This window comes from Xenopus tropicalis, chromosome 4 (assembly GCF_000004195.4).
Source record: "Xenopus tropicalis strain Nigerian chromosome 4, UCB_Xtro_10.0, whole genome shotgun sequence".
Taxonomy (NCBI): Eukaryota; Metazoa; Chordata; class Amphibia; order Anura; family Pipidae; genus Xenopus; species Xenopus tropicalis.
In genome coordinates, this window is record NC_030680.2 from 124,768,912 (window position 1) to 124,841,000 (window position 72,089).

Here is a 72,089-nt window from a genome sequence, read left to right on the forward strand (position 1 = left end):
ATTGGATTTCTCTATACCTAAACTTTTTTTCATTAACATGTTATTTGCCCTCAAATGTAAAGCTTAATTTTCTCATTTATTATTTTCTTATTTTTTTCTCATCCAAACACATTCTTGTTGCAATATCTTATAAAGAATCAAATGCAAAATTATTAGCCATGTATGATTTTACTTTGTTCTTGATAAAACCATCTGAAATAGCAAAAATAAGATTTCTTACAGGTCTCCAGATCAGCTTACCCCAAATACATATATATGTTTCTAACCAGAACACTTTCAAGGGGAAGTTAATCACATTGTTTTCTATTTATCACACTTTCAAGGGTAAATTAATCCCATCATTGTTTTCTATTTCACCCAGTTACTGGCTTTGTAGAAAAAAAAGGCAATGCATAAAATTAGCAAAATATATGACCACTGTTATTCATTTAGTTATTGTTGGCTTTTGTTTAGCATGATAATCACTTTGATAATAAATAGTGACCAGTCCTCTCTCTCTCTCACTAGTGACCAGTCCACTTTCCACTCATTCTAGTGGAAAAAATAAACTTTGCACTATATCCAGACTTTCCACTTTGTTATTTCCTACCCTGCTCATCATCTGTAATTATAGATAACAGGCAATTTGTCCCAAATTGTTAAACGGTGAGGGTGAGGGTTATGCATACTTTTTAATACTCCATTTTTAAAACCAGGGCCTCTCCTATCCATATTCCAGTCTCTTACTCAAATCAATGCATGGTTGCTAGGGTAATGTGTTTCCAACAATCGGATTGCTGAGGATTGCAAAGTATAGAACTTGGGTCAGTCCTTGGTCCTTTGCGCACCAGAGGTCACCCCTTTAGATTAGAGGAACGGAGCTTCCATTTGAAGTAGTGTAGGGGGTTTTTCACGGTGAGGGCAGTGAGGTTGGGGAATGCCCTTCCTAGAGATGTGGTAATGGCAGACTCTGTTAATGCCTATAAGAGGGGCCTGGATGAGTTCTTGAACAATCAGAATATCCAAGGCTATTGTGATACTAATATCTACAGTTAGTACTAGTGGTTGTATTTATAGTTTATGTATGTGAGTGTATAGATTGGTAGGTGTGGGTTAGGTGTGCTGGGTTTACTTGGATGGGTTGAACTTGATGGACTCTGGTCTTTTTTCAACCCTATGTAACTATATAACTATGAAGAATAAAAAGCAAAATAATTTAAAAATAATAAAAAAATGAAGGCTAATTACAAATCATGTCAGAATATCATTCTATACATGTATGTATGTATGTATGTATGTATAACTTTATTTATAAATCGCCACAAGGGTACGCAGCGCTGTACAGTCTTACAGAATACAAAATTACATTTAAAATTAAATTTATTATATAAATAAATATAATATACATATATATATATATATATATACACATATATATTTATTGTAAGTGCCATGTGGTATGAGACACAGTAGGAAGGAGGTCCCTGCCCCGTAGAGCTTACAATCTAAGTGGTTGGGTAACATACAGGCACAAATTGGAAGGTAAGAGTGCACCAGGTATGGGCATTTGCCCTTAAGCGCAGGACTGGGCAAAATAATGTTTTAGTGCTCCAGAAGGTACATCATACTGAAAGTAAATTTAATTATGAACAACCCAAATCACACAAAAACTCACATACAAAATGGTTGGTGCACAATGCAGGAATATCAGCCATCACAAAAAATTACAAAACAAGTTTATTGTATGAGGACATACCCTTTAATCTATATGCTGCCTGTGTGTGCCATCTATGGATGGAGAAGGAAATCTAAGTGATTAAGGGGATGCTGCAGCCTTACTATTAACCTCTGGACAACCAGTGTGGCAGGTATTGAAAGATTTCAAAGAGGCTATTCACTTTTTACATTTTTGTGTGTGGGATTTACATGCCCTTTAAAGTTTGGATGGGTTGGGTCGGGTGCAGGTTGATATTTTCATGACCTCACATCACTATTGAAATTAGACCTAATACTACGAATACATCAAGATTGCCACGTTCAAAATATAGTTGAATTTTAAGGGAACAACACCTATGCAGAACTGAAAATGCAATAAAATGGCTAATAATGCAATAAAATGAATACAAATGCACCAAAATCACAGAAAATGTAATAAAAGCACCTAAATATTATACAAAAGGTATTGCGCAGCGCGTTTAGTGAATACACTATCCGAAATGGCAATAAAATATTTTTTTCAGGCAAAAAAAACTGATGCCAGTGTGTGTACGCTTGCCAAAATTCGTGGTGTGCTTGCAAGTAAGTATGAGTCCTGGAGGAGGCAGGAGGGACCCAGGAACTGGAGCAGCTGTCTTCTCTGCAGATCCGGTGAGTGGGTGGTGCAGAAGGGGAGGGGGGAGAGCAGGAAATGACAGACACGTAGTAACAATGTGCCTGTACTTTCCTATGGGGCCCCTGGGCAATTGTGCCCCAGGGCCACTCGTTCCCCACCTCTGCTCGTTGCCTAGGGGCTGAGGAACGAGCGGGGAACAAAGGAGCGGCTTTAAAAGCCTCCACTCCCAAACCCTGAAGTGCAGCACAACATAGAATCTACGTTCTGTGTCACTTAGGTACTTTTTATACACAGAACATAGATTCCACATTGGGTGGCACTTAAAGGGTTAAAGGCAAGTGCACAACCCCAGTAACAAGCACAAAATAAGAAACAAGAAAATTAACCCTTGCACCAGAGCGCTGGCTAAACACAGTTGGCAGCCTAACTACAGTTGGGTGGCTTTTCCAACTTAACAAAAGAAAACAAAATCAGAACAATCACAGATAATCAGTACCTTTCCCAGGCAACGCAGCTCCTACTATCTGTGTATTAGGGGAGAGAGCACCCCATCCCCACACTGGAGTCTTTTTAAAAGGCTGTCAGCTTAAGCAGTTACCTGCTGCTCAGGTCTGTATTAAAGGGCTGGGGTTGTGATTAATTATTCCATGTTCCTGGGTCCACACTATGCAACACTCTGGGAGAAACATATCACCCATCTACAATTAACCCAGCTGCTTTATAACAAAGATTATGTGTTTATATAACCAGTTAGAGGAATAAAGCACAGGGTAATTTTATGAGCACAGTTATGAGATATGGGACATTATCGCAACAACTTTAGGACATAGTGTTTGCACTGTGAAGTTATACAAGGAATAAATGGGAATAAACAGACTACAGTTCCCATAATGTTCAGCTATAAGAGATAATAAAATAGCATGTAATGCTGCACACTGCCCCTGCTGCACTTTGCTGTAGAAATATTTCCAGCGTAAAGAAGCTTTGCCAGCATGAATGCAGCATTAGCAGAATGGAATGAGACATTACAACTGACTCCTGATGATTTTGTCATCATGGCACACTCCCTTCTGTTGGGCTGTATATATGCTTAAACAGGAAATTTGGTCCCCTTTTGCAGATAAAAGGTACTGGGAACTGGGATTGTAGCGCAGTGCCTCCACCTAATGGACACTGAGGAGCATACCTCAAGGGGAATTTCCACTAAGAAAATAATCACACACAGTTTGCAGCAAATATCAACTTTATATATCTGGGTGTAAAGGTAATATAATTATAACATGCAAACAGTAATAACCCTGCTTTGGAAAACCTGAATGGTTTTAACCTCTACTGGCTCAGTCTCTCAGAGGACACAGTCCCACACTCCACTCCTGGGGGAAATACCCTTTCCCAGTTCAGTCTCTGGCAAAGTCCCTTCCCCAGAGCTTTTAGTTTCCCCAGGTAGCGCTACCTGCCCCAAAGTACCTCTCCCTTTGGAATGGGCAGTTGCTCCCACGTAGCAGGCCACAAGAAGCACCTGTCCTCACCCAGGGGACACATACAGGAGACTTTCAATACCTTCCCCTCAGATGGATCACTCACTGGGGATCCGCAGGGGGTAGCAAAGTAGCAGATCTCTTTTTACAGGCACTCAAATCCTTCACACTGTCACTGCTTCCTGGATGGTCTCTCTGTCTCAACTGCTGGCAAAACAACAGGGGCTCCCTTTATAAGCTGCTGGGCCCACCCCTGATTTTTGGCTCCAAACCTAGGCACATCTTTCTCTCCCAACAGTGCACTGGGGCATCCAGCCAATCGGGTTCCTTCCCAGTCTGTAGCGGGGCGGGATGATGTCACAGACTGAGAAACAGGGGAAAGAGTTCTCTGATCCCCTACAATTTTTTATTGCTGTATTGTGCCCTTCTCTATATGGTGGTTGTAGAACATGTGACAAGATGATCCGGAATGTAGAAGTCTGAATGTAGAACCGCGACAATAAAAAACAAGACTTTATGCTGTTTGCCCTTTATAGTTCTTCTACGGGACCACACTGTACTTGGCTATTCTGTGCTTCTTTCATTCCTATAGGAAAAAAGAAAGAAAAGATCAGATGCCTTTTTTGTATAAACATGTTTATTACTCTATGTTACAGGACAATTACACTTTAATTGGTGAGTTATTACAGTTTCAATTTTCATTTTAGTGTTTATTGAAAATAGCAATTGGGGAATATCTAATGTATTTTACTGTATCTTCAGCTTTTCACTAGTGATGGGTGAAATGTTGCTTCGCGAAACGGATGAAAAAATTTGCCGCAGAAAAATTTGCCGCATGTCCAAAAATTGTCGCCGGCGTCAAAAAACAATAGTCGCAGACGTTATAAGAATAGCCACGCAACTAAATAATAGCTGCGGGCGACAAAATAAAGGCCGCGGGCGACAAAAGAATAGCCGTGGGTGACAAAAGAATAGCCACAGGCGACAATTTTTAATGCCGCCCAACATTTTCGCCGTTTTGCAAATTTTTTGCCATTTCCAGATCTTTGAAAGATTCGCGAATTTTTCGGCGAAGCGAAACGGAACAGATTCGCTCATCACTACTTTTCACTAGTAGAATAAATGAGGGTATGGCTTAGCATGCAGTGGGTATGGCTTAGCATGCAGTTCTGTGCCACCATAAGTATAGGGGTTGTTTAAAGGAAAGGCTAATAAAGAGTTTATCAAGTTTATTAAAGTCTGTGTTGGCCCTAGAGTGATGCAGCCTCCAGTTTGCAGGGAAATGGGCATTTTCAGAAAAGTAGTTTTACATGCGCAATGGTGTGTATGGCTAATATGGCGTGCGTGCGATAATTAGCGCGCGCAACAAGTAGCGTGCTGCCTTAATTAGCACGTGTTTCGTCAAATACCACGTGAAAATAGTCTTCGCGACTTAAATAACGCAAACAGCATCGCGTCTAAATTAACGCAAGTATCCTTTTAGTGAATTGTGCGTTAAGATGCGAAAAATAAGACGCGATAACATTTTTAATGCATGCTATAAATAGCGCTCGTTTTATCGTACTTTAGTGAATCAACCCTAAATCTGACAGTGCAGAGAATATACAGGATAGAAAGGTAAGAAAATGTAGCGATCAGCTACAGGGACATCAGGACTTTGCAATAATGGGGGGGGTTGAGATTTTAACCTTTTCCTTCTCCTTTAGGATGTCCTGTATTTTACATTGTCAAGGAGCTGAATAGTTGCATAATTTAAAATGTTATTTTGTCATGTGTTAATATATTATGTTTTATTCTATGTTGTATTAAATTATGTTGCCATTTTGTGTTATGCTGTGTTGTGTTTTAATATGTTTTTGTTATGTTATATTGTGTTAAATTATAAAATGTTGTTATGTTTTGCTGCATTATGTTATATTGTGTGGTAACCCAGATAAGCACCGGCAGAACATATAGTTCTCTGAAATGGAACCCTGACCCCAGTGCTGTAGGCCACAAAGCTTGATGTTACATTATATACACACAATAATCACTAAATAAGCGCAAACGTTTTAATTTTTTTGTGAATTAGAAAAATACCTAAAATTTAGAAAATTCTAATTTTTTGAAATCTTCCTCAAAGTCTTACCTTGTGCCCTGCAGCTAAAATAAACTGCAAATAAGATCAGTGTTCCAACGATGACACCTCCACAAAGGCGTAGAATGGGGACGTATCCACTTGAAATAACAGCAGAGGGGACTTCAAAATCAAAATAAAAATGTTAGTTTATCTGCAGATTCCAGCATTTGTCCAACATGTATTATATAGTCTGTAAAACCATTTTACTTTTTAGAGGAAAAATAAAGAAAAGTAATTAATGATAATCATTTTCATTGGCTACCTTACCAGGAATCTATAAAAAGACAAATATTTTTTAATCCCTTGAGTTAATGCCAGCCACTGAATGCCACTGCCTAGACAGATTTTTATCCAAAAAAAATATCCCAGACCATTCTCAATTAAGGAGGCCCAACACGCTGCCATTTAGTGTATAACTTGTATGTTATTTCTTCCTATGTGCATAACCTTGCACTTATCCACATTCAACCTCATTTGCCAGTTTGCTGCCTATTTCTTCAATTTATTCAAAAGATCTGCAAACTGGCAGAATACTTTCAATGCCCAACTCCAAGCCAATAATACATCTCTCTATCATTTAGCCAGTTCTCTATCCAAGTACAAATATTATGTTCCAGGCCAATATTCCTTCACCAGTGTGGTACTGTTTTAATACTTTAGAAAAGTCTAAGTAGATCACATCCACTGTCACCCCACTGCCCAGGCATCTGCTCATTTTCTTCATTAAAGCCAATTATGCCAAAACTCAGATATCCCTTCCAAAAGCTTCATAATATCATTGAGAATCTCACCTGCCACATAAAGGAAGGTCCCATTCCCATGTCCTTGTAGTGTCTTATTGAGCCCCAGTGCAACTTCACAGATGTACATTCCGGTGTCTGAGATTTGCACCCTGTGCAGCTGGATGCTGGCTGATCTGTTATTGATAAATTCACTCTGACATGCACTGGAGACTCTGCCTGTGAAATGGTCACTATCATTAGCAACCTCAGGCCCCCCCAGCATATGTGTGTACCATGTGTACCAGCCGAAGGTCACATTCTCAGTGCTGCTGAGTGTATAGTGACACTGTAAGGTGACTGTGCTGCCCTCTGTGGCGCTCATTGCAGGGATCTGGGACACCCGGATATTCTGTAAGAGACACCCTGAAGCACATAGGGAATAAAGAGTAAATCATTCAAAAAGGCAGAAAGATTAGGTTACTGATTTAAGGGACTATGTACTGCTCAAGGTTAAGGTTTTTCAATAAGAGATATTTTATTATCGTATATGTTATTGTAGAGGGATCACACCCTGATACATATAACGTGCTGCATAAAATAACCTACGAGTAAAATGTATTTCTCACAGCTGACATTTGTCTCTCACCTTTGTAAGAAGTCTTCTTCTATTTATTGATTAGTCTTAAAGCAATGACAGAATACTAACCCATCACAGAATACTAAGCCATTTAGGTACCCAATCACAGCTTCCCCCCAGCTCTCACCTCTCAGGGCTCCCAGCAGTAACAGCAGTGCCAGACCTCTCATTCTTATTGTGATTTATGAGTCTGAACAGACACAACATTTACTTCAACAGGTCTCAGGCTCCGGAGGAAGTCAGCGGGTGGGAAGGCGGTTTATATATAGGATTTACAGACGCTTTTGACAAGCCTTAAAGCACAGAACTTTATTCAGACAAAAAAATTTGTTTTTTTTTTTATTTGTCATACTGAACTTAAAACTAAAAGTAATTTTTTTTAGATGTCAGAAGTGACCATATCTGCCGCAGAGGATTGGTTTTGCTTAGTTCCGCACACGCTTGCTATATTCTTTATCATCCTGGTAGGTACTGCAGGTAATTAGTGATGAGCGAATCTGTCCCGTTTTAGTTCAATGAAAAATTATTTTCAAAGATTCTTTAAACAGCGAAAATGACGCACAACAAAAAAAATTGTCACAAACGTCAAAAAAACTCTGCATAATGGACTTTGGTTTATCTGTAAACCAACACAGTCACAACGTAGCATTCATTATGGAAATTTTAATCTATTTCGTATTTTGTGAGGAACAAAGGTGAAGCTGTTAATTTCCCTGCGTGCCCTTTTTAGTGCCAGAAATAAAAAAAAGAGATTATGGAATGCTGAAGGGACTTTAAATATCATCTTGTTATAATACATAGCTTTATATTCATTTAAGAAACAAGCCTATTGTATAAAAGATTCTGCATTCATATAACCAGTTTGAGGAATTAAGCACTGGGTAATTTTATGACCACAGTTATGAGATATGGGACATCATCATGACAACTTTATGATATAGTGTTCAGACTATGAAGTTATACAAGGAATAAATGGGAACAGATTACAGTTCCCATAATGTTCAGCTATAAGAGATAATAAAATAGCATGTAATGCTGCACACTGCCCCTGCTGCACTTTGCTGTAGAAATATTTCCAGTGTAAAGAAGCTTTGCCAGCATGAATGCAGCATTAGCAGAATGGAATGAGACATTACAACCGACTCCTGATTATTTTTTATTGCAGTATTGCTGTATTGTGCCCTTCCCTATATGTTGATTGTAGAATATGTGACAAGATGATCTGGAATGTAGAAGTCTGAATGTAGAACTGTGACGATAAAAAACAAGACTTTATGCTGTTTGCCCTCCTTGGTCAGTTTGTTTCCTTTATAGTTCTTCTATGGGACCACACTGTACTTGGCTATTCTGTGCTTCTTTCATTCCTGTAGGAAATAAGAAAAAAAATATCAGACACCTTTTTTGTATAAATATGTTTATTAATCTTTGTTACAGGAAAATAACACTATGTGGTGAGTTATTACAGTTTCAATTTTCATTTTAGTGTTTATTACAAATAGCAAGTGGTGACTGTCTAATGTCTTATCTTTAGCTTTTCACTAGTTGAATAAATGAAGGTATTACTGACCCTTATTGAGGTTTAGTGTTCCTTGTCCCTTTTCATGACCTACAGTAGCCCTCACATTGTGTTATAATCACTCTACAAAATGTTAGTGGTGGCTATGGCTTAGCATGTAGTGGTATGGCTTAGCATGCAGTGGGTATGGCTAAGCATGCAGTGGGTATGGCTAAGCATGCAATGGGTATGGCTAAGCATGCAGTGGGTATGTTATTTTGTCATATACTTTGTGTTCATATATTTTGTTTTATTCTATGTTGTATTATGTTATGTTGCCATGCTGTGTTATGCTATGTTGTGTTTTAATATGTTTTGTTGTTTTGTTATGTATTATGTAATGTTGTTTGGAAACCCAGACAAGCACAGGCAGAACATATAGTTCTCTGAAATGGAACCCTTATACACAAAATAATCATTAAATAGGCGCAAAAGGCTTACATGAAAAAAAATCTCAAGGCTAGTGAGTTTATGTATAACTTAATGGGAAATGTAATTTCACAATTCAATCGATTTTTAAACAGCAGTATTCAAGATTAATTTGACATTTGGCAGACTCATTGAAAATAAAGGGTAGCATTAGATTTTTCTGTGTTTCAGTGTTGTTTCCCCCATATTGGAATATGTTTGTGAATTAGAAAAATACCTAAAAATTAGAAAATTCAAATTTTTCTAAATCTGCCTCAAAGTCTTACCTTGTGTCCTGCAGCTAAAATAAACTGCAAATAAGATCAGTGTTCCAACGATGACACCTCCACAAAGGCGTAGAATGGGGACGTATCCAACTGAAATAACAACACAGGGGACTTCAAAAAGAAAATAAAAATGTTAGTTTATCTGCAGATTCCAGTATTTGTCCAACATGTATTATATAGTCTGTACACCATTTTAATTTTTAGAGGAAAAAAAGAAAAGTAATGATAATCGTTTTCATTGGCTACCTTACCAGGAATCTATAAAAAGGCAAATGTTATGTTTTTTATCCCTTGAGTAAATGCCAGCCACTGAATGCCACTGCCTAGAATTACACAGCTTGTTATCCAAAAAAATCCCAGTTCCTTCTCAATAAAGGAAGCCCAACACACTGCCATTTAGTGTATAACTTTTATGTTATTTCTTCCTATGGGCATAACCTTACACTTATCCACATTGAACCTTATTTGCCAGTTTGCTGCCTATTGCTCCAATTTAGTCAAAAGATCTGCAAACTGGCAGAATACTTTCAATGCCCAACTCCAAGTCATTAATAAATAATCTGTCTATCATTTAGCCAGTTCTCCATACAAGTACAAATATTATGTTCCAGGCCAATATTCCTTAACCAGTGTGGTACTGTTTAAAATGCATTAGAAAAGTCTAAGTAGATCACATCCACTGTCACCCCACTGCCCAGGCTTCTGCTCATTTTCTTCATTAAAGCCAATTATGCCAAATTCGAGGTATCCCCTCCAAAAGCTTCATAATATCATTGAGAATCTCACCTACCACATTAAGGAAGGTCCCATTCCAATGTCCTTGTAGTGTCTTATTAAGCCCCAGTGTAACTTCACAGATGTACATTCCAGTGTCTGAGATTTGCACTCTGTGCAGCTGGATGCTGACTGATCTGTTATTGATAAATTCATTCTGCACTGGAGACTCTGCCTGTGAAATGGCCACTATCATTAGAAACCTCAGGCCCCCCAGCACACCTCAGGCCCCCCCAGCACGTCTGTACCACCTGTACCAGCCGAGGGTCCCATTCTCAGTGCTGCTGAGTGTATAGTGACACTGTAAGGTGACTGTGCTGCCCTCTGTGGCGCTCACTGCAGGGATCTGGGACACCCGGATATTCTGCAAGAGACACCCTGAAGCACATCGAGAATAACTTATAAATCATTCAGGAAAGTCAGAAAGATTAGGTTACTAAAGATTTAAGTAGCTATGGACTGCTCAAGGTTAAGGTTTTCCAATAAGAGATCATTTTTACCTTATACTGTATGTTATTGTAGAGGGATCATGCCCAGATACATATAATATGCTGCATAAAATAACTTGAGAAAAATGTATTTCTCACAGCTGACATTTGTCTCTCACCTTTGTAAGAAGCCTTCTTCCATTTATTGGTTAGTCTTAAAGCAATGACAGAATACTAACCCATTGCAGGATACCAACCCATCACAGAATACCAACCCATCACAGAATACTAAGCCATTTAGGTACCCAATTACAGCTTCCCCCCAGCTCTCACCTCTCAGGGCTCCCAGCAGTAACAGCAGTGCCAGATTTCTCATTCTTATTGTGACTAATGAGTCTGACCAGACAGCACATTTACTTCAACAGGTCTCAGGCTCCGGAGGAAGTCAGCTGATCAGAAGGCGGTTTCACTGTGAAGCAAAGGATAAGACGTCAAAGCATAAATGCAGAACTTGATTCAGACAAAAATAAAGTATTTTACATTTTATTACCCCCAAATCCCTTTAAACCCTCTACTAACCTTGAAGAAGATGATGTGCTTTGATGTGATGGATATGTGTTGATTATTTGTATTAAACGGTTATTGAGGGTTCAAACAGGTGAAACAAGGGCCTTCAGCCTGCAATATTGAGGCTTCTGGGAGTCACTGGCCAACAGGACTTACATGTGATAGAACTTGAAAGTAATCACTCAGAATCCTGAAGCAGGAAAAGTTGGCACCCAGTTCTCTCAGGCAGTTGGTTTTCTGAATGACAGTTTTGCATTGTTAGTGGCCAACATTATTAACAATCCAAATTACGGAAACGTCATCTCACATAGACTCCATTTAAATCATTAGTTCCTCAGTGATTATTTTGGTTTTACTCTTGTTCGATTTAAAAAAGATTCTTCATTTATTTGGGTAGTTTATAGTTGGCAAAACAAGTTACTTATCTGAAAATGTGTTCCCTGAAACTGGTAAAATCATTTGAATTACACCCCAACTTTCCACTGGCTCTGGTACCCTTGGCTAGTAAATCCCAGTCTGTGTGCTTGGCACATATGTATTTTTTTAATGGAGAACTAATCACTAAAAATGGATATGGCTAAAAATGTCATTTTATTTACTGTCCTTATCACACCAAACTTAAGTTTCAGCATCTCCATAGCAGCAATGATTCAGGACTTCAAACTTGTCACAGGGGCTCCCCCTCTTGGAAAGTGTCTGCGGAACTACCATGCTCAGTGTACTCATGTAAAGCCTACATTGTGTATCAGTTGGGCACGTCTCCCCCACCCAAAGGGCATTATTGTACTGCATATATCCCCTCTGCTTGCCAGCACCATCACATTTTTCCTCTGATACATAATGAGTTACATTTAAATATGCAAACAGCATACACACACACACAGACCCTTTTTAAGCTTTTCATCAAGAATACAGGCTCACACAGGCAGAACTGTCTTTGATAAAAGTTCAGCTTTGTTTGAGCACTGTAATGGGAAAGCTGAGCTACGGAGAGGAGGTTAGGAGAAAAAAATTGAAGTGTAAGTGCGTTAGTGTAAGTGTGCAAGTGTGCAAGTGTAAGTGTGCAAGTGCAAGTGTAAGTGTGCAAGTGTAAGTGTGCAAGTGTAAGTGTGCAAGTGTGTAAGTGTGCAAGTGTAAGTGTAAGTAAGAGTGTAAGTGTGCAAGAGTGTAAGCGTGTAAGTGTGTAAATGTGCAAGAGTGTAAGTGTGCAAGTGTGTAAGTGTGCAAGTGCAAGTGTGCAAGTGCAAGTGTGCAAGTGTGCAAGTGTAAGTGTGCAAGTGTAAGTGTGCAAGTGTGCGTGTGCAAGTGTGCGTGTGCAAGTGTAAGTGTGCAAGTGTAAGTGTGCAAGTGTAAGTGTGCAAGTGTAAGTGTGCAAGTGTAAGTGTGCAAGTGCAAGTGTGCAAGTGTAAGTGTGCAAGTGTAAGTGTGTAAGTGCAAGTGTAAGTGTGCAAGTGTGCAAGTGTGCAAGTGCAAGTGTGCAAGTGTGTAAGTGTGCAAGTGTGCAAGTGTGCAAGTGCAAGTGTGTAAGTGCAAGTGTGCAAGTGTAAGTGTGCAAGTGTAAGTGTGCAAGTGTAAGTGTGCAAGTAACATAGTAACATAGTAAGTTGGGTTGAAAAAAGACATACGTCCATCAAGTTCAACCATAATGCCTATACCTAACCTGCCTAACTACAAGTTGATCCAGAGGAAGGCAAAAAACCCCATCTGAAGCCTCTCTAATTTGCCTCAGAGGGGAAAAAATTCCTTCCTGACTCCAAGATGGCAATCGGACCAGTCCCTGTATCAACTTGTACTAAGAGCTATCTCCCATAACCGTGTATTCCCTCACTTGCTAAGAATCCATCCAGCCCCTTCTTAAAGCTATATAATGTATCAGCCAGTACGACTGATTCGGGGAGGGAATTCCACAACTTCACAGCTCTCACTGTAAAAAATCTTTTCCGAATATTTAAATGGAACCTCCCTTCTTCTAAACGGAGTGGGTGCCCTCGTGTCCGTTGGAAGGACCTACTGGTAAATAAAACATTAGAGAGGTTATTATATGATCCCCTTATATATTTATACATAGTTATCATGTCACCTCTTAAGCGCCTCTTCTCCAGTGTAAACAGACCCAACTTGGCCAGTCTTTCTTCATAACCGAGACTTTCCATACCCTTTACCAGCTTAGTTGCCCTTCTCTGGACCCTCTCTAGCTCAATAATGTCCCGTTTGAGCACTGGAGACCAAAACTGAACAGCATATTCTAGATGGGGCCTTACCAGTGCTCTGTAAAGGGGAAGAATAACCCCCTCCTCCCGTGAATCTATACCCCTTTTAATACAGCTCAGAACCTTGTTTGCCCTTGCAGCTGCTGCCTGGCATTGCTTGCTACAGCCAAGTTTATTATCTACAAGGACTCCAAGATCCTTCTCCATTATGGATTTGCCTAGTGCAGTCCCATTAAGGTTATACGGGGCTTGCATATTTTTACATCCCAGGTGCATGACCTTACATTTATCCACATTAAATCTCATCTGCCACTTAGCTGCCCAGATTGCCAGTTGGTCAAGATCCTGCTGCAGGGATGTCACATCCTGGATAGAATTGACTGGTCTGCAGAGTTTTGTGTCATCTGCAAACACTGATACATTACTCATAATACCCTCCCCTAAGTCATTTATGAACAAATTAAACAAAAGTGGACCCAGTACAGAACCCTGAGGGACCCCACTGAGAACCTTACTCCAAGTAGAGAATGTGCCATTAACAACCACCCTCTGTACCCGATCCTGTAGCCAGTTTTCTATCCATGTGCAAACGACTTCACTAAGACCAATAGACCTTAGCTTAGAAAGCAGTCGTTTGTGGGGAACGGTATCAAATGCTTTGGCAAAATCCAAATAGATTATATCTACTGCATCCCCACTGTCCAGCTTCTTACTTACCTCATCATAAAAAGCAATTAAATTGGTCTGACATGACCTGTCCTTCATAAAGCCATGCTGATTACTGCTCATAATGCCATTCTCCACTACATAATTTTGAATGTGATCCCTTAACAAGCCTTCAAATAACTTGCCCACCACGGATGTCAAACTTACAGGCCTATAATTGCCAGGCTGAGATCTTATTCCCTTTTTAAATATGGGAGTGACATTCGCCTTCTTCCCACTGGCTCCTCTACTGTATACACAGAAGAAAAGAACTGGTTAAGCACATCTGCCTTTTCTGTATCCGCTGTAACCATATTGTTATTATAACTCAATGGGGCCACACCCTCAACCTGCATCTTTTTACTATTAATATACTTAAAAAACTTTTTGGGGTTAGTCTTGGCCTCGGCCGCGATGCGCTCCTCATTTTCTATCTTTGCCTTCCGGATTGCTGTTTTACAACACTTGTTATAGTGTTTATATTCATTAAACGCAGCTACTGTCCCCTCTGACTTATATTTCTTAAAAGCTTTCCTTTTTTTCCCTATTAACTTCTTTACCTCAGAGTTAAGCCACATGGGGTGATTCTTAACACTTCTACTTTTTCTTATTAATGGAATGAATTGAGAACAGTAATGATTTAATATCATTTTAAATGACAACCATTTCTGCTCTGTATTTTTATCAGAAAACATAATGCCCCAATCTATGCCCTGAAGCGCTGCCCTTAAGGAGCTAAAATTTGCCTTCCTAAAATTCAGTGTCTTTGTTGCCCCCGTGTAAATTTGTTTCCTGCACCAAACATCAAATGAAATAACATTATGGTCACTATTACCCAGGGGTTCAACCACCTGCACATTTGCTATACGTTCTGGGTCATTAGAGATCACTAGATCTAGTATAGCATTGTTCCTGGTTGGCTCCTCAACAACCTGTGACATAAAGTTGTCGTGCAGCAAGTTTATAAACTTGTTCCCATTTACTGTCCTGGCAGTACTATTGCCCCAGTCAATATCAGGGTAATTAAAATCCCCCATTATTATCACTTGCCCCAAACTAGCAGCCTTTTCTATTTGCAACAGGAGCTGGGCCTCCTCCTCTTCGCTTACATTAGGGGGTCTATAGCATACCCCTACAATTAGCTTGGTAGATTCTTTACTATCTGTGAGAAGCTCAACCCATAAGGATTCAGCTCCCTCTGTTACCCCCATCACTTCCTCCTTAATATTTGCTTTTAAGTCGTGCTTAATGAACAGACACACTCCTCCTCCTTTCCTATTGCCCCTGTCCCTCCGAAACAATGTATACAATACAACAATGTATGTGTAAATGTGCAAGTGTGCAAGTGCAAGTGTGCAAGTGTAAGTGTGCAAGTGCAAGTGTGCAAGTGCAAGTGTGCAAGTGTAAGTGTGCAAGTGTAGGTGTGTAAGTGTGCAAGTGTAAGTGTGTAAGTGTGCAAGTGTGTAAGTGTGCAAGTGTAAGTGTGTAAGTGTGCAAGTGTAAGTGTGTAAGTGTGCAAGTGTAAGTGTGCAAGTGTAAGTGTGCAAGTGTAAGTGTGCAAGTGTAAGTGTGCAAGTGTGCAAGTGTAAGTGTAAGTAAGAGTGTAAGTGTGGAAGAGTGTAAGCGTGTAAGTGTGTAAATGTGCAAGAGTGTAAGTGTGCAAGTGTGCAAGTGCAAGTGTGCAAGTGCAAGTGTGCAAGTGTAAGTGTGTAAGTGTGTAAGTGTAAGTGTGCAAGTGCAAGTGTAAGTGTGCAAGTGTAAGTGTGCAAGTGTAAGTGTGCAAGTGTAAGTGTAAGTGTGTAAGTGTGCAAGTGTAAGTGTGCATGTGTAAGTGTGTAAGTGTGCAAGTGTAAGTTTAAGTGTGCAAGTGCAAGTGTAAGTGTGTAAGTGTGCAAGTGTAAGTGTGCAAGTGTGTAAGTGTAAGTGTGTAAGTGTGCAAGTGTAAGAGTGTAAGTGTGTAAGTGTGCAAATGTAAGTGTGCAAGTGTAAGTGTGTACGTGTGCAAGTGTAAGTGTGTAAGTTTGTACATGTGCAAGTGTAAGTGTGCAAGTGTGTAAATGTGCAAGTGTAAGTGTGCAAGTGTGTAAGTGTGCAAGTGCGCAAGTGTAAGTGTGTAAGTGTAAGTGTGCAAGTGTATGTGTAAAAGTGTGCAAGTGTAAGTGTGTAAGTGTGCAAGTGTAAGTGTGCAAGTGTAAGTGTAAGTGTGTAAATGTGTAAGTATAAGTGTGCAAGTGTAAGTGTGTAAGTGTGCAATTGTAAGTGTGCAAGTGTGTAAGTGTAAGTGTGCAAGTGTAAGTGTGTAAGTGTGCAAGTGTAAGTGTGCAAGTGTATGTGTAAAAGTGTGCAAGTGTAAGTGTGTAAGTGTAAGTGTGTAAGTGTATAAGTGTGTAAGTATAAGTGTGCAAGTGTAAGTGTGTAAGTGTAAGTGTGTAAGTGTGCGTGTGTAAGTGTAAGTGTGCAAGTGTGCAAGCACAAGTGTATAAGTGTGCAAGTGTGTAAGTGTGCAAGTGTGTAAGTATAAGTGTGTAAGTGTAAGTGTGCAAGTGTAAGTGCAAGTGTGCAAGTGTAAGTGTGCAAGTGTAAGTGTGCAAGTGCAGGTGTGCAAGTGTAAGTGTGTAAGAGTGTAAATGTAAGTGTGCAAGTGTGTAAGTGTGCAAGTGTGTAAGTGTAAGTGTGCAAGTGTAAGTGTGCAAGTGTAAGTGTGTAAGTGTGCAAGTGTAAGTGTGCAAGTGTGTAAGTGTGCATGTGTAAGTGTGTAAGTGTGCAAGTGTAAGTGTGCAAGTGTGAAAGTGTAAGTGTGCAAGTGTAAGTGTGTAAGTTTAAGTGTGCAAGTGTAAGTGTGTAAGTGTGCAAGTGTAAGTGTGCAAGTGTAAGTGTGCAAGTGTAAGTTTGTAAGTGTGCAAGTGTAAGTGTGCAAGTGTGCATGTGTAAGTGTGCAAGTGTAAGTGTTTAAGTTTAAGTGTGCAAGTGCAAGTGTGTAAGTGTGCAAGTGTAAGTGTGTAAGTGTGCAAGTGTGTAAGTGTAAGTGTGTAAGTGTGCAAGTGTAAGTGTGTAAGTGTAAGTGTTTAAGTGTGCAAGTGTAAGTGTGCAAATGTAAGTGTGTAAGTGTGTACGTGTGCAAGTGTAAGTGTGTAAGTGTGTACATGTGCAAGTGTAAGTGTGCAAGTGTGTAAATGTGCAAGTGTAAGTGTGCAAGTGTGTAAGTGTGCAAGTGCGCAAGTGTAAGTGTGTAAGTGTAAGTGTGCAAGTGTATGTGTAAAAGTGTGCAAGTGTAAGTGTGTAAGTGTAAGTGTGTAAATGTGTAAGTATAAGTGTGCAAGTGTGTAAGTGTGCAATTGTAAGTGTGCAAGTGTGTAAGTGTAAGTGTGCAAGCGCAAGTGTGTAAGTGTAAGTGTGTAAGTGTGCAAGTGTATGTGTAAAAGTGTGCAAGTGTAAGTGTGTAAGTGTAAGTGTGTAAGTGTATAAGTGTGCAAGTGTGTAAGTGTAAGTGTGTAAGTGTGCAAGTGTAAGTGTGTAAGTGTGCAAGTGTAAGTGTGTAAGTGTGCAAGTGTGTAAGTGTGCAAGCGCAAGTGTGTAAGTGTGCAAGTGTAAGTGTGTAAGTGTGCAAGTGTAAGTGTGCAAGTTTTAGTGTGCAAGTATAAGCGTGCAAGTGTGTAAGTGTGCAAGTGTAAGTGTGCAAGTGTGTAAGCGTAAGTGTGTAAGTGTAAGTGTGTAAGTGTGTAAGTGTGTAAGTGTGCAAGTGTAAGTGTGCAAGTGTGTAAGTGTAAGTGTGCAAGTGTAAGTGTGTAAGTGTGCAAGTGTAAGTGTGTAAGTGTGCAAGTGTAAGTGTGTAAGTGTAAGTGTGTAAGTGTGCAAGCGCAAGTGTGTAAGTGTAAGGAAAGGAAAAAAAACATAATCTGAAACCTTTCCAATTTCCATTAGAGGGCTAAAATCCTTCTTGACTCCAGTCCCTGGATCGACTTTGTGCTAAAAGCTAATTTCAGTAACCCTGGTTTTCTTCATTTGCAAAGAAAAATCTAACTCCCGCTTGAAGCGATCTACTGAACTACAATTCATGGGGAGAATTAGTAAACTTCAGGATATTTATGGTCACTTAATACTTTAACACATAGCTATCATATCTCCCCATAAGCTTCTTTCTCCAGTAAACATTCCTAACTTGGTCACCCTTTCCCCATAACTGAGACTTTTCAAAACCTTTACAGTTTCTTAATTGTGAAACCTTAACAAACTTGAAAACAAAATGATTTGCCCACCACACATGCCAAACTTATGGGCCTATAATTGCCATTTAAGTACTCAATGGAGAATTCTGTCTGGCCCTGGTTCCTTATTCACATTAACTCTGATTTAAAAGTCTGTGGGTTTTAAAATCCTGAATCCCTTATGTTCCAATCTATGAACTTAATTACTGATCATAACTTTTAATAAAACTTAAAAAAAACATAAAAATCCAGTAGGACAGTTTCGCCCTCAGCAAGAGTTTACTCTACTGTCAACATTAGGTACATGGTATATTTTAGAGAAATAGAAAATCAGTCATGTTTGTTTAAAAATAACTCATTGCATGGACATACTTAAACATATATACACAAAACTAGCCCTGTAGATTATTGTTGTCCTGCAGATTATTCTTTTCCCGTGAAGGTATCCTCTAAAAGGAATTCAATTTCAAGCTCACTAATGTTGTTCCTAAGGCCTGCATACATAATGCCTTACTAGTCATACATAGTAATGTAAAATTAGTTTTTCATCCCCTAAATAGTGTTTCATCAGTCTGCACTTACAACGCCAAATTAACCCTTTAAGTGCCAGCCGAATTCGTCATTTCGGTTCCCCCCAGTGCCAGACGTTTTTTAAGCATTTTGTACTCATTCACTTTAACAATGTTTTTTGGTAGAAAAACCTCCATGAAACTAGGGAAATTATATATCGTTTTTTTCGTCACTAATTGGGCTTCGACATACATACCAAATTTTATAACTTTTCTGGAGATATGATGTGTATTTTGGGTGAAATATGTAAAAAAAAAATAAAATTATGAAAAATTTCTGTATATTTTGAGTTTTTTTTCCATAGAAAAGTTAATTTTACACACTTTTTTTTGTTGTTTGTAAAAGCCCTGATACTCCCAAGTCCAACGATACCAAATATGTGGTGGTACCCCACAGTTCCTGTCCAGAAGTAACCCCCAAACTAAAGCAATACTTTGTACAATATCACACCAGAACAAAGCAGAAAAGCGCTTGTAACAGTTAATGCAGCATAACTTATATGTAAATCTAAAATATCCCCTCATGTTTGGTATCTTTAGAAACTACAGACCTTCAGGTTTCTAGGTGCAATGTAGTTTTCACTCAAAAGCCAAATACCTTTTGTCAGTGCATTGTGAAATTTGGAACTTTTTATGACATTTTTTTTTTTTTCTAAAACGTAAACTTGGACGCATGATCAAATGTGGATTTGACAAAAAAAAATCTCATAAAAATTTTCTAACAAAGGCATATTTGAAAGACAAACTTCTCCTGAATAAAATGATGCCCCATATGTATGGGTGCACATAAAGACATGGGCACCAAACACTCCAAAGCAGGGGCAATGCACAAGGGCAATTACAGCTAAAAATGTGGGGGCTGCGCTCTATATGCACTTCCTGCAGTTTTTCAGTGTTAACCCCCCTACCTGTGAAATAACCCCCACAAACTATATATTTCTGAAAAGTGCACACCTTCAGCTATTCAGAGACACCACTCTTCTCTTTCTACATGGAAAATTGTGGCCGCAGTCCCTTGCAGAAGTCAGCGCTTTGGTCAGAAATCAAGGAAAAACCAGATAAAAAACCTAGATTTCTCCCCAAAATCTCCATGGCAACTACCAAAAACTTACTAAACATCAATCTGCAAGTTCCCCTGAATAAAATGATACCCCATATGTATGGGTGCACATAAAGACGTGGCCACCAAATGCCCCAAAACAGGGGCAATGCATAAGGGCAATTTCAGTTGAAATTTTGGGGGCTGCGCTCTATGTGCACTACCTGCAGTTTTTCAGTGTTAACCCCCCCTAATTGTGAAATAACCCTCACAAACTATATATTTCTGAAAAGTGCACACCTTCAGCTATTCAGAGACGCCACTCTCCTCTTTCTACATGGAAAATTGTGGCCGTAGTTCCTTGCAGAAGTCAGCGCTTTGGTCAGAAATCAAGGAAAAAACAGATACAAACCTAGATTTCTCCCCAAAATCTCTATGGCAACTACCAAAAACTTACTAAACATCAATCTGCAAGTTCCCCTGAATAAAACGATACCCCATATGTATGGGTGCACATAAAGACGTGGCCACCAAATGCCCCAAAACAGAGGCAATGCAAAAGGGCAATTTCAGTAGAAATTTTGGGGGCTGCGCTCTATGTGCACTACCTGCAGTTTTTCAGTGTTAACCCCCCCTAATTGTGAAATAACCCTCACAAACTATATATTTCTGAAAAGTGCACACCTTCAGCTATTCAGAGACGCCACTCTCCTCTTTCTACATGGAAAATTGTGGCCGTAGTTCCTTGCAGAAGTCAGCGCTTTGGTCAGAAATCAAGGAAAAAACAGATACAAACCTAGATTTCTCCCCAAAATCTCTATGGCAACTACCAAAAACTTACTAAACATCAATCTGCAAGTTCCCCTGAATAAAACGATACCCCATATGTATGGGTGCACATAAAGACGTGGCCACCAAATGCCCCAAAACAGGGGCAATGCATAAGGGCAATTTCAGTTGAAATTTTGGGGGCTGCGCTCTATGTGCACTACCTGCAGTTTTTCAGTGTTAACCCCCCCTAATTGTGAAATAACCCTCACAAACTATATATTTCTGAAAAGTGCACACCTTCAGCTATTCAGAGACGCCACTCTCCTCTTTCTACATGGAAAATTGTGGCCGTAGTTCCTTGCAGAAGTCAGCGCTTTGGTCAGAAATCAAGGAAAAAACAGATACAAACCTAGATTTCTCCCCAAAATCTCTATGGCAACTACCAAAAACTTACTAAACATCAATCTGCAAGTTCCCCTGAATAAAACGATACCCCATATGTATGGGTGCACATAAAGACGTGGCCACCAAATGCCCCAAAACAGAGGCAATGCAAAAGGGCAATTTCAGTAGAAATTTTGGGGGCTGCGCTCTATGTGCACTACCTGCAGTTTTTCAGTGTTAACCCCCCCTAATTGTGAAATAACCCTCACAAACTATATATTTCTGAAAAGTGCACACCTTCAGCTATTCAGAGACGCCACTCTCCTCTTTCTACATGGAAAATTGTGGCCGTAGTTCCTTGCAGAAGTCAGCGCTTTGGTCAGAAATCAAGGAAAAAACAGATACAAACCTAGATTTCTCCCCAAAATCTCTATGGCAACTACCAAAAACTTACTAAACATCAATCTGCAAGTTCCCCTGAATAAAACGATACCCCATATGTATGGGTGCACATAAAGACGTGGCCACCAAATGCCCCAAAACAGGGGCAATGCATAAGGGCAATTTCAGTTGAAATTTTGGGGGCTGCGCTCTATGTGCACTACCTGCAGTTTTTCAGTGTTAACCCCCCCTAATTGTGAAATAACCCTCACAAACTATATATTTCTGAAAAGTGCACACCTTCAGCTATTCAGAGACGCCACTCTCCTCTTTCTACATGGAAAATTGTGGCCGTAGTTCCTTGCAGAAGTCAGCGCTTTGGTCAGAAATCAAGGAAAAAACAGATACAAACCTAGATTTCTCCCCAAAATCTCTATGGCAACTACCAAAAACTTACTAAACATCAATCTGCAAGTTCCCCTGAATAAAACGATACCCCATATGTATGGGTGCACATAAAGACGTGGCCACCAAATGCCCCAAAACAGAGGCAATGCAAAAGGGCAATTTCAGTAGAAATTTTGGGGGCTGCGCTCTATGTGCACTACCTGCAGTTTTTCAGTGTTAATCCCCCCTAATTGTGAAATAACCCTCACAAACTATATATTTCTGAAAAGTGCACACCTTCAGCTATTCAGAGACACCACTCTCCTCTTTCTACATGGAAAATTGTGGCCGTAGTTCCTTGCAGAAGTCAGCGCTTTGGTCAGAAATCAAGGAAAAAACAGATACAAACCTAGATTTCTCCCCAAAATCTCCATGGCAACTACCAAAAACTTACTAAACATCAATCTGCAAGTTCCCCTGAATAAAACGATACCCCCTATGTATGGGTGCACATAAAGACGTGGCCACCAAATGCCCCAAAACAGGGGCAATGCAAAAGGGCAATTTCAGTTGAAATTTTGGGGGCTGCGCTCTATGTGCACTTCCTGCAGTTTTTCAGTGTTAACCCCCCATACCTGTAAAAAAAACCCCACAAACTATATATTTCTGAAAAGTGCACACCATTAGCTATTCAGAGACGCCACTCTCCTCTTTCTACATGGAAAATTGCGGCCGCAGTCCCTTGCAGAAGTCAGCGCTTTGGTCAGAAATCAAGGAAAAAACAGATACAAACCTAGATTTCTCCCCAAAATCTCTATGGCAACTACCAAAAACTTACTAAACATCAATCTGCAAGTTCCCCTGAATAAAACGATACCCCCTATGTATGGGTGCACATAAAGACGTGGCCACCAAATGCCCCAAAACAGGGGCAATGCAAAAGGGCAATTTCAGTTGAAATTTTGGGGGCTGCGCTCTATGTGCACTTCCTGCAGTTTTTCAGTGTTAACCCCCCATACCTGTAAAAAAACCCCCACAAACTATATATTTCTGAAAAGTGCACACCATTAGCTATTCAGAGACGCCACTCTCCTCTTTCTACATGGAAAATTGCGGCCGCAGTCCCTTGCAGAAGTCAGCGCTTTGGTCAGAAATCAAGGAAAAAACAGATACAAACCTAGATTTCTCCCCAAAATCTCTATGGCAACTACCAAAAACTTACTAAATATCAATTTGCAAGTTCCCCTGAATAAAACGATACCCCATATGTATGGGTGCACATAAAGACGTGGCCACCAAATGCCCCAAAACAGGGGCAATGCAAAAGGGCAATTTCACTGAGCTCTATGTGCACTTCCTGCAGTTTTTCAGTGTTAACCCCCCATACCTGTAAAATAACCCCCACAAACTATATATTTCTGAAAAGTGCACACCATCAGCTATTCAGAGACGCCACTCTCCTCTTTCTACATGGAAAATTGCGGCCGCAGTCCCTTGCAGAAGTCGGTGCTTTGGTCAGAAATCAAGGAAAAAACAGATACAAACCTAGATTTCTCCCCAAAATCTCTATAGCAACTACCAAAAACTTACTAAACATCAATCTGCAAGTTCCCCTGAATAAAACGATACCCCATATGTATGGGTGCACATAAAGACGTGGCCACCAAATGCCCCAAAACAGGGGCAATGCATAATAATGGGGCTGCAATTTATGTGCACATCTCAAAGTTTTTCAGACAAAATTGCCCCTTAACTGTAAAAAAACCCATATAAACTATACATTGATTAAAAATAGACAACTTCAGCTATTTAGAGACACCATTCTTGGTCTGAAAAAAAATATAAAGTTAGATTTCTCCCCAAAATCTCAACGGCAACTATCAAAAAACTTGCTCAGTATCAATTAGCAAGTTACCCTGAATAAAATTACACCCCATATGTCTGGTTGCACATAAGTACATGGCCGCCAAACCTGAAAATGCACTCTATGCACCCCTTGCAGTTTTTTACTTTACCCCCCCCCCCAAATAAACCCCTAAATTGTACTTTACTCACCTATTTCTGTTTTGTGGAGCATCTTTGATTTGAGTTCCATCTTTCCTGTGGTGTTATGATACCAGTTTTTTGCTTCTTCCTACACTACTTTAGAAATGACAAAATCTGCACCACATTTAGAAGGATATTTGCCAAAAAATCCATAGTAATTTGGCCCATAAATGATGCAAATGTCCTTAGAAGTTGCACTAAAGGTTAGGAATTTAGGTGCCAACAATAAAGCTTGGGGCATTAGCATCAGAGATAAAATTATGTGCACCATTACGTGCCGTGCAGCAGTCACCAGTGGCACACCAGTATTACGCAAAGTTTTTATATTTAGAGAGCCACTGCAACTTGTGTAACCTAACCAGAACATACAGTAGATATTCAATTTGTACTACAAGCACAAAAAACCATAATGTATCTGTCATCCTGTGCTCAAGAACCTTTGCAAAAAACTCAAGGCCTACACTTACAGTAGTTAAATGCTGCCCAGAAATGCAAAGTAATATACAAAACTATGCACAGATAACTGCGCTGACAGGCAAGCTTTTGAGGTGCCAGTAAAAGGACTTGTGGCATCAGCTTTAGAGATAAAAACATCTCATTGATTCATCACACACCACAAGTTTTATCATGCGCCCTGTCAGTCACCCAGCACCTCAGTTCGCTATACCAACAGCACAATATAAGTCCTACCCCATAACCAAAGAAACACTGCAACTAGCCTGAATAACCATAGCTCAAACACAAAAATCTGAATGCCCAAGAACAAGTCTAAACAACCACAAGCTACAAGCACACTTTGTTTTTCTGACAACCTGTGCAAAAAACAAAATCACACACCATAAATCCCTACTTTACTAAAAAAAAAAACAACACTTTTGCCAATATGACACACCTTACCAAACTTTTCATCACATATATCTATAACCTAGTTATAAGTAAAGTACGGACCTGCCAGAATAGATAAACTCAATAAATAAAAAACAGCGTCACTTTGCCAGCACAGCTAAGTTTGGAGTCCTGAAACCTTGTGCATAAAAACCTAGAACATGCCAAGTTCACTATTCTGATATGCTAAATCCTTATTCCACCAACAAACCCAGAGAACCATAACCTACCTATAAAAACACAAAATTCAAGTCCTCTCATAGTGTACCACAGTATGGTACACTTCAAAACATGGGTGGAAACACAAAGCAGGCTTGCTAGGACACTTGGGACAATAATACCGGACATCTCGCCTAACACCCTTGGAACGGCAAACCTTACATTTTCTCTGGGCATATGTTTTTTTAGGTGTTGGTGGAATTTGTGCTATAAAATGCTTACCCACCATTCGGGCAACATTGTCATTACCTGGCATGTCAGGAACCTCCTCTACATCACCAAACAACAAGGAAGGGAGCAACTGCAGCAAATAATTGTAATAAGACAATCTGGGGCCTGGTACTGCCGCCTTGTAAACGACATAAGAATTATAAAGGGCCATTTGGATCATATAAATTGCTGCTTTTTTGTACCAGGCCCTGGTTTTTCGGGTGGCATTATAATAATGTTGTATTTGGTCGGATTTATCAACACCACCCATATGCTTACTATATTCTTTACTACACAGTGGCTTTGTTTTTGAGGGCCTACCGCCACTTCTGTGTTGGACAATCATGGTCTCATCGTGGATAGTAGTAAGCATAAAAACAACTTTGGTGTCTGAATATTTTATGGCCAAGAGCTCATTGCTTCTTAGAGCATGTACTTCTCCACGCTTCAGTTTCTTATCCAGCAATTCCCTGGGCAGTCCTTTGCGGTTACGGTTGACTGTGCCGCAGGCTGGGGTGTCCAAAGAATTTAGGGCTCTAAATAAAGGGATGCTTGTGTAAAAGTTATCCACGTATAAGTGGTAACCTCGGCCCAGCAGTGGAGTTATGAGCTCCCAAACAATTTTACCACTGGTAGTCAAGTCAGTGGGACAACCGGGGGGGTCCAAATTAGTGTCCTTTCCCTCATACAGCATGAAATAACTAGTGTAGCCCGTGCTGCTTTCACAGAGTTTGTAAAATTTCATCCCATAGCGAGAACGCTTACTTGGGATATATTGGCGAAATTTTAGGCGCCCTTTGAAGAGCAAAAGGGACTCATCAACACAGACATTTTGGGAGGGGGTGTAAACCTCTGCGAAGCGCTGAGACAGGCTATCTATAAGGGGCCTCAATTTATAAAGCCTGTCATAACCGGGCTCATTAGGGGCAACAGCCGTTGTGTTGTCGTTAAAGTGAAGAAACCGCAATAAAATTTGATAACGGTTTCTTGGCATAACGGCTGAAAAAAGAGGGATGGAAAGGACTGTATTGGTATCCCAGTAGGAAGCTAAAGAATTACGTTCTACGAGTCCCATTGCCAATGTAAGAGCCAGGAATCTTTTTATTTCGTTTATATTTGTGGGATACCATGCCTGGGCTCTTGAAAAACCCGGTAAAGGGTTGCTGGCAAGATACTGCTCAGCATACAAATTTGTGTAACGGACCATGTCCTGTAGGATGGCCTCTGTAATATAGAGATTAAAAAAATCTATAATTTCAAAATTAGTGGTGTCCACACTGAGGCCAGGGACTGCAGTGAAAGGGGGAATTTCAGGGACATAATTACAGGGAGGCCCCCACGCAGGCTCTCCAACTGCTGCATCAGTGCTACCCTCACCCTCTTCTACTTCCATGGGTACATCTTGGGCACTACCACCAGCCTCTGCCTCTTCAGCAGTAAGCGTGCCACCACTACTAACCTCTGCGCTAACCGTGTCACTATCGTCTATCTCTGATTCCTCAGTAGAGTGGTCAGATGGAACATACTCAGACCCAGAATCGCTAAATTCTTCTGAGCTGGAGTCCATGCAATACCTAGCAGCTTCCTCGGTGCTGTAAAACCGTTTGGCCATTGTGCCAGAAATATACCGACAACTGCAAATCTAGCAATCAGCAGGCAAAGTGAAAACAAGCAAGCAAAAAAAAAAAAAAAAAAAAAAAGCAGCAAGCAAGACAGCACTTGTAATAGGAGAAGCTAGAAAAAAAAAACCTCACTGTAACCTTTTGATAAACTCAAGCCAGCAAGGGATGACCAGGAGTTAACCTTTGGCAATAGAAACTACTAGAACAATCTGAACTTAGCACCTCTGGATCTTTCTAGAACAACTGAAACCAAATGGAATAAAACCACTAAAAGCAATCAAAGAACAATAATTACAATGAAATCGGTGGTCAGAGCCCTGGATCCACCAATGTCACTGCAAAAGCAACCTTTTAGGGGCACTAAATACACAATAAAGAACAATGCAAAGATAAAACACCATAAAATCAGTAAATTCAAATAAAACCACCCAAACCAACAAAAGAACAATAATTGCAATGAAATCGGTGGTCAGAGCCCTGGATCCACCAATGTCACTGCAAAAGCAACCTTTTAGGGGCACTAAATACACAATAAAGAACAATGCAAAGATAAAACACCATAAAATCAGTAAATTCAAATAAAACCACCCAAACCTACAAAAGAACAATAATTGCAATGAAATCAGTGGTCAGAGCCCTGGATCCACCAATGTCACTGCAAAAGCAACCTTTTAGGGGCACTAAATACACAATAAAGAACAATGCAAAGATAAAACACCATAAAATCAGTAAATTCAAATAAAACCACCCAAACCTACAAAAGAACAATAATTGCAATGAAATCGGTGGTCAGAGCCCTGGATCCACCAACGTCACTGCAAAAGCAACCTTTTAGGGGCACTAAATACACAATAAAGAACAATGCAAAGATAAAACACCATAAAATCAGTAAATTCAAATAAAACCACTCAAACCAACAGAAGAACAATTATTGCAATGAAATCAGTGGCCAGAGCCCTGGATCCACCAACGTCACTGCAAAAGCAACCTTTTAGGGGCACTAAATACACAATAAAGAACAATGCAAAGATAAAACACCATAAAATCAGTAAATTCAAATAAAACCACTCAAACCAACAGAAGAACAATTATTGCAATGAAATCAGTGGCCAGAGCCCTGGATCCACCAACGTCACTGCAAATTCAGCACCCAATAGCAATAAAAAAGTTACAGTGCAATAGAATAATTCAAAAACAGAAATCAATTATGAAAATGCCAAAAAAACACTAAAATGCAACCAAATAAATCAGATAATTATAGAGCAAGATCAGAAATTAAGTTTTAGTAAAAAAAAAGACTGCCAAAGAAAGCAAAGAAAGAAAGAAAAGAAAAGAAAGAAAGATTTTTTTTTTTTTTTTTTTTTTTTTTTTTCTAAGTGTAAGTGTGTGTGTAAGTGTCTGTGTGTGCTTGGGAAAGTTGTAAATAAGTGTGTATGTGTGTAAAAGTGTAATAATGACAAAGATAGAAGAAGAAATGGAAAAAAAAAAATAAAAAAAATTTTTAGACAGTTGAGATAGAAATAAGCAAAATAAACAGTGGTTAGAGAGTTGTAGTTCAGCTCACACAATGCAGGCAGGCAATCAGGGCGACCAATCCAGCAGGAAGGCAGCAGGAAGGCAGCAGGGGGGCTCCAGCAGTCACATGTGCTCAGCAGGAGTGAAGAGGCGACGCGGGGGCGGCGACATTTAAAGGGACAGCAGTGGACACGTCATCAATGCGTGTCCACTGCTGTCATTGGCTGAGGGACCGGATCGGTGCGGCTCGGGGACCGGATCTGTAAGTATGTGTTCATTCGCTCGTTGCCTAGGGGGTTGTGCAGGCTTTACAAGCGCTGCGCTGCTTTAAAAGCGAGCGCAGCGCTTGTAAAGCCGACAGTGCCATTGGACGTAGATTCTACGTCCCATGGCACTTTGGTCCCTTGGTACCTGGGACGTAGAATCTACGTCCCTTGGCACTTAAAGGGTTAAAAGTAATTTCTAAAAAAAATTTAAAGGAAAGGACCAGGGATAAACACCATATGTAGTCAACTAACAACACTAAAAAAGTCAGATTTCTTGAGACTTTGTAATCTATCTTTCAGCAAGTTCACTATTGAAATCAAGGCCAATATTCCTTAATTTTATCAGTAACCTTCTGTGTAGTACTGTTTCAAATGCTTCAAGACAGTAGATCACATCCACTGCAACTCCAATGTCTAGGTTTCCGCTCACCTTCTTATAGGAGAGAATTCAATATGTCTGTCAGGGTCCATTACTTATTAACCCATGCTGGCACAAACGTATAGCACTGTCAATTGAAATGTATTTTATACCTTCTGCAAAAACCTAACAACGGATGTCAAACTAACAGGCCTATAGTTATCAGGCTGTGAATAGAATCTAATTTTGAAGAAGGGCACCACATTAAAAATGTGCCTATCTTTTAACATCACGCTAGACATTAAACAATCCTGGAAGATTAAGTAAAGTGGGCTCAGCAACTTTAGAACACTCAATACTATAAGGTCCTGGATTTATGTTTACTTTTAATAGTTCTAGTGTCTTTTGAATTTCCTCAAAAGCCACCAGAATCTTGTACTTCAAGTGGAGCTCCATCCAATAGGTAATTTTATAAATAATGAAACAAAATGTAATTCTAACCAACTTTCTGATATATATTCAGAAAATATTTCAAATGGTTAAAAATTATTTGATAGTGTAATTGTACCTGACATAAATTTGTTTAGTTTTCTATTCTCCACCTCTGACTAAAAAAACAATGTAATAGGAGGCAGTTCTCCTCCTGTTTTTTAGGTTAATAACACACAATACAGTTTTCACCCCCCAGGGCTTTTCAAAGTCTCCTATAACCAAAAGTATCCCCATCCCTTAATTAAATAATTTGCCGTTACTATACAGGTATAAGGTTTGGGGATTACACTTTGCACATGAAGCAATTAGTTACTTGTTTTCTATTTTAGCTGTTCTAACCATAGTGGGAAGTGCAGGACCAAATAAAGGTAGTGCTGAACTGTCTATGAAGATTTTCATTCATCCAGGTCATGGTATATCTAGTATAAATAAATCTAAAGCAACTGAACTTGTTAGGTAATCATTGAAGACGTTTCACTACTCATCCGAGCAGCTTCTTCAGTTCAACTGACTGGTATGGGAAGTCCTCAGCATATATACTCTTCCACTAATCCAATCACAATGGCACTATGTAACTCTTCAGAAAGGTGACATCTGAAACTCACAGAGGTGTGAATGCTGTGGAGTTACTTTGAGAGGATTACCAAAGTATAATGCAACTCTTCAAACCAGGTGTTACTTGTTAGAGTTGCATGAATGGATGTGTGAATAGTTCTGAAACTGCCGGGGTACAGATGTTAGAACAGCATTGTATGTAGCAGACAGATGGTGACAAAGTCCCCCGCCTCTGTTTATGGATGGTTTCTCCACTTTAACATGAATGGCCTCTTTTACACCTCTTTCAAACCAGCGGTCTTCTTTGTCCAAAATTTGAACGTTGCTATTTTCAAAGGAGTGTCACTTGTCTTTTAGGTGTAGAAATACAGCAGAGTCCTGGCCTGTAGTGTTTGCCCTCCTATGCTGAGCCATTCGCTTGGAGAGCAGTTGCTTTGACTAGATGTAGTGCTGAACTTTACAAACTTAACTGTTTTATAGTTTTTTTTTTATAGTTGTACTGGTCAGGCATTAGTCTATCTTGCAAAATTATATGATTCATTTTCAGTCCTTCTGAATCAATGCATTTCAGAACAGATTTTATCATGAAAATTCAGAATTGTGCCATAGAAACTTATATCATCCGAGTAACAATGTACACTAGGGGGCACATTTACTAAGACACGAATCCGAACCGAATTGGAAAAATTCTGATTTGAAAACGAACATTTTGCGACTTTTTCGTATTTTTTGAGATTTTTTTCGGCGCCTTTACGACTTTTCGGAAATTGTCGCGACTTTTTCGTTACCAATACGATTTGCGCGAAAAAACGCAAGTTTTTCGTAGCCATTCCGAAAGTTGCGATTTTTTCGTAGTGTTAAAACTTGCGCGAAAAGTTGCGCCTTTTTCGTAGCGTTAAAACTTAAAAGACGTGACGTTTCACGCAAGTTTTAACGGTACGAAAAAATCGCAACTTTTTGCGCAAGTTTTAACGCTACGAAAAATCGCCAGATTTTGCGCAACTTTCAGAATGGCTACGAAAAACTCGCGTTTTTTTGCACAAATCGTATTGGTAACGAAAAAGTCGCGATAATTTTCCGAAAAAATCACAAAATACCGATCATTACGAAAAAAACGCAATCGGACGCATTCGGCCCGTTCGTGGATTATTAAATGTGCCCCTAGGTATATCACAGATTATAGAAGACATCAGACTAGATACCAAAGCTAGCCTATTAGGGAACCAAAATAGATCATCATGTGTATGAAATGCAGTGAGGACTGCTTTTCTGAACTCTTGATAGTAGGGACTCTGAAGATCCATGGACAGACTCTGTTACAGAGTAGGGTAATCTCCTTAATTTCTGATGTACTGGTTTCCTAAATATTGGTTCCACATCTCAATCTAATTTTGTGCACAAAGTTATTTGCCAATGACGTGTACTTGAGTTGTAAGATTTTGTAAAACACTGCTAGTGTAGCATGACCACAATAATATTTTCATTTTAAAGATACTGGCCACAAAGTTACAACACAGGAAACAAATATTTTGTATATGAACATACATAAAAATACATTACTTTCAAAATACAAATATAATAATATTATTCAACCCTTTTACTAGGGTTATGGTACTTTGGCAAAGAAGACAATTGATCCACACCATTAAGTGTATTTTAAAATTAATATATTGAATATAAATTGAGTGATTGTTACAAATAAATTATTATTTAAACTAAAACAATATTTACACTTTTTACATTAACAAAAATGAATTGCACAGTCTACATTATTGTCGAGAATAGAGGTCAGCTTATGTATTCTCATCATGGCTTTCCTCTGTCCCTCCAGCACCTCTGGTCTGCAGTCCTCATATGCTGTCTGACAACAGGCTCCTCAATCACTTCACAGGCTGCTCCCTGTCTTTTTACAGACTGTCCTACTTAATACTGTCCAGTCCACATTTACACAAGTTTTTCCCACCTGCCCCCACAGCTAACATGCTAACTGATCAGATGGGGGATGATAAAAAAAACCACACCTTGCTAAAGGTCCCCATACACTGGCAGATCCGCTCGCTTGGCGATGTTGAATGACCGGCATAGGCAAAGTCGGTCCGATGCGGTCCCCGATCTAACTAGATTTTCTAACCTGCCCGATCGATATCTGGCCGATTTGAGGCCAAATATTGGTCAGGCAGGCCCATCGGGAGTGCCCATACACGGGCCGATTAGCTGCCGAATCGGTTCAAGGGACCAATATCGCCAGCTACTATCGGCCCGTGTATGGGGACCTCAACTGTTCAAAGACTGAACCACCACTTCCATGGAAACCTTTGATATGTAGGCTTCCTGGAGAATTGGTTTTCTAGTAAGCCTACATTACCCATAAGATATGGTGGATATAAACCAATACATATATAATAATGTAAAACTAAGATGTTAATTTCTTACACAAAGTAGAAAAAGCACATTACATAAAAAAAACTGCCTCCTGAGGCCGTCAGTCAGCCCCTCCATCACACTGAGCAGCAATATGCTCTAGCCGCCAATTTTCTAATTCAGATTATACATGCCACCAACCTGAACGCTCTAATCCACAGCTTTGGCCAATTAAACATCTTCATGGACCACCAGCAGACACTTTTCCATCATAATTCATAGTTTTTAGCACATATAGCTATAAAGTGCTGGTGGTCCATGAAGATGGCTGATGGCAAAATAAACTTTATTTGCATTATATACATGATTTAAATCTTGCTTCTTGGAATCTACTATTAGATCCTACAGGTAGGCACCATTTTGTGGGAACTGTGAGTAGTGCAGTGACATCAAGGAAGTGCAGAAATGAAAGTGAAAGTGATTGCTGTGCCTCAGACATATTTGGGGATACACAAAAATTCAGGATTTGGTTTGCGATAGTGATGTGTGGGACCTGCCAGTTGGCAGGTTTTGTTCAGGCCTGCACATAATTAATGTGTGATGTTGCTGAATTTGAACACTTCTTGCAGGATTTAGATTCTGATGAATCTTAAGGAGTTTATTTATTCAAGTTTGAGATGTCATTTTGCTGTAATTTGAGACACAGTGACAGGCATAAAAAAATCAAAATGTTTAGGTCAAAACGGAACAGGTTGAAACCCTAGTTACATATGCCTGTAGATTATTAGAATTAAGTTGTTGGGTTCCATGTTTTTTTTTATATCACCTGTGGTACTGAGGGTTCAAACAAATAAAACAAAAGCTCTCAATTGTAGAATATGGATTCTTCTGGGAGTCACTGGGCAACAGGACTTACGTCAGATACAGTAGGTCTGGAAACTAATCACTCAGAACCCTGGGGTAGAAACAGCTGCCAACCATTTCCAACTGATGGCTGCTCTTCCAGCTGATAGTCTTGCATCATTAGTGGCCATCTTTATGATAACTATGTATAATTATAGACATAACCAACTAGAAGAATATTTGCCAAATGTTTGTTTCAGCATTTTATAACACTGGTTTTGCTATTAATTTGCAGAAGAAAGCTTCTAAGGGGAAACATTTTCTTAGGGAAGAATTTTAAATTTTGCTACACCAAACACACCCAAAACAGACATCATCCATATATAAATGTACTGATAATGAGTAGAATAGATGATTTGAGAAAATGTTTCTGTATTTCTTTGAGAGCTTACAGCAGGAGACTGGTTAGTGCTACCAACCTCCAGTTTTGTAGGGGAAATAAAAGCAGGACAGGTGCGTGCATTCAACTCCACAAAAAGAGGCAAATTTCCAGTTGAAAAACTTTGGCTCTTACTCTTACCAGGGTTATTCCTTTGAGTGCCTGAACATCCACGTTTTCATTGTTTATGGCTTGCCGCTCCCTACACTGAGAGTCTGGGGCTGGTGCACCTGGAGCACCTTTTCTACTGGGTCAGTGTCGTTACACCTTGGTCTTCTGGGCTCTTTTTCCTTAGTGTTAGGCTGATGCCACACGGAACTGATTTTCAGCAGGAGAGGAGGATAAACAACTGTGGGACTGGGTAAATGGCAAATTATCTGGATTACTGATTATAATATTTGCATACAGTAATTAAGTTACTTGATTGTTCTTTAGGTTTTGCTTATTGTACTATTTAGAAAATATTCTAGGGGGCTTAGATTACAGAAGGCACAGCGTTTAAGAGCACAGAAATCTATGGGTAGCCCCTTGAATAGACCTCTGTCTACATTAGGCAGTATTCTAATCCAGATGGGTGGTGAGGGGGTGAGAGACTTGTAAGCATTACCCCTCGCTCATCACTAGTTTCAGTTGCACAACAAGAATCCCACCATTTCTATTACAATTTACCCAACAAAATATGTATAATACACCTGTACAATGTACAGCTCATTCACTCATATAAATACAGTGGGGGTCATTTATAAAGTTTGTGCAGCACATATTTTATTCCCATATGATTGTTTTGCGCATGTTTGGCCCTAAATGGATACATTTTGCACTGTTGTACCTGTCTTTCCTTTTTTTTGCAAATTGCTGTGAAATGCGCATTACGCTTGCAAATGAATTTGAGGTTTGTGTGAGCATGGCCACTGTGTTTGTGTTGCGTGAATATAGCGCCAATTTTCATTTTGCAAATATAAATTCACAATTTGCGAAATCTGTTTATGAAATATTTATTATGCCACCAAAGTTGTGGTGGGATTCGGATGCAGAGTGTGCGCATACATATTCACAAATTGTGGTTATGTCATATTTAAAACCCTCTTAAGGACATTTGCAAATAAAAACTTGCAATTATGTTTGCACGTTAAACGCACCAATCTTGAACAACTTTATAAACACAGGCAGGGCAAATATGTTCCCTGTGGGAATAAATGAGCACAGCGCAAACTTTACAAATGAGCCCCAGTGTGAGGATTTACTCAGCTAGTCCATGGCCTTTATTATCAGCAGTACAAGTTTATTTTGATTCAAGCAGAAAATTTAATTAACACCCTGGAAGGAATAGGTTTCACTAAACAGCTAAATAAGATAAAGTCAATATAAACCCTACCTATAAAAAAAAGTATATTTTCTATTAAAAAATTCTGCTTAGAAAATACATCTGTGTCTCACTGACATTATCTTTTCCAAACAAAATGTTAAAATTGCAGTTTTCTAATAAAAAGTAATAGCAATATCCAGTTCTCACCCAGATTTACACAAAAATAAAAATATAGAAATCATGGCATTATGTAGCAACAGAAAAAAACACAAAATACAATGCTAAAGATATTCCCTATAAAGAGCTGGGCATTTTGGTGGAGACTCCCATGTTCTTATTCTTTACAGTTGTGTAATTGTCTGTAGAATTCTGCATTTTCCCTCCAGCATATTGTGGGTTAAGGGCCCTTATCAATCAAACAGTGCTGTATACAATTTGTTCTGTACAGTCGGTGGGATCCATGTTTGCTTGCTTCTTATAGGCACAAATAATTTCTTCTTCTCTAATAACCTGTTAATACATTTTAATAGCAAATTTTAAAGAGAAATGAACCTTTATTTGCCAGATTAAGTTGAACATGTTTAAAGTTACACTGAGTTTATGGTCTTTAGAACTGGACCACACATGGATGGCCAAACTGGCACCTCCGCAATAAAATTTGCAAGGGCTTTTCCTGCTTGTTATCACTCTGAGTGCCATTGCTTTCTATTTTCTCAAACTGCACCCCAGGCCAGACTGCGGGATTGTTAGGTGCAGTTACAGGTCAGGCTGATGACCCCATGCACACAGCATATTGGGCAGTCAGTCATCATGGATTTCCAATCTGGTCAATAAACTGTCACACAACTGAAGATAATATATTTTGGGTGAAAGTTGGCTGGCTAGTTAGAGATAAATCCATGGACAGATGTTTTTTTGTGGGCTCTTTCTTATATTTAATCTATTCATGCATCACATCAAGGCCATGTGATAATTCCATATTTTCATACATCCGAGGAGGCATAATAATACTGGGAGACAAGAATGTCAGAACATTACATGTTAGGCCTCAGGATTTTGTATTAATGATTATATTACTGTATTATTGAGATTATCTCAACAAAAGAATCCCATTTATCTTCATTATATCATTTGATTCTATGAACTGGTAAATCAAACCAAGCTGAGGTGAGATGTTCCGTTACACAGACACACAGTTATAAGTACTGACCTGCTTATGTTCCTTGCAGTTCAGATAAAGTGCAAATGACATTAGTAAACCCAGGGCGACTGCTCCGATACAATGATAAAGGGTGAAGTATCCCCATGAAGTACTGGCTGTAACTAAAAAGTGGACAACATGGGGAACAGTTTTTTTATAACCAAAATTTCATTTTCAGGGTCATTTTAATAAATGGGCAAAAGGAACATTTGCCCAGGGCCCATCTGTCTATACATCTGAGGAGCCAGATAATGAAGGCTTCCCTTTTAATATGCCCAGTGCTAGTAATTTAGCTACTGGCGCATGGGTCACTCAGGAGGAGATTCAAAAGAGACTTGAACATGTAAAGGTAAACAAAGGTCCAGGACCGGATGGGATTCATCCCAGGGTATTAAATGAGCTGAGCGCTGTGATTGCCAAACCTCTTCACTTAATTTTTCAGGATTCGTTGAGGTCTGGCATGGTGCCAAGAGACTGGCGGATTGCTAATGTGGTGCTGAGGTGACCTTCCTGTAATTTAAAGCTTTCTGGATAACAGATCCCACACCTGTATTATCCCATGTAATAGATGCTAGATAATTTCAGATTTTTCAGAATTCACATCAGGGATATCCAGGCTGCAGCCGTCCAGCTGTTGTTAAACTGCAGCTCACAGAATTCTCCCCTCAGTATAAGGACATCTTTTATTTAACTCCAATGGGGGCCCACCCATATGCATTTGTAGCCCCCTCCCCTTTGTTCTCCTACACTGTAAATAAATTCATTCAAATAAAATATTTTCAACGAAATAAGTATCCCCTGGTACAATGTTTGTATGCAGTCTGGTATATAATTAAATCACCTGTAACATCAGCTGTCACATTAAGGAAGGTCCCATTCCCATGTCCTTGTAAAGTCCGACTGAGCTCCAGTGCAACTTCACAGATGTACATTCCGGTGTCTGAGATTTGCACTCTGTGCAGCTGGATGCTGGCTGATCTGTTATTGATAAATTCACTCTGACATGCTCCGGAGACTCTGCCTGTGAAATTCCCACTATTATTAGTGACCTCAGGCCCCCCCAGCACATGTCTGTACCACCTGTACCAGCCCATGGTCCCATTCTCAGTGCTGCTGAGTGTATAGTGACACTGTAAGGTGACTGTGCTGCCCTCTGTGGCACTCACTGCAGGGATCTGGGACACCCGGATATTCTGTAAGAGACACCCTGAAGCACATAGGGAATAAAGAGTAAATCATTCAGAAAAGGCAGAACCATTAGGTTAAAAAAGCCATACACTTTTTATAAGTCAAAGAGAAATATTTCACCCATAATTATGAAGATGACGGCCTGATACATATGATATTCTGTATAGCGTAACCTAAGGATTAAATATATTAACTAACCCGCCATATGTCCCTCAGGACCCTCACCTTTGTAAGAAGCTGCTTCCATTTATTGTTTAATCGTAAGGTAATATGTAGCCATACACATCTTTGCTTTCCTATTCCAAGGGTGATGGCACACAGGGGGCTTTGTCAAACAGCCAGAGATACTTAACCATGGAGGTGAATGGGAATAGCTGCAGGTGAAACATATGAGTTGTGTATGTGAGACTGGCTACTTTGCATTTTCTCATGACTATGTGATTCATATTTTTTGTTTTGACGCTTGCCTGACCTTGACTTCACTGTTTGCTGCCTGTACTGACCCTTTGTTTACGAATTACGCCTTTTGGATTTCGACTCTGTGCCTTGTTGCTTGCACAGAATGGACCTCAGCCTGTTCCATCTTGTCTCCTCTCCCTAACTTCACTTTCACGCTAGGTTCCCGTGCCTGCCCAGAACATTTGCCCTGGTTCTCTCACAATAAGTTCTGGCAGCACCAGGGCTCCCCCCGAAGCGAAAGGTGGCTGTTATAGGCAGAAGAATGAGCTCTGACTGGGATCTTGGCTTTGTTCTGGGTTTGGGATACCGTGCGTGACCCGCCTAGAGAGCGCCCCCCACCGCCCCACTAGACCACCAGGAACTGTTACACCTGCCTACCAACCCCAGGTAAGTGTAAAAAAACACAAATACACAAACACACACACTTATAACACTAATATACACTTACACATATTTTGGGGGAGGCTGGGGGATTTCACACATTCACAGCACTCACACTTACATGTAAACACACACGCACACAACACGTGTTTTGGCAAGTATACAGACACAATTACACAATTTTGTGGGTTTTTTTAAATTTAAAAAAAAATGTTTTATTGTCATTTCAGATAGCGTATTCGCTAACCGCACTGTGCAATACCTTTTTTTGCTCCAGCCAAAATGCTTAAACTGTGATTCTGACTGCAGATTTCACTAGGCGAGAAATAAAAACATTGATTTTAGGGGTTTTTTTGGATTTTAGCAATTGTATTGCATTTCACATTGTTCTTTGTTACTTGTCTTTGCCCATGGAAATTTTGTCTGCTGTATATTGATTTGGGTGCCTCTGTACACCACATAGTTTGGTAAATTGATGTACATTGGGCATAAAACTGTAGAGTAGGCCCCTGACAGTCTTATTTAGAATGTTTTATGTTGATATGTTATGAAATGTGGGGTACATAATGGGGTACAATGCAAGCTTTGTGACGATTTTAAACAATGTAATATGTAGTATTGCTTTGTAGTTTGGTAGTTTGCAGTAGAAAGATGTATTTACCCATTTTTGTTTTGTCAGAATGTGCTGTTAGGGGGTCTTATGGCACATAAAACATATACTTAGAGCTTATATTGCAGTGTTTAGAGTGTCAGATATGAAAATTCATATGCACTATTTTCTTTTTAATGTCTCTATATGCCACATAGTTTGGTAAATCTATGCATATTGGGCATCAAACTGTTCAATAGACCCATGGCATTCATATTTACAATGTTTTATGTTGATAAGTTATGAAATGTAGTATATAAAATAGGGTAAAATGCAAGCTTTTAGACAATTTTCAAACATTACATAAAAATTGCCACATTTAGCTTAGCTTTGCTGTTTGGTGCTTTGCCATACAAAGACATATTAAACTATTTTACATTCAGCAGAATATGTATTTTCTGAAAATATGAGATATTCTGGGATCAACTTACATATTTCCCACTTTTACCACATTTATTTCTACTACCAAAAAATACACCACCTGATTTATATGCCATGAAATATGTATGCACTAACTTACTTTTGGGGTCTCTAAATGCAAGATACTTTGGCGATTCTATGCACAATGGGCATCAAACTGTTCAGTGGACCCTTGGCTTTCATATTTATGATGTTTTTTATTTGTACCTAATGTTATGTAGAAGATAACATGCTTAAATTTGAAGGTTTGATGAGATTTTCAGGTATTTCATCAAAACCACCAATTTTGGGAAAGCACTGTGACTCCGTAGCTTGAAGTACAAAGACATGGGTACCCACTTTTTGTCCTTATATGTACTTTCTAAAAATATATGGTTTTAGGGGGGTCAGTGTATTTTTTGTGTTTTTACCCCACAAAAAAAATGCAGTAAATGTGTTGAATTTTCAGTAGCTGAAGTGATCTCTGGGCAATTTGTATGCACTAACTTCCTTTTGGGGTGTCTAAATGCCAGATAGTTTGTTGATCCTATGCACAATGGGCATCAAACTGTTCAGTGAACCCTTGGCTTACATATTTAGGATTTTTTTCCTGGTACCTAATGTTATGTGGGAGATATGATGCTTAAAAGTGGAAGTTTTGAGGCAATTTTTTAGAATTTTCATAATTTTTTTGTGGAAATTGCTAAATTCAGAAAAGCATTGCCGTTTGGTACTTAGCAGTTGAAAGACATGGTTACCCATTCCGGATTCTACAAAATGTGTACATTTCAAAAATATATGGTTTTCTAGGTAAACCTAGTGTTCAAGGATTTTTGGCTTTGGAATGTAAAGTATGCCACATTCTGCTGTAATGCTTTGAAAATTTGGTAATTTACTGCTGGTAGTTTTTGATCTATAGAAGATAGAAATCTCCATAAAACTATACTTATCAGGTATTGGCACGTTTGGGAGACATGAGGCTTTCCAAATCAGTCGAATTTATGTCCATAAAATAAAATATATTTCTGGTATAAATCCCTATATCGTGAAAAATATCAATTTTTGTTTTTATTTAGAGCTCTAAATCGTGTCCCAGAAGTGGAAATGCACAAAATCTCAGGCAGATTTGGAAAGCTCAGGTTCTCCTGAAAAAAACGACATATAGTTTTCCTACCTAAACTTAACCCCCCACCCCAGTAAAGGCCCCTAAAATGAGAGAGCACAGAATATTTGCAAAACGTCTGGCACTGAGGGGAAACGAAATGTGAAATTATGCTGGCACTTAAACTTTAATATCTTCTTTAATAAATATACTAACCCATCAAAGCATACTAACCAATCACAGGCTACTAACCCAATTAGTCACCCAATCATAGATTCCCCCAGCTCTCACCTCTCAGGGCTCCCAGCAGTAACAGCAGTGCCAGACCTCTCATTCTTATTGTGACTAATGAGTCTGACCAGACACAACATTTACTTCAACAGGTCTCAGGCTCCAGAGGAAGTCAGCTGATCAGAAGGCGGTTTCACTGTGAAGCAAAGAATAATCCATCAAAGCATAAATGCAGAACCTGATTCAGACAAAAAGAAAGAATTTTACATTTCTTGAACTTAAGTCCAAAAATAATTGTTTATGCCAGAAGTTCCTGGGCCCCCAAATACCTTTTAACCCTCTACTAACCTTGATGAAGATGACGTGTTTTGATGTGATGGATATAGGTAGATTATTTGTATTAAACTGCTAAGCTCCATGTTTATTTTTATGTTATAATTACTGTGTTATTGAGGGTTTAAACAGGTGAAACAAGTACCTTCAGCCTGCAATACTGAGGCTTCTGGGAGTCACTGGCCAACAGGACTTACATGTGATAGAACTTGAAAGTAATCACTCAGAAACCTGAAGCAGAAACAGTTGCCACCAAGTTCTATCAGACAGTTGGTTTTCTGGATGGCAGTTTTGCATTGTTAATGCCGACTTTATGATAATTATGTACAGGTATGAGATCTGTTATTCAGAAACCTGTTATCCAGAAAACTTCAAATTACAGAAAGGCCATCTCACATAGACTCCATTTTAATAAAAAAAATTAGATTTTTAAGAATAATTTCCCTTTTCTCTGCAAAAGTTGGATCCCAACTTAGATATAATAAATTGAGCATTCTGGATAACAGGTCCCATACCTGTATAATGGAAACAACATGATGGACAAAATCTTTATGTAGGGAGCTGTGTACACTTATCTCTCCTCTGTGTTGTTACTGTGCAAGGAGGAGGAGCCCCCACCCCCTGTGTGAGCTGAGAGGAAGGAAGTGAGAAGGAGGTGTTGCTGGAAGCAGAGAGATAAGCAAGGTGCTGGTAGCTCACACAGTGTTCTGTATAAGAAAGTAATTGGAAACCCCCCCAGTGGCAGAAAGCGCTCTCTTTTAGGGTGCAGAAGGAAAGGGGGTCCCTGTCAGGGATCTGAAGAGCAAAGCGTGCTCTTCTCAGGGCATGGAAAGCCAAAGGGAGTTCTTCTCAAGACTCTGAAGTACTTGCCACATAAGTGGGGTATTCCCCTCAGCAGTTCAGAAAGTGCCAGCTATGTTATGAGAGTATAGTTGCCCCTGGCTGACAGACTGTCTCTATCTCTGCGAATTTAAAGTATAGCGTCCGCCAATAAATCCATCAACCTTTCCAGTGTGTGTGTGTTGTGGATCAGAGAAGTTTCCCAGGGAGGGGTACCGCAGTCCAACCTGTCCTGACCCTGGGTGGAGGTTATCAGTGTACCTGCTCTTCCATATAGCGGAGGCACAGGGCTCCTGTAGCGCCACACGCAAGTGAATGCATGCTAGATCTCATGGAGAGGGCTACATTTATATCGTTCAAACCTCTCAGAATACTTTAATCCTGAATTTCAGTATTCAGCAAGAGCAAACAATGTTTCCCCTATAAACAGGAGCATTTTTGGGGTTCAAGCCACCTAAGTTGGCTAATGCCACCCTCCAGTGCAATTACCATTCCATGCTCCAATGAGGCTGCATCACTACTGCAATAGGGCTCTCTGCACAAGAAGAGACAAACACCTCTTACTGCTTCAGCTGTTAATTTTACCAGGGTACCTTGCCTCGTGGCAGCAGCATCACTGTCTATAAACCATTATAAAACAGGGGTGAAGGAGATGCTATTGAAAAAGTTGCAGGTAAAACCTAGTCCCTTTGTTAAATGTATATTGAAGCAGTAGAATTCTTAATGAATCACATAAGTGAGTGTAGGACTGGCCAGACCGGGGATGACTATGATGCAGTTGGCCAGCTTGAAGTATATTGTAATATATAGACAAACAATCTCTGTTTTGCTTAAAGGTGAGGGCATTTCTTGGTAGTTTAATGCACAGATGTCTTAGGGGTATATTTATCATGCTGTGTAAAAAGTGGAGTGAAGCATTACTGGTTATGATGCTGAGGGCAACCAATCAGCAACTAAATTTTAACAGTTAGAAAACCAAAGCGAAGCATCTGATTGGCTGCTATAAGCAACATCACCGGTGATATTTTACTCTAATTTTTACACAGTATGATAAATATACCGCTAATTAATGTCCTAAACATATTGGTATTGGGTGAGTGCAGAGGATCTCTTGTTGTTGTTTACACTGAGAATATTGGCAAGTACTACTCTCAGTTTGGATCAGCTCTTTACCTACTTCATCTGGATTATTATTATTATTATTCTTAATTTATTTGGGTAGTTTACAGTTGGCAAAACAAGTTGCTTAAATTGAAAATGTGTTCCCTGTAACTGGATTGTATTACAGCCTAACTTTTCACAGGCTCTGGTACCACTGGTTGGTAAATCACAGTCTGTGTGCTTGGCACATATGTAGTTTGTTAGAGGAGAACTAAACCCTAAAAATAAATAAGGCTAAAATGCCATATTTTATATACTGTCCTTATCCCAACAGCCTACAGTTTCAGAATCTCAATAACTGTAATTATCCAGGACCAAACTTATCACAGGGGCTCCCCATCTTGGAAAGTGTCTGAAGAACTACAATGCTCAGTGTGCTTTCAGCAGCTGTTGAGAAGCCGAGCTTAGGGGTCGTCACAAATTATCAAGCAGAAAATGAGGCTGGCCTATCATATAAGCTGATGCTGCAGGGCTGATTATTAATTTCTAATGTTAATTGCTCTGGTTCAAGGGCTGCCATGTTATGAGAATGTGAATGAATTAATTACTAATCAGCCTTATATTGTGATATTTATATTCTATATATACAGTATATTGTGAGTGGGCCCCTAAGCTCAGGTAAGTGCCAGCAGCACAGAGCATGTGTAGAAGGTGTAGGAATCAGAAGAAAAGAAGATGGGGGCTACTGGGGCCATTTGGGGCACAGATCTTCCCTGCTAAAGGGCTGGGGGTGGGGGCTTGGGCTGGTACAGAAGCCCAAAACATAAAGTATGACATTTTTATTCTACTTCTTTAATTAGGTCTTAGTTCTTCTTTAACCTAATTATTTTCTGAATGTATTTATTATAATGTTAGTGATATAGTTTATATGTGTTTGTTTAATTAGCAGTAAAAAAGTTTCATCTATAAAGAGCCAGATGAGTGGGGAGGTCGCTAGAAATGAATTCTCTAACATTCATATTGCCATGAAAATATTTCATGCTTGGCAGGAGTGATGCTGCTGATCTCAATGTCATTCCTCAGTTTTTCAGGGCGTGTGGGTCGTCACATTCTCATACGGACTGAAGCCAAGTGTAAGTATTCCGCTCTGTATTCTAAATTATAACATTATAAGAGTCATTTACTTACAGTACCTAAGTACAGTATGCAAAGTGCCGTTTCGGATGCAGTTTTTCATCATTTCTGCTGCAAAGTCAAAAAACTCATAATAAATTTGCCCCATAACATTTTTTGTTTTAGTTGAATAAAACAAAATATAAACAATGTGAATCCCAACCTTTTTATTACAATTTGCCTACCAGATGTATTCAATTTACTTATACATTTAAAAACTCAGTGCAATTATTGCTGTTTTCACTTGTATAAATACAGTATAAGGATTTGCTCAGCTGGTAATGGCAGACAGGAGACAGGGACACCAGACAGATTTCTCCATGATCTTTATTATCAGCAGTACAAGTTTATCCAAAGGTCAGTTTATCCAGAGTCTCTAATCAAACATGATATGGATCCTCACTCCGATGGGGTCTAAAACTTTCCTCCACCCCATACAAAATATGGCAGAATACCTTAATGGCTTTCAGTTCTCTGTGTTTTTGCAAAGAGAAACCCTGGTTCACACACCAGCCAGAACACACAATGGAACCCAGTCTCAGAGAGAACATAAAGAAAGGGGAGGTCAACCATGATAGACCATAGTTAATCTAGGAATGGAGATCTCATCCCATCCAAAACTCTACAAAGCCTCCTTACTCAGAACCCTGAATATACATTTTAAAAACCCCAAGAAAACATAACTTGTTCCTCCAAATATACCAACTCTGGGGCCCGTCACCATGTATAGGTCAAATACACTCCATCCCAGTTTCCCTTTCATTATCTCACAACAATATGTGATGACCCTCCCATAATTCAGAGTTCTCTGGACAGGAAAAAGATCTCATACCTGTATATCGAATGCAGAAATGAATTAAACATCTGGGTCTAAATGACATTACCATTTCAGAATGAAATGTTAAAATTGCAGTTTTCTAATAAAAAGCTATAACAATATCCAGTTCTCAACCAGTTGAGAGTTTACACAGCAATAAAAACATAGAAATCAAAGCATTATGTAGCAGCAGAAAACAGAACAAAGATAGAAAATAATTTTTACGAAGAGCTATAAAAGCTAATTTATTAATGGCTGCCCTATGCGCATTTGTGGTAGTAACTTGTTCTATACTTTTCAGTTGTGTACTGGTAGAATTCTGATTTTTCCCTTCAGCATATTGTGTTTCAGGCTCCTTAACAATCAATAACAATGCTGTATACAGTTTCATCTCCAAGTTGTTCTGTACAGTAGTCGGTAGGATCCTTGTCTGCATCTCTTTGCGCCATTTTCTTCTTCTGTTAGCTAAAAAAAAACAAACCAATAAATTACATAAAGGCTAGGGTTTATAATTTTATTCTATGCACTGGTAAATCAAAATCAAACCAAGCTGAGGTGAGATGTTCCGTTACACAGACACACAGCTATAAGTACTGACCTGCTTATGTTCCTTGCATTTTGGATAAAGCGCAAATTACTAAACCCAGGGCGACTGCTCCAATACAGTGATACATGGTGAAGCATCTGCATGAAGTACTGACTGTAACTGAAAAGGGGACAGAGTCAGTATAGAGAAAAACATTTATTATAAATTGTATTTCATATAAATTATGGAGAACTCTGTGGATTCATTAATAAAACACTCTAAAAAGATGCAAGGATATATTTATCATATAACAAATAAATATAAAAAATAAATAAATGATGGGAGGTGAAAGGAGTAAAAAAAAAAGTAGTAGTAGGTTGCAGATCTATGCTTTGATTTATAAAACTGATCAGGGAAAAAAATGTTAATGGTGCTGCTCAGAGATGCCATAGACGTCAGTGGGAAGTGTATGTTCTGAATTGTAGATAATCATATTTTAATTTTCTCCAAAATTCAAAACAATGCAATGTATCATGTGGGTTAAAAATACAACGGCTCCTATAAATAACAAAAACAAGTCAGCTCAAGTTTGATAAGTGATTATAAAGCTGTTAATTTTTAAAATACAACCATTAATAAAACAGTTGGTTGTTATAAATAATAAATATGATAGAATATAAATAAAGTGCCCTCACCTGTTGCAGTCACATTGAGGAAAGTCCCTTTACCGTGTCCTTTAATTTGCTCCTGGCCAGAAAACTCCACTTCACAGAAATACATTCCGGTGTCTGTGACTGTTACTCTGTGCAACTGTATGCTGGCTGATCTCTTCTTCAGGAAATCTTCTGGGCTTTCTTTGGTAATTCTGTCCTTAAAATCATCACTTTTAAAAATATCAGTTCCTTGCAGGTTATATTTGTACCATTTGTACCAGCCGGCTGGTAGATTCAAATTGTTTGAGTTGTAGCTACACTCTAGGTTGGCTGTGCTGCCCTCTATGGCATTCACTTCAGGGATCTGGGATACTTCTATGTTCTGTGAGAGAGAACCTGAAATACACATACAAGTCAGGCATGTATTTATATCAGCCCTTACTGTTTACTGAACACAGCAGGAAATAAGTTACAAAGATTGTGTCCACGAATAAACATATAAAAAAGGAGGCAAACATTTTAGCTTTATCAAATCAACAACCTTAAAAATGGTTGTTACATGAAAAGAGACATCGAAGATAATCCCCCCATATCCACATTATTGTGCTGCTTCTGCACCCTCACCTCGCACTGCCGCCAGTATCAGCAAGAGCTCTGACCACTTCATCTTCTCTTGTGAATTAACAACATAGAGTTCTCTGCTTGTTCAGGACCCCAGGTTTCAGCTTCCTGAGGAAATTACAGTGGGTCTCTGAGAGATATCTGGTCAGTATAAAAGATGAAACCAAAAGATGTGTAAATGTACCTGTTAAACATAGTTACATAATAATTTAGCTTGAAAAAGACACATCTAACAAGTTCAACCTTTTGGTCTAAATGAAACCTGTCTAGCTGATAGCTGATCCAGAGAAAGGCAAAAATAATGTGCAAATCTGTACTATTTCCAGCGCTTTCTCTATATTTATTCTACCAAGCACATTCGATTAACTCTATAATTGCAAAGGTAAACTGCTTAAATAACACCCCAATACAAAAGGTAAATAAAGAAAAAGGAATGGGGACTTTAATATGTAACAAAAATAAATGTGGCACGTGTAAGCATAGAAAAACAAGAGATACTAATACAGTTCACAATAGTAAATGGGGAAAAAAGTATTATAATTTGTCAGTCATAATATACAATTTATGCATTGAATGTGGATGTCCAGGTATGAGATACATTGGTAGAACATTCAGAACCCTTAATACACAGTTCTTGGAACAATGTTCCCATATATTTCAATGCAGTACACAATAAGAATTACAGTCAGATTAATGTAGAGGTGCTTGAAGAAATCCCAGATGGTTATAATATAGGTGATAGAATGAGAGCTTTGTGTCAAAGGGAAAATAATTATATTTTCTTTTTGGACACACTAATACCTAATGGGTTAAATTAAAGATTGAAGACCCATATGTTTTAGAAATAGGAATAAGGTTTATTAATGGTTGGTATAAAACAGGGGGCAATAGAGTGTAATGTAATATTTGATTTGTTGCATTTGTATTTATTTGCTTAATCAGATATGACTTGTATTTGTATTACTGGAGTTAACTTGTGCCACTGTGTCTTTAAAAAGGAAGGGGAATTCAGGCAGCAGCATCCCCTGATGATGGGTCACGTGAGCAGAAACACATAGGGAGCTACCCCACAGATTTTCCCAAGGAGCAGGAACAAGCTGACCAACCCTCCTTCATTGCTTGCTGGGGATATTAGAGAAAACTGATTCCTTCAGCCTAACAGACTGGGGGGACTGCAAAAGCTGAAAAATACTGGTGCTCAGTGGAGGAGAAGGGCTCACACATTGGCTACAATAGCAGACTCAAGATGAACACTGATGCTAATTAATGCCCACATGCTGTGTCACCAGATCCTACAGACTGTGACCTGCACACTGGGGAAAGGCTACTTGCCTGATATGCTTTTTTTTTTAAATCACATTTGTGAGTAGTATTTTAATGGCTAAAATATGTTTTAAATGTTTTTATTATCTATACTATTTGTGCTTCCTAGTGATAAGCGAATCTGTCCTGTTTTGATTTGTGGGAAAATCTGTGAAAAAACAACAAAAAATTTGTGAAACAGTGAAAATGACGCACATAAAAAGAAAATTGTTGCACACGTCAAAAATAATTGTCAAATGCGTAATTTTATTGCCGAGCATTGAATTTTTATGGTCTGAATTTTTCCACCCATTTTGTGAACAAATCCGAGAATGGCAAAACATGGAATTTTGGAGCAAATCTATGCCTGTCGAAAAATTTTCTGAAAATCTGAAGCCTCTCCAATATCCCTTTGAGGGGTAAAAAATCCTAGCAATTCTAGTAACACTGTATTCCCTCACTTGCTAAAACCCATCCAACCCCTTCTTAAAGCTATCTAATATATCAGCCAGTGCGACCATTTTATTATTAAGATGAAACCTCCTTTCTTCTGATCTTGTGGATGCCCTTATGCCCATTGGAATAATGTAATAGTAAAAAAAGCTTTAGATGGTTTATGGTCCCTGTATATTTTTATACATAGTTATCATATCTTCACATAATTGCCATATCTGCAGCATTTCTAACTTGGCAGTCTTTCCTCATAACTGAGACTTCCCATGCTCTTAACCAGCTTAGTTGCATTTCTATGAACTCTCTGTTCTTTAAACTTTCCCTAATTTAATAAGATCCTATTTGAGAACCCGGAGAACAAAACTGCACTACATTGTAGATGAGGCCTTACCAGCGCTTATACCCATTAAGTTACTTGCAAATTTTTACATCCCATGTGTATAACCTTACATTTATCTAATTTGCCAATTAGCCACTCAGATGGACAGGCTCCTCTCCAAGTACACTATGGAACATATATGGCGTGCTATTGGATATTTTACGCTCCGGTGTTATTTCCTCGCTCCTTGGTGCCAATTCTCCATTACTTATTAACCCATAGTGGCACAAACTTATAGCACTGTGATTTAAAATGTATTTTATACCTTTTGAAAAACCATCTAACAACAGATGTCAAAGTAACAGGCCTATAGTTATCAGGCTGTGAAGAGAATCATATTTTGATGAATGGCACAACGCTAGAAATGTGCCCATCTTTTAACATCATACTAGACATTAAACACACTTGTACACTTACACCCTTGCACACTCACACACTTGCACACTCGCACACTTACACTTGCACACTTACTCACGCACACTCACACACGCACACTTACACACGCACAATTTCACACTTACACTTGCAACCATTTCCAACTGATGGCTGATCTTCCGACTGATAGTCTTGCGTCATTAGCGGCCATCTTTATGATAATTGTGTATAATAATAAACATAAGCAACTAGGAAAAAGTTTGCCAATAGTTTCTTTCAGCATTTTATAACCCTTGTTTTGCTATTAATTTGCACGAGAAAGCTTCTTTGGGGGAAAACTTTCTTGCTACACCAAACACACCCAAAACATCATCCATATATAAATGTACTGATAATGAGCCGAATAGATGATTTGAAAAAATGTTTCTGTATTTCTTTGAGAGCTTACAGCAGGAGACTGGTTAGTGCTACCAACCTCCAGTTTTATAGGGGGAAATACAAGCAGAACAGGTGCGTGCATTCAACTCCACAAAAAGAGGCAAATTTCCAGTTGAAAACCTTTGGCTCTTACTCTTACCAGGGCTATTCATTTGAGTGCCTGAACATCCACATTTTGATTGTTTATGGCTTGCCGCTCCCTACACTGAGAGTCTGGGGCTGGTGCACCTGGAGCACCTTTTCTACTGGGTCAGTGTCGTTACACCTTGGTCCCTTACCGTCTGTTCTTTGGTTCAGTGCAGCACATACCCCCGGGTACTAGTGTTTAACAGATGAGCATTTTAGACATTTGCTTAAACCGAAAATGTGTTCCCTATAACGGTCTTATGTGCGTATGTGTGCCTCCATCATCATTTCTATTATACCCTATCATTTGTATCATAATCCTACATTCTATTGGCTCCAGTCCCTGTTGTTGATACATTTGTTGGTCTGTGCACTGGGTACATGTGTGTTAAGCTAATTATTTTGTGAATGTTAGACTAGTGTTTGTACACTGTCAGTTAGCAACAAAAGCCTTCTCTCTAATATACTGTGTTATACTGTTATGTTCTGCCAGTAGGTGTCAGTATACATACTGTTTTGTGTTTATAAAGCTTTTATGAACCTATGCATTCTGGGAAGAGTCTCCAGGATGTGATGTTATGTTCCTGTTTCCTTCTTGTTGTAAAGTGAATAAAGTATCAGCCATGCTTGCAGCATCATCCTGATTGGTAAGACTCCTGACTGTTACTGCTACTCCAGATTACCCAGATACTCTGCTAACAGGTTATGGGCCCAGATACAGCTCCCAGATACAGCTGGCAGATAAAGCTCACAGATAAGCTGCCACATACAGGCTGCAGATAGAGCTAGCAGATACCACTCCAGCTATATACCTGAATAGTGGTGCAGTTATAAGCACAGCTCAGGCACCCAGCAGGGACAGCAAGAGTAAAGTCAGAGAGCAGAAGTAATGGCTGCTAACAGCACAAAGTTCTCAGTAGCCAATCTGACTAACCAGAACTATCAGTCTTGGAAGTTTAAAATAAAGATGCTGCTAATCAGAGAAGGTACATGGAAGTGCATACAGGAGGCCAGACCAAATCCACCCACAGATGAATGGCTAGAGAAAGATCAAAAGGCACAGAGCACTATTTCTCTCAGCATTGATGATGATCAGATTGTGCATATTTGCAAGTGTGAAACTGCAAAACAAATGTGGGAGGAGCTACAGAAAGTACATGAGAGGGCAAATCTCAGCAATAAACTGTACCTAATTAGAAAGCTGTACCAGACTAAGCTGATGAAAGGCCAGCATATGCAGGACTATATAAGAAGCACCTTAGAAATGGTGGAACGCCTGCGAGGTGTAGGAGAAGAAATAAAAGACTTTCATGTTGCAGCACTGCTGCTCAGCGGTCTTCCAGAGAGTTATGAAACACTTGTCACAGCACTAGATGCACGGCCAGATGATGAGCTTACACTAGAGTATGTTAAAGGCAAGCTTGTGGATGAGTACAAGCGTAAAGCAGAAAGTGCAAATGACAAATCTGCTACAGAAACAGAGACTGCACTAAAAATTAAAGATCAAACTATAAACCCTAATGCACTGCGTGAAACACGTGAATGTTATGTTTGCAAAAAGCCAGGTCATTTAAAGGCAAACTGCAGAGTCTGGAAAGCTAGAATGAATCAGCTAAAGAGGCAAGCTAACCAACAAAAGGCCAAAAGTGTTAAAGGGGAAATGGAAGACACAAATGCAGAGTGTGCCTTTCACTCCAAAGAGGATGGCACATCAATTCACAACTGGTGTATTGACTCAGGAGCTACAAGTCATATGACCAATGATAAGAAATTCTTCACACAGCTTGATCAAAGTAAAGCAGAAAGAATTGCTACAGCTAATGGGCAATATATGGTCTCAGAGGGAGTGGGGGAAGGTTTTCTTCAGTGCCCTGTCTCCAAAACAGTCACTAGAAAGATACCTGTCAAGAATGTCCTATATGTCCCAGCTCTTGAAAGTAATTTGTTGTCTGTGAAAAAGCTAACTAAGCAAGGGAATACAGTTACATTTAAAGGTAATGACTGCATTATTACAAAGGGGAGTTGCATACTCGCCAAAGGGAAAATCAGAGATGAACTTTATCAGCTGGACTGTAAGGAAATGGTTAAGGCTGCCAAAGAGGAAAGACATGTGAACTGTATTCATACATGGCACCGTCGCCTTGGGCACAGAAATCCTGAAGCCATAAAAAGACTAGTTCAGGATCAGCATGCCAGTGGTATAAAAATTGATGCATGTAGTAAGCAAATGAAATGTTCTAGCTGCATAAAGGGGAAAATGACAAAGAAACCTTTTCCAAAAGCCAGTAACAGCCGAGCTCAACAACCCCTGGACCTAATTCACACAGATAATTCAAGGATGAAGTTCCAGAGAAGCTTGAAGAGTATCTTGCTCAAGTAAGCAATAAATTTAGCAAAATGCCAAAAATACTGCGTGCAGACAATGGGACTGAGTACACAAGTGGCAAAACACAAGCCATTCTGAGAAAACATGGAATTATGTTTCAGACTACTGTACCATACAACCCAGAGCAAAATGGTGTTGCAGAGAGAATGAACCGCACATTGTGTGAAAGTGGAAGAAGCATGCTCTTTGATGCAGATATGGCAACCATGTATTGGGGAGAAGCAATTGTGACAGCCTGCTATCTTCAAAACCGCTTACCCGGAAAAGCAATAGAAAAGACTCCATTTGAGCTATGGAATGAAAAGAAACCAGACTTGAGGCACATTAAAATCTTTGGAAGCAAAGCCTATGTACATGTTCCCAAACAAAAGCGTACAAAGTGGGAAGCTTGTGCTGAGGAAGGGATACTTGTTGGCTATAGTGAATCTCAAAAAGGGTACAGAATCCTGCACCCAAACACCAACAAAGTAACAATCAGCAGAAGTGTGATTATTGATGAAAACTCTGTATGTCTAAAGTTTCATGATGTGATAACAACTGCCCAATCTACAGAAGATCCTCAACCAATACTACAGAGCACAGAAACTGAAGTCAGTGTAAGTGACACAGAAACTAAACAGGCAGAAGATGAAACCTCTACAAGTTCAGTCAGAAAGTCCTCAAGAAGCAATAAGGGCATCCCAGCTAAACGCTTGTCCTATATGGTTCGGACAGCACCACAGCCTGAACCAGCATCATGGGAGAAAATGCAAAAGTTCCCTAACCCTGAGAAGCTCAGAACAAGAATGGGACTAATGTGAGAAGTATTTGTTGAGTGGGGGTGTTAGACTAGTGTTTGTACACTGTCAGTTAGCAACAAAAGCCTTCTCTCTAATATACTGTGTTATACTGTTATGTTCTGCCAGTAGGTGTCAGTATACATACTGTTTTGTGTTTATAAAGCTTTTATGAACCTATGCATTCTGGGAAGAGTCTCCAGGATGTGATGTTATGTTCCTGTTTCCTTCTTGTTGTAAAGTGAATAAAGTATCAGCCATGCTTGCAGCATCATCCTGATTGGTAAGACTCCTGACTGTTACTGCTACTCCAGATTACCCAGATACTCTGCTAACAGTGAATGTATTTGTTATTATGCTAATGATATAGTTTGTATAATTGGTAGTAGATGTATTGTCCCACATCATACATATATTGTCTAACATTCTTGCCTTGAAAGCAATTTAAAAATGTCTCCCTCAGCCCATCTATGCTGAATATGAGTGTTGCTGATCTCCCATTCCTGCCTCAGTTTGATGGTGCTCACATTCCCATAAGCCTTACTGATTGAAGCCAAGTGTACGTATTCTTACCAACTGTATTCTAAATCTGCTGCAAAATCACAGGGAGTCTCAGATTTGAATACATTTGCCCTAAAGTGCTTTTTTTTGCAAGGTATGGATATGTGTTGATTCTGCACTGGCAAAGTTTTTTGCAAAACTGTGGCAAATATTTCCAGTGAAAAAAAATTTGTGGTGGTGGTGGGATTCACAGTGTGTGCATAAATATTCATAAATAGAGGCTATGTCATATTTAAAACCCTTTTAAGGACATTTGCACTGCGAATAAAAGTTTGCAATTATGTTTGCAAGTTAAATGCACCAATCTTGTCCACCTTTATAAATATAAATATGGGCAGAGCAAATATGTTCACTGTGGGAATAAATGTGCACAGCGCAAACTTTATAAATGAGCCCCGGTGTGAGGATTTGCTCAGCTGGCAACGGCAGAGTTAAGGCAGACAGGAGACAGGGACACCAGATAGACTTCTCCCTGATCTTTATTCTCAGCAGTACAAGTTTATCTTGTTTCAAACAGAAAATGTAATAAACATGGATCCTCACTCTGATGGGGTCTAAGCAGACACAGATTTATGGTGAGGCCACAAAGGCCCAGGCCTAGGGTGGCACAAACTAGGGGTGGCATGCTGCTCAAGCTGCACAAAAACTTTGCTCACATACGGAGCAATGGGGACCGGACATGCAGAAAACTTCAGCACATCCTCTCCCCACTGCTCCGTATGTGGGGAGGGGAATGGGGGCGGCCTCGGGGCGATATGTTAATAAATCCGGCCCTGGGTCTATTCCTCCCTCCCGACTACTCTTTATTATACTCTGCAGAGAGCGCCCCTACTTACACACCAGCCTGTACACACACACGCAGACTTCATAAAGTCCAGACTTGAGGACCCTAATCATAAATTCTAAACAACCTAAGAAAATATAACTTTCCATAACAGAAGTGAATGTAACACCCTGGAAGGAATAGGTTTCACTGAACAGCTGAATAAGATAAAGTCAATATAAACCCAACTTATAAAAAAGTATTTTTTCTATTGAAAAATTCTGTTTAGAAAATACATCTCTGTCTCACTGACATTACCTTTTCCAAACAAAATGTTAAAATTGCAGTTTTCTAATAAAAAGTTATATTAATATCCAGTTCTCACCCAGATGAGAATGTTTACACAAAAATAAAAAGATAGAAATCATAGCATTATGTAGCAACAAAAGAGAGCACATAATACAATGCTAAAGATATTCCCTATAAAGAGCTGGGCATTTTGGTGGAGACTCCCATGTTCTTATTCTTTACAGTTGTGTAATTGTCTGTAGAATTCTGCATTTTCCCTCCAGCATATTGTGGGTTAAGGGCCCTTATCAATCAAACAGTGCTGTGTACAATTTTCTCTCCAAGTTGTTCTGTACAGTCGGTGGGATCCATGTTTGCTTGCTTCTTGTAGGCACAAATCATTTCTTCTCCTCTAATAACCTGTTAATACATTTTAATACATTTTAAAGAGAAATGAACCTGTATTTGCCAGATTAAGCTGAACATGTTTAAAGTTACACTGAGTTTATGGTCTGTAGAACTTGTAGATGGCCAAACTGCACCCCAGGCCAGACTGCAGGATTGTTAGGTGCAGTTACAGGTCACGCTGATGACCCCATGCACACAGTATATTGGGCAGTCAGTCAGTGGATTTCCAATCTGGTCAATAAACTGTCACACAACCGACATGGACAGCTATTTTTTTGTGGGCTCTTTCTTATCTTTAATCTATTCATGCATCACATCAAGGCCATGTGATAATTCCATATTTTCATACATCTGAGGAGGCATAATAATACTGGGAGACAAGAATGTCAGAACATTACATGTTAGGCCTCAGGATTTTGAATTAATGATTATATTACAGTATTATTGAGATTATCCCAATAAAAGAATCCAATTTATCTTCATTATATCATTTGATTCTATGAACTGGTAAATCAAACCAAGCTGAGGTGAGATGTTCCGTTACACAGACACACAGTTATAAGTACTGACCTGCTTATGTTCCTTGCAGTTCAGATAAAGTGCAAATGACAGTAGTAAACTCAGGGCGACTGCTCCAATACAGTGAATACAGTGAAAAAGGTATCCCCATGAAGTACTGGCTGTAACTAAAAAGTGGACAGAGTCAACATAGGGGAAAGTTTTTTTCACCAAAATTTTATTTTTAGGGCCATTTTAATAAATGGGCAAAAGGAACATTTGACCAGAACCCACCAGGATAGGGGCCCCCCCCAGCACAGATTGCATCTGGGATAACTTTTGGCAGAAGCATCCTGCAGAGATAGCAAAAGTCTCTTTTTAATAAACTGGAAGAGCTCTACAGGATGGCTATTTTAAATTCTTTGCCTTTTTTCTTGTAGCATCGCCATTTTTTAATTTATCTGCTCCCAGGGCTGTTGGTCCAGGCTGGGACACTTGGGCATCAGCTCTACTTCAATAAGCTGCCTTACTGTATTGAACTTCATGTGGCCTTCATGTACTGGAGGCTTATTCTATCACAAATATCTGGGGGTTGTGGGGGGCCACCAATTGAATATTACTGGAGGAATACTTCAGTGCAAGATAACTTGTCCAGGGACTTTCCTTGTGCCTGTATACTGTGTACAAGATACAAGTGCTGCAGATGCACATGTTAATATTTGCCTCACAATTTCAGTCACATTTAAAGTGGATCATTACATAATTTTCAACTTTTCTTAATTTATAGCATTCACTACAATAATGTATATCCTTGCCTCATGAATAAGCTGGAGGACATTTAAGATACTCGAGCATTGCTGGAATATACAATGTAGGAGAACTCACAACATTAAGGGACTGTCTGCTTCCTAATATTCACAGTCACAGATTATTTACATCATTTTTTTAAATAGTCCTCTTCTGTATGGTATAGTTCTACACCAATAGCTTATAGTGTTATACATTTACATTCTATAGGAGGGGCCCCTCTCTAACTGCTGCTTTATTGTGTTTTAATGGGATAGGGATGTTTTCAATTAATTGCTGTGATGGTAAAGAATACAATTTATATCTTTTAGATTTTATATTCACATTACTCTGGAGTGAAAGTTCCAAGTTCTAACCTTGTGGTTTATTATTTTAATATTTGTTTGGTTTTAAGAAATATTTATTGACTTGATAAACAGGTTCTGGCTGGGGATAAGAGTACTAGCAGTGACAAGCTGTAGGAATCTGGAAGATAATATCAAGCCCACAAGCGCCTCACACTGGCGGCTTTCCTGAGGATGTGGGCAGGGAACGCAGTAGGGGAGAGAGGCTGGAGAGCCAATAGGAAGTGCCAAAGGCGGTACAATGGTCAAGCAGATCCGGCGCAGGCAGGGAAGTTTCAGAAGTGATAATCAGGCCAAAGGTGACACAGGAGTCAGGGCAGAACAATAGGGAACACCAGGCACAAGAATGTCAGTATTTTCTAAAGGGGCCAAAAATGGCACCTTATATAGGGACGCATGCATGGCACGAGGTATGCATTGTGTTAATTTTGATGCATGCTGGGATGCAAACGCCTGCACACAAGGCCTGCAGATTCTGACGCGGTTGAACCTGCTCTAGTGGTACAATGGAAATATCAGTGTTTAAATGTAGATCTACACATGTGAAAAGCCTACTTTATAGTTTACACATCACATCAGAAAACATATATTTTCTTTGCACTACAAATATTAGGGTGAGAATGTGAATCATTGGGAAAACGGTTGCTGACATAATTTGTAAGACCACGTGGACCTACAGATATTATCCTATTGGTGTTTAAATATGAGTTGTACTTCTGTCTGTAACATTGGAGGTAGGGGAAGGTTAAGATTAATTCTGCCATTTCAGTATTAAAGTTACATTATTAGAATAGAACTATACATTCAGCCATGTTTATTTATGGCAGTGTAAATTGACTTGAACCATATTATTAATGTTTGTTACCGTAAAACTTCTTTTATAGTTTTCTGTTTGTTTATGCTCTGGCAAAAGATTAAGCACCACTGATACCCAGTTAACACATTTATTTGTAATTTATAAAGAGGAATTTGTAGGGCAGGGCTACAATATTATATAATTACAATGCACTGCTTACTAAGGTATTACAAGTCAACAGGCAGTTTCATGACCTGTATAAAGCTCTCAGCCTGTGTCCTGGTGCCTTTAGATGGCCATGGCATTCTCTGATGATTTAGTGGTGCTAACACTGCCTGTATGAAGCTTTAAATCGAGCAAAAAGGCCTTGCTGGCAGGGTCGGACTGGGCTGGCAGAACAACAGGAGAAAACCCAGTGGGCCCCACTGACCCAGACCTGATCCCCACTGGGAAGCATCAGCACTCCCCCACTGACCTCCCTTCCCCAATTGCGCCCAGGTAAGTATGAGGAATGTGTGCTTGGGGGGTGGGGTTGACAGCCCTGATGGGCCCCACACACCACAGTGTGACCCTGCTTGCTGAAATATATAAACAGTGCTGGTTTTATGGTAGGAGTGCATGGGCATTTGCCTCGGCCCCTTGTATAGGCACCAAAAATGTCATGAGCAGAGATGTCAGTTGTGGGGATCGCAGCGAAAAATTTAGCAGCTTGGAAGTGACATCACAGGTAGTGACAGGACAGGAAATTACAATTTTGTAATGCCTACTGATGCAGCCCACTGTGGGAACTGTGATTTATCTGAAGTGGCAGGATGCATGCATTGCCGCTCAGTGCAACTATACGGAAGGGCGAGGAACATGTTTGGATGCAGTAGCTTTAATGAACTCCAACAATATATGCACACATTTTCATTCATTTATGCGCAACCAAAATCAATTTAATTCATAAATAAACCTTCTACAGGTATGGGACCTGTTATCCAGAATGCATGGGACCTGAGGTTTTCCGGATAAGGGATCTTTCTGTAATATGAATCTCCATATCTTAAGTCTACAAAAAAATCATTTAAAAATGAATTGAACCCAACAAGAATGTTTTTGCTCCACTAAGGATTGATTATTTGTTAGCTGGGATCAAGAACAAGGTACCGTTTTATTATTACAGAGAAAAAGGAAATCAGTTTTAAAAATTAAAATTATCTGCTTATAATAGTCTATGGGAGATGGCCTTCAGAGCTTTTTGGATAACGTATTTCTGGATAACACATCCCACACCTGTATTATCCTGTGTAATAGATGCTAGATAATTTCAGAATTCACATCAGGGATATCCAGGCTGCAGCCCTCCAGCTGTTGTTAAACTGCAGCTCACAGAATTCTGCCCTCAGCATAAGGACATCTTTTGTTTAACTCCAATGGGGGCCCACCCATATGCATTTGCCCCCCCCCCTTTATTCTCCTACACTATGGGGCACATTTACTAACCCACGAACGGGCCGAATGCGTCCGATTGCGTTTTTTTCGTAATGATCGGTATTTTGCGATTTTTTCGGAAAATTGTCGCAACTTTTTCGTTACCAATACGATTTGCGTGAAAAAACGCGAGTTTTTCGTAGCCATTCCGAAAGTTGCGCAAAATCACAATTTTTTCGTAGCGTTAAAACTTGCGTGAAATGTCGCGCCTTTTAAGTTAACGCTATGAAAAAAGGCGCGACTTTTCGCACAAGTTTTAACGCTACGAAAAAATCGCCAGATTTTGCGCAACTTTCGGAATGGCTACGAAAAACTCGCGTTTTGTTTTAGTGCTGCTGAGTGTATAGTGACACTGTAAGGTGACTGTGCTGCCCTCTGTGGCGCTCACTGCAGGGATCTGGGACACCCGGATATTCTGCAAGAGACACCCTGAAGCACATAGGGAATAAAGAGTAAATCATTCAGATAAGGCAGAAGCATTAGGTTAATGAAAGGGTTAACAAGTCATGCATTCTTTGTAAGTTAAAATGTTCAATAAGAGAAATATTTCACCTTATATGTCATTATGAAGATTATGGCCTGATACATATGATATTCTGTATAGCGTAACCTAAGGATTAAAGATATTAACTAACCCGCCATATGTCCCTCAGGACCCTCACCTTTGTGAGAAGCAGCTTCCATTTATTGTTTAATACTAAGGCGATATGTAGTGGGAGCTATTTTCCAAAGATAGGTGCTAAATTGCACCCGTGCACTCAACCTCATAATATCTTTGCTTTTATTTTCCAAAGGTGTTGGCACACAGGGGGCTCTGTCAAACAGCCAGAGATACTTTACCATGGAGGTGAATGGGAATAGCTGCAGGTGAAACATATGAGTTGTGTATGTGAGACTGGCTTCTTTGCATTTTCTCATGACTATGTGATTCAAATGTCTAACTGGCAATGATTTCTATTCGTAGCAATCGAAAGGTATCTTTGGCCCCTGTTTCACCTGCAGGGAGAGTGAGTTCCTATGGGCAACATGGTAAATGCCCCATATGCTATCACCCTAAATGTAGTAATCTGACAGCTATTTGCTGATTGGTTGTATGGGAACTGTGCTGGGGCAGTTTAGCACCTATCATTGGAAATCAGCTTTAATATCTTCTTAAATAAATATACTAACCCATCAAAGCATACTAACCAATCACAGGCTACTAACCCAATTAGGCACCCAATCATGGATTCCCCCAGCTCTCACCTCTCAGGGCTCCCAGCAGTAACAGCAGTGCCAGACCTCTCATTCTTATTGTGACTAATGAGTCTGACCAGACAGCACATTTACTTCAACAGGTCTCAGGCTCCGGAGGAAGTCAGCTGATCAGAAGGCGGTTTCACTGTGAAGCAAAGGATGAGACGTCAAAGCATAAATGCAGAACTTGATTCAGACAAAAAGGAAGTATTTTACATTTTTTGAACTTAAATCGAAAAATATGTTTTCTATGTCAGAAGTTCCTGGGCCTCCTAAATCCCTTTTAACCCTCCACTAACCTTGATGAAGATGATGTGCTTTGATGTGATGGATGTGTGTAGATTATTTGTATTAAACTGCTAAGCTCTATGCTTGTTTTCAAGTTATAATGCCGGTGTTATTGAGGGTTCAAACAGGTGAAACAAGGGCCTTCAGCCTGCAATACTGAGGCTTCTGGGAGTCACTGGCCAACAGGACTTACATATGATAGAACTTTAAAGGAAATGTAACACAAAATTTTTACTTTCAAGAAATCCAATCTATATACTTTAATTAGCAAATATATCACAGAAAAATTACAACAGTATCAGTGGTTTTTTTTGGTAAATGTACTTTACCACAGATTTACTGAGCTCTGGCAGCAGATCTCTCTGAAGTCTCGCAGTTCACTTCCGTTCAGATCCCCCACCTCCCCCCCCCCCTCTCCGTGCAGGCTCTGGCAGCGTTCCTTCTAACAGACACGCAGACCCAGCAGAAGAGGTGAAAAGGTCTGTCTCCCATCCTTCTCCTTTCTCTCTTTGTGCCCCATCGCTAGCAGCCCATTAATCACTTTTAAAAGGACACAGAAGAACGCAGTAAATTAACTTCCGGATTGAACGGGAAGTCTACCCCATCGCCATATCGCCTTTCCAAGCTTTGCCCAGTAAGCCACTGGAAATTTAATTTATTATAAAACCACTTATAATATCACATTTTTTTAATGTTATTTAGGTTAATAAAAGTATTTAGGAGTGATATCTTTAAAGTAAAATTTTAGTGTTACTGTTCCTTTAAAATAATCACTTATAATCCTGAAGCAGGAACAGTTGCCACCCAGTTCTATCAGTCAGTTGGTTTTCTGGATGGCAGTTTTGCATTGTTAATGCCGACTTTATGATAAATATGTACAGGTATGGGATCCGTTATCCAGAAACCTGTTGTCTAGAAAGCTCCAAATTACAGAAACACCATCTCACAGACTCCCTTTAAATCAAATAATTAAAATTTTTAAGAAATAATTTCCTTTTTCTCTGTAATAATAAAACAGTTCCTTGCACTTTGATCCCATCTAAGATATAATTAATTAATTGATAACAGGTTTAATAGAATATTTTCTTAAGCATTTAACTTTTAAACGCTTATACCAGAAGGTTGATAAGTGCTACCAACATTAAGTTCTGTAGGGGAAATGAGAGTGGAGCAAGCAATGTTTCCCCTATAAACAGGAGCATTTTTGGGGTTCATGCCACCTAAGTTGATGCGCAACAATTCCTTTGATGAGAAAGACAATTTTTGACTACTCACAACAATTCTTTTGACACGGGCACCAGTTTTAGGACGCCACATGGAAATTCGCAGGGAATCCATGCCTGGAGAATTTTTTGACCCATCACTACTGATCATCTAAATTAAAGCAAAAATTACAAAATGTTTCAGCACAAGAATGACAAAAAAGTAAAAATACTCTATAAAACATTGGTGCATTTGCTATAGCTAGAAACGCATAGAACAAACTGCACTAGTAACTCTGTATATTACTTTATAATACAGACTAGTAGAGTGAAGTAATTTTTAAACACCCCATGTTGAGTACTTTACACACAAAAAACTCCAGATATTATATCAATTTAGAGGCTTCTCCTTAAGTATAATAATAAAAACAAATAGGTAAGGTCCTCTGTAACTTTTCAAAGAGAAAGGGAAGAGACATAGAAACATTTCCTTTTCCGGCACTGCAGTCCTGTTACCTGTAAGGCACAAACTCATAGAAATAATCAGGAGAGGTTTAAGGGTTGATGATTTCCTAAACACTTTCTTTTCTGTATGTTTTGTAACTTTGTAACTGTATTGTTAAAATTCTGTTTTGCCGGTGAGAAGCCTGTATTGCCTGTAAGTTTAGAAACCTGTTTTTCTGTACTAATCTATTTCCTGTTCTCCATAGAGTTAGCAACCAACTTAAAAGGCCTGACATGACTATGATATTCTAAACTAACCATATTACCTTTAACCACAGTTTCACATGTTCTACTTCTTTCTTTTTTACCTTTTGCAAACATATCACTACTATTATTAGTATTATTCTGCACTTCAGCAGCAGAAACAACAGGATTTCTTGCTCCTACCTGAGCTTTTAATGCTTTAATCTCTGATACACAATTCAAGTGATCAGCCCCTACTTTGCTGGAAGTTGCAACCAATCCTTTAATGGTGCTTTTTGCATCCCCCACCTTCTGTTTGAGCTGCTCATTCTCCCTGCATACCTTTTTGTTTTCTGCCATTGTTTGCTGGTTGCTAATGGACATAGCAGCAGCATTTTCAACAAAAAATTTCAGAGAATCAACCACATCATTCAAATGAAGAATCTTTTCCTCCAGATGCAGCCAGAGTTGTATACTGTTCTGCTAACCAGCAGGCAGCAAAAACCAGAGCACCTTTTCCCTTAGCTTTGGGCACACATTTCATGTTAGATTTGATATAATATTAATAATATTATTCACCCCTCTTACTAGGGCCACGGTTCTTTTGAGAAGCAGACAAATAATCCACACCAATAAGGGTATATAAAAGGGAATTTATTGAATAACAAATCAATCGATTGTTGCAATTAAGTGATTAAACTAAAACAATATATTTACATTATTTACAGATTATAAATTATCCATACAGTCTACATTGTTACCACCGGTGTAAAAGAATAAAGGTCAGCTGGTCTTCCCATCATGGCTGTTCTCCATTCATCTGCTCTGCAGTCTAGACATGCTGCCCCTGGTCACTTCAAATGCTGTTCCCTCAGATGCTCTCCTCTTGACTACTCTAAGCTTCTCGCATACAGTAATGAGATTTACGGCTCCTATAGCAGGCATACTGTCCCACCACCATATATATGTATAAGGCCACAAACACATACTGTATGTATATATATAAAAAATAATGGATACCAAAAATGAGCAATATTTTACACAATGAATGACATTTTTGCTGACAATTGCTAGGTTGTATTAGACAACAACTGTGATTGGTTGTGATGGGTAACTACAAGGGAGTAATTTAGCTGGTGCAGTTGCCAGTAGCCACCTTTCAGAGGTATGATTTCAACGGTTGATAAATGAAAGAAAAGAACTACCTGTGATGTTACTGGCAACTGCACTAGTGCGAGTTAGTACATATACCAGTAATAGTGATGGGCGTCTGTCCCTGCGAAACTGCAGAAAAATTTGCAAAACACATTGAAGTCAATAGACAACTTTTTTTACATGTGACAATTTTTTTAAGCAACAATTTTTATGCAAATCAATGGGTGTTTTTTTTCTCACTCCAAATGCATTATAGTCCATGGGCGTTTTTATTTGCGAAAAAATTTGGCTAAATGCGGAATTTCGCTGCAAATCCATGCTTGGCAAAAAAATTCACTCATCACCAGCTAGTAACAGAGCTCTTACGTCAGTAAATCAGTCCTTGTGTATCACATTAAACTAACATGTAGGAATTTGTCAGTTGAGATTTAAATGTAATACATGTGTTAGGGGAACAAATTGTACTAACGTTTTTATGTCCTTGTGGTGTGGGCCCTTTTACAGAGTAAGCTGAAGCTCGCTTGACAAAGAAAATTGTGGCTTTATTTCCTTGAAGCAGAAGGCAAAAGTGTTACACAGCTCAGTATAGCGCAGCATCAAAACAGCAGAACAGTCTTTACACAGGTCTTTCCTTGCAGAGAACCAAAGCCAGACTGACTCGTGTTGACTGGGAGGGGCTTTTTATACCCAAGGCTCCCAGCAAGCTTTGAAATTCAGTGACATCATGCATTTTAAAATTAAACATATATAAGCTTCAACAATAATTAGTTTTTACAAGTACATGTACATAAGAGTCTGCGCAGATTACAACATAAAAGGTAAAAAAGAAAATTCTCGTTTAAACAAAATTTAAGTTCCCAGCTATGCTAATGCCTGTGCCCAGCTGGCAATTAGTGATGAACGAATTTGTCCCATTTCGCTTTGCCTTAAAATTGGTGAAACGGCAAGAAAATTTGCGAAACGGTGAAATATTCGCGAAACAAATTTGTCGCCTGTGATTTTTGACGTGACCATGCCCAATTTGATGCAACCGCACCCTTTCTTGACACGGCTGCACCCAATTTGACACGTGACAAAAAAATTCCGTGCGCCAAATTTTTCCGCGCCGAATTTTCACGGAAGTTTCCGCATTTCCCCAATGATGAAATACGGAAATTCGCTGCGAATCCATGCCTGGCAAAAAAATTTGCTCATCACTACTGCAAATCATTAGGATACACCATACAGCAAACTGAACAATTTGGAAAACACAGGTAAAAATTACTTTTAACTTTAAATGTTTAATGTTTGCACTTTTATTGTCAAAAGTGTGTTGTGCATCTTAGTGACAAGTTAAAGGCTTTATTTTATGTATAAGAGCTCAATTAATGTTTAAATGCTTCAGCATTTCAGATCTGCAAACAGCAGTTTTCCACATGGCTTTTAACCCGATTGTTACCACGTTGGACACAGTAAAGATGAAAATGGTGTAGGACAGACATGAGGAATAATAGAAAAAGATTGAGAGAGAGATTATTTTTGTTTGTGCTGGCCAGCAAAGGTAGAAAAGAAAGAAAGAAAGAAAGAAAGCGCTGTCCTCCACAGATATCTCAGAAAATGATATTAAGCAACATGACTCTGTCACAGTCCTATTTCCTATGTATATGTCAAGTGAAATACATGTAAATAGGGGTAATAGGCATTATGGGAATGTTTCTGAAGGGAAGAGAGAAACAACTGCGCTGTACAATGATGTAACACTGAGAATATTGGCAAGTACTACTCTCAGTTTGGATCAGCTCTTTACCTGCTTCATCTGGATTATTATTCTATTTGCATATGGTTATTAAGTTCCTCACTGATTATTTAGGTTTTACTCTTTGCACTTAAAAAAAAGATTCTTAATTTATTTGGGTAGTTTAAAGTTGGCAAAACAATTTGCTTAAATGGAAAATGTGTTCCCTGTAACTGGAGAAATCATTTGTATTATACCCCAACTTTCCACTGGCTCTGGTACCCTTGGTTGGTAAATCCCAGTCTGTTTGCTTGGCACATATGTAGTTTGTTAAAGGAGAACTAAACCCTAAAAATAAATAAGGCTAAAAATGCCATATTTTATATACTGTCCTTACCACACCAGCCTAAAGCTTCTGCATCTCAATAGCAGCAATGATCCACACACCAGCCAGAACACACAATGGAACCCAGTCTCAGAGAGAACATAAAGAAAGGGGGGGGGGCAACCATTATGGACCATAGTAAATCTAGGAATGGAGATCTCATCCCACCAAAGCTTTACAAACCCTCCTTACTCAGAACCCTGAACATAAACTTTAAACACCCCAAGCAAACACATTTTGTTCCTCCAAATATACCAACTCTGAGGCCCCTCACCATGTATAGGTCAAATACACTCCACCCCAATTTTCCTTTCAGTGCCTAACAACATGGAATTTATTATCTGGAATATTTGGGACTAGGTTTTCTGTAATCTGCATCACCATACCCTAAGTCTAATAAAAAATAATTAAACATGAAATAAACCCAATAGTATTGTTTGGCCACCAATATGGATTCATGCAGCTTAGTTACCACCAAGTACAAGGTACTGTTTAATTATTACAGAGAAAAAAGGAAATATTTAAAGAAATACATTTGCATAAAATGGATTCTATGGGAGATGACCCTCCTGTAATTCATAGTTCTCTGGACAGGAAAGAGATCTCATACCTGTATATCTAAATGCAGAAATGAATGAAACATCTTGGTCTAAATGAATTTGAAAATGAAATTTAATATTGCAGTTTTCTAATAAAAAGCTATAACAATATCCAGTTCTCAGCTAGTTCAGAGTTTACACAGCAATAAAAACATAGAAATCAAAGCATTATGTAGCAGCAGAAAATAGAACAACGATAGAAAATAATCTTTATGTAGATCTATAAAAGCTCATTTATTAAAGGGCCGCCCTATGTACAGACGCATTTGTGGTTGTGACTTGTACTTGGTAGAATTCAGATTTTTCCCTTTAGCTTATTGTGTGTTTCAGGCTCCTTAACAATCAATAACAATGCTGTTTACAGTTTCATCTCTAAGTTGTTCTGTACAGTTGTCAGTAGGATCCTTGTCTGCTTCTCTCTGCACCATTTTCTTCTTCTACTTTAAAAAAGTTAATAAAAAAATGAATTAATAAATTACATCAAGGCTAAGGTTCCATATCATTGTGCATCTGTGAATGCAAGACATGTTAGATCACAGTATTTTGTATTTATGATTTTATTACATTATTAGTAAGAGTATCTCGACAAATGGGGCCCATTATATCCTTTGATTCTATGAACCGATTAATCAAAATCAAACCAAGCTGAGATGAGATGTTCCATTACACAGACACACAGCTATAAGTACTGACCTGCTTATGTTCCTTGCAGTACAGATAAAGTGCAAATGACAGTAGTAAACCCAGGGCGACTGCTCCAATACAGTGATAAAGGGTGAAATATCCCCATGAAGTACATACTTTAAATGAAAAGGGGACAGTCAGTATAGAGAAAAGCATTTATGATTAATTTTATTTAATATAAATTATGGAGAACTCTGTGGATTCATAGAAAAACAACTCTAAAAGGATTCAATGATATATTTATTATATGTATGGCTCTTGGGAGTGATAACCCTCAACACCAACTCATCGTTTGTTGGAACAAGTGAAGTGAAATATTATAGTTCATACTTGACACATTTGTCAAACCCCTCCACCAAGTTACTTCTTTTGTACAAAGAAAACAAATAAATAAATGATGGGAGGTGAGAGGAGGAAAAACAAAAAGAATCAAAAATATTGATACCCTATTTCTCATTTCCTACTTTTCCATGATTACTGCATTCCGTGTTTTTGGGGCTGCAGATCTGTACTTTGATTTATAAAACTGATCAGGGAAAAAATGTTAATGGTGCTGCTCAGAGATGCCATAGAAGTCAGTGGGAAGTGTATGTTCTGAATTGTGAATAACCATATTTTTATTTTCTCCAAAATTCAAAAAAAATGTACCAAGTGGGTTAAAAATACATTGGAAACAGCAATTATTTTCCTGTGCTTTGTATAATCTTTGTAAAGTGCAGCAGAATATGTTAGCGCTAAATAAGTAACGGCTCCTATAAATAACAAAAACAACAGCTCAATTTTGATAAATGAAGTGATTATAAAGTTATTTATTTTTAAAAATCAACCATTAATAAAACAGTTGGTTGTTATAAATAATAAATATGATTGAATATAAATAAAGAGCCCTCACCTGTCACATAGAGGAAAGTCCCTTTACCGTGTCCTTTAATTTGCTCCTGGCCAGAAAACTCCACTTCACAGAAATACATTCCGGTGTCTGTGACTGTTACTCTGTGCAACTGTATGCTGGCTGATCTCTTCTTCAGGAAATCTTTTCTGCTTTCTTTGGTAATTCTGTCCTTAAAATCATCACTTTTAAAAATATTAGTTCCTTGCAGTACATGTCTGTACCATTTGTACCAGCCGGCTGGTAAATCCAAGTTGCTCAAGTTGTAGCTACACTCTAGGTTGGCTGTGCTGCCCTCTATGGCATTCACTTCAGGGATCTGGGATACTTCTATGTTCTGTGAGAGGGAACCTGAAATACACATACAAGTCAGGCATGTATTTATATCAGCCCTCAGTAGGTCAGAACACAACAGTGAATAAGTCAGGATTGTATCTTTAGAAAAACAAGTCTGAAATTTTAGCTTAATCAGAGCAACAAGAAGATAACCGTTGTGAGTATGAAAGAGACACCTGAGATAATCCCCCCATATCCACATTATTGTGCTGCTTCTGCTCCCTCACCTCGCACTGCCGCCAGTATCAGCAAGAGCTCTGACCACTTCATCTTCTCTTGTGAATTAACAACATAGAGTTCTCTGCTTGTTCAGGACCCCAGGTTTCAGTTTCTTGAGGAAATTACAGTGGGTCTCTGATAGATATCTGGTCAGTATAAAAGATGAAACCAATAGATGTGTAAATGTTCCTGTTAAACATAGTCACATAATAATTTAGCTTGAAAGACACATCTATGAAGTTCAACCTTTTGGTCTAAATGAAACCTGCCTAGCTGCTAGTTGATCCAGAAAAAGGAGAAAAAAATGTGCAAATCGGTACTATTTCCAGAGCTGTCTCTATATTTGTTCTACCAAGCACTTCCTATTAACTCTATAATTGCAAAGGTAAACTGCTTAAATAACACCCCAATACAAAAGGTAACTAAAGAAAAAGGAAGGGGGACTTTAATATTTAACAATAATAAATTTGGCACGCGTAAGCATAGAAAAAAAGAGATACTCATACAGTTCACAATAGTAAAGGGGAAAAAAAGTATTATTAATTGTCAATCAGTCAATAATAATAGTCAATATGTAATTTATGTATTCAAATGTGGATGTCCAGGTATGAGATACATTGGTAGAACAAACAGATCCCTTAATACACAGTTCTTGGAACATATTAGAGCCATTAAAAAAGGGAAAGAAAAATACAATGTTCCCATATATTTCAATGCAGTACACAAAAAGAATTACAGTCAGATTAATGTAGAGGTGCTTGAACATAACCCAGATAGTTATAATGTAGGTGATAGAATGAGAGCTTTGTGTCAAAAGGAAAATAATTGGATTTTCCTTTTGGACACATGAATAGTTAATGGGTTAAATGATAGATTGGAGACCCATATGTTTTAGAATTAGGAATAAGGTATATTAATGGTTGGTATAAAACAGGGGCCATAGAGTGTAATGTAATATTTGATTTGTTGCATTTGTATTTATTTGCTTAATCAGATATGGCTTGTATTTGTATTGGTTATTACTGGAGTTAACTTGTGCCACTGTGTCTTTAAAAAGAAAGGGAAATTCAGGCAGCAGCATCCCCTGATGATGGGTCACGTGAGCAGAAACACATAGGGAGCTACCCCACAGATTTTCCCAAGGAGCAGGAACAAGCTGACCCACCCTCCTTCACTGCTTGCTGGGGATATTAGAGAAAACTGATTCCTTCAGCCTAACAGTTCTCAGTGGAGGAGAAGGGTTTAAGGTCCCCATACACAGGCCGATTGTCCTTGTCCCTTGGATCTCACCAAGCGAGCGAATCTTCACGTGTATGGGGACCTTTACACATTGGCTACAATAGCAGGACTCAAGATGAACACTGATAAGTATGCTAATTAATGTCCACATGCTGTATAACCTCATCCTACAGACTGGAGGAAGGCTACTTGCTTTAAGCTGGCCACACACGTGGTGATTTTCGATCTTTCGTGCGACCATTGGTCGCACGAAAGATTGTTCCCACCCTCCACTGACATTCAGGGCTGAATCATCAGATACGTAGGTAGAAACAATACGATTTCTACCTCCTTCTGCCGATTCAGCCCTGAAGGTAGATTTTGCTCAGGTGCCTTCAATGGCGCCCAATCGGCGAGTCGTCCATTAACTGCAGCCTTCTGCGATATTGGTCGCTTTGCCAAGTTGACATGCACCGAATATCGTACGAAACAAGGTTTCATAGGAGCTTCTTTCTCCAGTAGTGATGAGCGAATCTGTCCTGTTTCATGTCACAAAATTTGTGAAATGGCGAAAAATTTGTTGCGCGTCTTTTTTGTCGTCCGCGTCTATTTTTTTTGTCGCCCACAACAAAAAAATTTCCGCACGACAAATTTTTCTGCAGCAAATTTTCACAGAAGTTTCGCAAAACAATTTGCCAATGGCAAAATGTGGAAATTCGCTGCAAATCTATGCCTGCCGAAAAAAATCGCTCATCTCTATTCTCCAGTAAATATTCTTAACTTTGTTACCCTTTCCCCATAACTGAGACTTTTCAAAACCATTACAGTTTCTTAATTGTGAAACCTTAACAAACTTGAAAACAAAATGATTTGCCCACCACAGATGCCAAACTTGTGAGCCTATAATTGCCATTTAAGAACTCAAAGGTGAACTCTGTCTGGTCCTGGTTAGTTATTCAAATTAACTCTGAGTAAACATATAAATACTATATCCCTGGGATCCCCAACCTTTCTTACTTGTGAGCCACAGTCAAATGTAAAAAGACTTGGAGAGCGACACAAGCACCATAAAAGTTCATGGAGGAGCCAAATAAGGGCTAAGATTGGCTATTAGGCAGCCTCTATGCACACATCAGCTTACAGGGGGCTTTATTTGGTAGTAAATCTTGTTTTTATTCAACCAAAACTTGCCCCCAAGTCAGGAATTAAAAAATAACTCCCTGGTTTGGGGGCACTGAGAGCAACATCCAAGGGGTTGGGGAGCAACATGTTGCCCCCGAGCCACTGGTTGGGGATCAGTGCTACAGTATATCTTGTGTCAAGCATCTGTTTTCCGACCAAGTGGGCTTTAAATCCCTGACCCCCCTAAATTGTATACACTGAAGAATGATGTAATTAAGGATTTTTGGTTTTTTTCAGAGCTCTTTTAATTACATTATTTCCATTTGTTAATGGAGCCCCATTCTCCACCTGTATATTTTTATTACTGATATTCTTATAAAAATTGGGATTAGTCTGGGAAGCAATAAATTCCTCATTTTCTATCTTTACTTGTATTATTTATATTTTTTAAAAGAAGCTTGTGTCCCCTCTGGTTTGTAGTTTGTAAATAATTTCTTCTTCATTCCTATTAACTTCCTGCCCTTTCTTTATGTTCTGTGTTTGTAGCAGAAAACCCTTATGTTCCCATCTATGAACTTAAATACTGATCATAACATTTAATAAACTTTAAAAATTATAAAAATCCAGTAGGAAAGTTTCGCCCTCAGCAGGAGTTTACTCTACTGTCAACATTAAGAACATGGTATATTTTAGAGAAATAACAAATCAGTCATGCTTATTCAAAAATAACTCATTGCATGGACATACTTAACATATACACACAAAACTAGCCCTGTAGATAATTGTTGTCCTGCATATATAAAAGGAATTCATTTTCAAGCTCACTAATGTTGTTCCTAAGGCCTGCATACATAATGCCTTACTAGTCATACATAGTAATGTAAAATGTGTTTTTCATCCCCTCAGTAATGTTTCATCAGCCAGTACTTACAGTGCCAACTTCAAGGTTATTTCTAAAATATGTAAAGGGAAAAGACCAAGGATAAACACCATATGTACTCCACTAACAACAGTAAAAAAGTCAGATTTCTTGAGACTTTATATATCTTTCAGCTTTCAAAATATAGTCAAGGCCAATATTCTTTAATTTTATCAGTAGCCTCCTGTGTAGTACTGTTTCAAAGGCTTTAAGAAAGTAGATCACATCCACTGCAGCCCCAATGTCTAGGTTTCTGCTCACCTCCTTATAGGAGAGAATTGAATATGTCTTTCAGGGTCCATTACTTATTAACCCATGCTGCCACAAACCTATAGCACTTTGATTTAAAACACATTTCACATATACCATTCACAAAAACCATCTAACAACAGATGTCAAACTAACAGGCCTATAGTTATCAGGCTGTGAATAGAATCCAATTTTGATGAATGACATTAAACAGTCCTGGAAGATTAAGTAAAGTGGTCAGACAATCAGTGGGCTCAGCAACTTTAGAACACTGGGGTCAATACTA

At 39.0% G+C, this 72,089-nt stretch overlaps 3 protein-coding genes and 1 pseudogene across 3 annotated transcripts; all 4 read right to left on the bottom strand.

Annotated features, from left to right (window-relative positions):
* Nucleotides 1-4,319: 4,319 nt before the first annotated feature.
* On the bottom strand, nt 4,320-7,437 carry LOC116410505 (natural cytotoxicity triggering receptor 3-like). The gene is made up of 4 exons (XM_031901345.1): nt 7,395-7,437; nt 6,700-7,053; nt 5,918-6,028; nt 4,320-4,375 (listed from the first exon to the last, which is right to left on the bottom strand). The coding sequence occupies exons 1-4, from the start codon at nt 7,435-7,437 to the stop codon at nt 4,320-4,322; spliced, it is 564 nt and encodes a 187-aa protein (XP_031757205.1).
* Nucleotides 7,438-35,340: 27,903 nt separating this feature from the next.
* On the bottom strand, nt 35,341-40,806 carry LOC100490602 (natural cytotoxicity triggering receptor 3). Its single transcript, XM_031900398.1, has 4 exons — nt 40,725-40,806; nt 37,097-37,462; nt 36,265-36,371; nt 35,341-35,564 (listed from the first exon to the last, which is right to left on the bottom strand). Exons 1-4 carry the CDS (start codon nt 40,765-40,767, stop codon nt 35,469-35,471), a joined length of 612 nt encoding a protein of 203 aa, XP_031756258.1. The 5' UTR covers nt 40,768-40,806; the 3' UTR covers nt 35,341-35,468.
* Nucleotides 40,807-44,607: 3,801 nt separating this feature from the next.
* LOC116410506 lies at nt 44,608-49,438 on the bottom strand (annotated as a pseudogene).
* A 10,803-nt stretch (nt 49,439-60,241) lies between these two features.
* LOC116410507 (natural cytotoxicity triggering receptor 3-like) lies at nt 60,242-68,346 on the bottom strand. The gene is made up of 3 exons (XM_031901346.1): nt 68,304-68,346; nt 67,744-68,091; nt 60,242-60,282 (listed from the first exon to the last, which is right to left on the bottom strand). Exons 1-3 carry the CDS (start codon nt 68,344-68,346, stop codon nt 60,242-60,244), a joined length of 432 nt encoding a protein of 143 aa, XP_031757206.1.
* Nucleotides 68,347-72,089: the final 3,743 nt, after the last annotated feature.

What these genes read in the sequence shown, in the direction of transcription:
- LOC116410507 (XM_031901346.1), bottom strand. Translation starts at nt 68,346, where the DNA reads ATGAAGTGGTCAGAGCTCTTGCTGATACTGGCGGCAGTGCGAG. An exon ending in GATACTGGCGGCAGTGCGAG is followed by an intron (nt 68,092 to 68,303) that starts GTGAGGGAGCAG and finishes TGTGTATTTCAG; the next exon opens with GTTCCCTCTCACAGAACATA. An exon ending in GACTTTCCTCTATGTGACAG is followed by an intron (nt 60,283 to 67,743) that starts GTGAGGGCTCTT and finishes TTTGCTTCACAG; the next exon opens with TGAAACCGCCTTCTGATCAG.
- LOC100490602 (XM_031900398.1), bottom strand. Translation starts at nt 40,767, where the DNA reads ATGAGAGGTCTGGCACTGCTGTTACTGCTGGGAGCCCTGAGAG. An exon ending in ACTGCTGGGAGCCCTGAGAG is followed by an intron (nt 37,463 to 40,724) that starts GTGAGAGCTGGG and finishes TATGTGCTTCAG; the next exon opens with GGTGTCTCTTACAGAATATC. An exon ending in ACTGCAAGGAACATAAGCAG is followed by an intron (nt 35,565 to 36,264) that starts GTCAGTACTTAT and finishes ATGTATTAACAG; the next exon opens with GTTATTAGAGAAGAAGAAAT.
- LOC116410505 (XM_031901345.1), bottom strand. Translation starts at nt 7,437, where the DNA reads ATGAGAGGTCTGGCACTGCTGTTACTGCTGGGAGCCCTGAGAG. An exon ending in ACTGCTGGGAGCCCTGAGAG is followed by an intron (nt 7,054 to 7,394) that starts GTGAGAGCTGGG and finishes TATGTGCTTCAG; the next exon opens with GGTGTCTCTTACAGAATATC. An exon ending in TTTTAGCTGCAGGGCACAAG is followed by an intron (nt 4,376 to 5,917) that starts GTAAGACTTTGA and finishes TTTTTCCTATAG; the next exon opens with GAATGAAAGAAGCACAGAAT.